This window comes from Lygodium microphyllum, chromosome 22 (genome assembly GCF_053477565.2).
Source record: "Lygodium microphyllum isolate KBCC chromosome 22, Lygodium_microphyllum_v1.1.10, whole genome shotgun sequence".
NCBI classification, from domain to species: domain Eukaryota; kingdom Viridiplantae; phylum Streptophyta; class Polypodiopsida; order Schizaeales; family Lygodiaceae; genus Lygodium; species Lygodium microphyllum.
In genome coordinates this window covers 7,787,463-7,859,551 of record NC_141156.1, presented here as the reverse complement: position 1 = coordinate 7,859,551, position 72,089 = coordinate 7,787,463, and the positions used below count along the sequence as shown (strand labels likewise).

At 42.7% G+C, this 72,089-nt stretch overlaps 1 protein-coding gene across 2 annotated transcripts; it reads right to left on the bottom strand.

Annotated features, from left to right (window-relative positions):
- Positions 1-18,398: 18,398 nt before the first annotated feature.
- LOC148016870 (uncharacterized protein C57A10.07) lies at positions 18,399-69,302 on the bottom strand. 2 transcript variants are annotated; one of them, XM_087662639.1, is made up of 3 exons: positions 68,410-69,301; positions 24,629-24,753; positions 18,399-19,251 (listed from the first exon to the last, which is right to left on the bottom strand). In XM_087662639.1, the coding sequence occupies exons 1-3, from the start codon at positions 69,065-69,067 to the stop codon at positions 18,910-18,912; spliced, it is 1,125 nt and encodes a 374-aa protein (XP_087518765.1). In that variant the 5' UTR covers positions 69,068-69,301; the 3' UTR covers positions 18,399-18,909. The 2 variants fall into 2 exon arrangements, with proteins under 2 accessions (XP_087518765.1, XP_087518766.1); XM_087662640.1 differs by having other exon boundaries at positions 19,174-19,310; positions 68,410-69,302.
- Between the last annotated feature and the right edge of the window lie 2,787 nt (positions 69,303-72,089).

Genomic DNA, 72,089 nt, shown 5'->3' with positions numbered 1-72,089 from the left:
GGAGTGCTGCAAAGAAAACAAAATGCTAACTGTTAGAAACATGATTGTCAGTACAAAGAATATCTCAAAAAAACAAATAAGCAAAACAAAAGAGAATCTTACAAAGTCCTCCAAATATGTCCTGTGGCCGCCACTCCCAAGATGATGTACCGATCCGGCCTCGATTCGTGCCCTCGCCGCCTCCCGCTGCTGACTCCAACGTCCTGGCGAATTTGTAGCCTCCTCCCTCAGTCGGTGCCAGTCGTCTGCATCTAACCACTCGGGCTTTGGAGCCCCACTCTTGACTGCCTTGCATGCGTCGGATCGTCTATGTGACATGTATGCACGCATGCAATCCATCATCCAGCCCGTAGAGAATCTATCCACTGCGGCTGGCACCGGGAACTCCTCGTGCAAGGATGCTACTATGTACTCCTTGCTCCCCTCCGGTATGTTCCTCCAATGATCCAGGACGTTGTGCCGAAAAACTTGTTGGCACAACTTCCTCATGCGAGCCATCACCCTCCTCCCCTCATCATTCATGATAATGGCTCCTGACCTGCCATCCACTAGGTATCCATAATCCCTAGGAGTGTGCCGTGTATGGGCCCTCTCCCATCTCCGTCCACGCTCCTGGGCATATCCAGGAGATCCCTGAACATCCGGTGTACCGACGGGGGTACCCTCTCCCGGAGTGCCACGAAAGGGGTGCCGCCAGAGGGTGTGCCACCAAAAGGAGTGCCACCAGAGGGGGTGCTACCAAAAGGAGTGCCACCAAAAGGCGTGACATCTGCTGACGGCTGCGCAAAAGCCGGAGTAACTGGAGTGGACGTCCCCACAGGTGTGACAAATCCTGGCGGTGACCGAGCTCCAGCTGAACGACGAGACGGAGACACCGCGTCCGTGTCTCCACAGCAGCACCCCCATGATCCTCCTGCAGTCGCAGTCCCTCCCTCTGGCCCAAGTCGCGAGCGTCGAGATCGTCCACTCGAAGCTGAAGCATCTGATCGCACCGAAGCTGATCTAGCAGAGCGTCTTGACGAAGAACGAGACAGCTCCTGATCTGCTATCTCTCTGAATCTCGCGAGCTGATCTGGAGACATACGTGCCATCATCTCCTGAAACTCCTCATCGCTCATCCCTCGACTCATCCTGAAAATGTCGATACCTGCACAAATAAAAAATAATGTTAGAATAATCAATTTAAACTATACAAAGCACATTAATAAAATCATTTTTGAAAAATCCCTCTTAAAATGCATATCTTATCTACCTTTATGGAAGATCTAAACAACGAATTGAGTAATACAATTCTCCAAGAATGAAGTATTCTATGGTCCCATGTTAATCTCCTGACACAACTCTGCATACACTGGAAGGTCGATAGACATGTCACCACAAAACAACGAGTCTGTCTCGTTCTCAAAAAATTCTACGACTTCTATATTTCCATCATTGTTAGCCGATGCAGGCTCCAAGCTTGCGGTGGCCTCCACCCCTTGTAATTTCGATCCCTCTATTTGCATATTTTCTTCATCTATGCCTGGAACATCGCTTTGATCGTATACTCTCGCACCTCGAGGAGTTGAAGGTATAACATACCACCATCGAGGTTGTCGGGGATTTGGATAGAAGATTACCTGTTCACAAACACTTACAAACCGTCTTCAAACCATTGTGACATAAACCATGTCGTATTACAATTAGCAAGCAAATGCCTAGTTGCACCTGTTCACAATGGGCCGGCAACACAAAGGTGTCGCGCAAATCCATCCATTTTTTTTCGGAATCTATTTCGAGAAATCCAGATGGACCTCGTCGAACTGTTGCGCCAGCTCCTCCAAGTACCACTTTGAACCACTGCACGTCGAATATTATCATGGAGAAGCTACGGTAATCCACCGTAATAATACTTTGCAAATTCCCAAAATACTCCATCTCATCCACAACCGTGTTCGGATCCGTTGCTCGTCGCCGGCTCTCTTGCTCAAACCTTGCCATGACACCACAGTCCATTGTGGAGAGCATTTTGTCAATACGCTCCACCCGAAAATGCCGTCCGCGCGACCACGCTGCACTATATATTTTGTACTGCACATTGAAACACTCAAATTAGATGTAGCAAGCAAATTTAGATACGACACATTCTAAACCCCTCATTACCTTTGGACTACATCCCCTCGAGAACTCCCACTCCTCCATTGAGACCTTTGTCCCTTCGCTGGATGCTGCGATCAAGGCTCCATGCAACCATCGTGTTGACATAAACCGCGGCATCTCCTCCATGCCTTCGGGATATCGAATCGGTCGGTGACGCGTACTGCGTCGAAATTCGGCTCGTGCTTCCTCTCGATCTTGCCTTGCAATCTGGTACTTGGCGAGCCACGTCTCCATGGAGGCATGGTGCAACATACAAAAGCGATTCACCTTCTCTTCCATTGAGGCATCCATTCTTTTTTCTACCCCATTTCCAACCACCACATCTCCAGTCAGCCTGTCATCGTCCTTCAGCGTCCATAGCATTTCATTGTCTGGTTCCACCGTTGGTAGCCATTGTGAGATATCCACTAACGCCTCTGACACCAACCAACCTTCCGCCATGCTACCTTCCGGACGAGCTCGTTGTCGCACAAAGCCTTTCAGGGTTTTCATGAAGCGCTCCAGGAAGAACATCCATCGCGTATGGACAGGTCCAGCAATCTCCACTTCATCCACAAGATGCACAAGAAGGTGAACTTGTATCGTGAGCATGCTAGTGGGCAGGTATTTCTCAAAGAGACAGACCGTCTCAACTGCTCCCCGCCTTGCGAATTCAATAGAGGACGTCTTAATCTCTTTCTGTGAGATCCATTGCACCAAAGTCGACAGCTTATAAATGGCCCCGCGAATTTCTGGAGTTAAGCATCCCGCGATCGCGATCGGTAGGACAAACTGCAAAAAATGAGAAAGCATTAAGAATAATGGTCACTTTTCAAATTTCAAAATATCCACGCTAATTAAAATCCATTCTGTTCACAAACCTGACATATCTTATGCCAATCATGGGATTTTAGCCCAGAAATCTGGTCATCTTTAGAAAATGCGGACCTGAGAGAACGCATCATACCCGTCAGAGTGCGGATAGACTTGATTACTTGCTTCACAATGCGCTCTTCTTTGGTAGACAAAACCCAGGGAGCGCGAGGAAGCTGCACTCCCCCTTCAGCCCTCGACTGCGGCCAGAGCGCCTCCATCTTACCTACCTCCTTTAAATCCATTCGTGCCCCTATAGTGTCTCTCTTTCCTGTGATGTGGTCCCATAGCAAGCTGCCCACATTTTTGAAAATATGCATGGGATCCAACAAGTGGTTGACCTGTAAGTGGGTCCAATATGGCAACTCGTAGAAAACTGAGAACCGCCGCATTCCATTTGGATGTGAATCCGGGTTTACCATTTTCAGCTCGTACCAGCTTGCAGCGTTCATACGTGCTGGAGGTCGTCCAAGAAAACCTTCCCTGAGTTCATGATCCTCCGGCAAGAAAGCGGCGTGTCCTTGGTATACCATCTTCTTCATGGTTCGTGACCTTCGGGAGTCTAACTGTGGCCCACACAATGGACATGCATGATAACCTGAGGTAACGAGACATGCAAGGCGATCCACGACCTAGTGAATACTTGATTGAATGAAATAAAATATAGATATTACCGGCGAGAACAAAGGTCTGCTCACCTGAGCACTCTCCCAATCCCGGAAAGTCATGCATCGTCCACATGAGAATGGCTCGAATGTTGGCTGACCGCCGACCATCGCGCCTGCTCATATCTTGCACCGTGACCCCCTCCTCCCACAAAATCTTAAGCTCATCGACTAATGGACGAAGATACACGTCCATATTTTTTACTTTGTAGCGGCCCGGGACGAGCAAGCTAAGGATGAGATGTCCTTTCTTCGTAGAAAGCCATGGAGGAATGTTGTAGTTGACAAGCACTATAGGCCACACACTGTAAGAAGTCGAGCGCAGACCGAATGGGTTCACACCATCCATGGCGAGACCGAGCCGAAGATTCCTTGGCTCTCGCGCAAAGCTTGGGAAGGTAGAGTCAATGTGGCTCCATGCGCGCGAATCTGCTGATATTCGTTGAACTCCATCCGTGGACCTATTCTGCACATGCCACGTTGTCAAGCTTGCCATGGCAGACGTGCGAAACATATGGTTTATGCGGGGGATGAGCGGAAAGTGTCAGAGGACTTTTTGAGGGATGGTTTGCCCTTGCAAGTCCTGTCGATACCTGTGAGCACCACACTTTGGGCATGTCTCCATATTCTCGTATTCATCTCGAAACAATATGCAGTCGTTGATACATGCATGGATGTTATTGTAGTCCATGCCAAGCTTCCGTAAAACATGTCGCGCATCATCACGAGACTCAGGCATGGTGTTTGTAGGTGGCAATATATGATATTTCAATAACTTGAAAAAATCATAAAACACCTTGAAAAATCTATCCATGTTTGCAATAATACTGTTTAAAAAAAAAACAATGAAGTCTGTGTGCGAGGTACCTGAATAACTCAGTCACACTCGTATCGCTCCAACCGTATTTTGCTTGCACACTTAAGAGTGCAAGCAATGTCTTCAACCGAGATACTCGGCACCCATCATATAATGGTATGGATGCTTCCTCTCTGAGCGGGTCAGATGTCTCAACATCCATGGGAATCAATGCATCGATCATTGCCTCCATCTCAGGCTCCAAGATTGTAGGCAAGTCGGGAAGGTTGTTTGTCTCCTCTGGCATTGACGGTATAGATGGGCCTTGCGAGTGGTCGATTGGCTCCTGCAATCCATCCATCGCACGTCCACGAACTCTTCTAATTGGCCGCAAAGGGTGCACTCCCCCTTGGGTCGAGACATCACCCCCCTGGATACAAAATTTACCAACAAGACCCAATCTTATTGTGTATGGTTTTCAATTAGCTTGAGAGTACAATGCATGAAAAATGCTAACTTCAAATTACCGTTTGCTGAAAGTCTGCAATCGCCTGATCAATGATCTCAGATTGAAACTCGCCAAATCGTCGTACGTGTTCTATAGACAATCGGCGTTTTCATCTAATTGCCAACTTGCATTGAGAGCAAGGACATGGGACACGCTGATTAAGATACGACTCGCGGTCTTGAACAATAGGACCTTCTTCGTTTGCCATCTTATCTACATTACAGCAAACAAGGCTTAAATGGATAGCTTTATGGAGATGTACGTCAAGTTGCAAGTTGACCATAAACCTTGCATTGTATATAGTAATCGAGAGATTTTCCAATGTTATATCTCGGCCTTGTATCATGCTCAACGATTTGTTGGTCTCGGTAGATAATTTTTTGTTATATCTCGGCTTTGAGTATAAGTAATCCATTTTAAAATTAATGCGCGCCATCTATGAAATTTTATAACTATAGTAATAAAATTTATTTCAAACAATTCTACTCATAGTCATAAGACTTGAGAGAAATTATCCTATACTCAATTTAAGGGTTTCTTTTTCTATAACAATAATTTTGGGTTCATTTTGATGAAGTACATGGCCGTATGCAAAGCACATTGCATACCATTATCAATACGTATATTATCTTAAATTTTCTTCCCTTCCCTCTCCCTCTCTTTCTCTCCCTCTCCCTCTCTTCCTCTCTTTCTCTCACCCTCACCCTCTCCCTCTCCCTCTCGTTCTCTTTCTCTCCCTCTCTCATTTCCTCCCTCCCCCTCCCTCTCCCTCTCCCTCTCCCTCCCTCATTTCCTTCCCCTCCCCCTCCCTCTCCCTCTTCCTCTCCCTCTCCCTCTCTTTCTCTTTTTTTCCCTCTCCCTCTCTATCTCTCTTTCTCTCTCATTTCCTAAACAAGCAAAAAATAAAGTGATTTAAACATCCTCCAAGCAAAAGGGAGAGAGAGAGAGATACAATGCACTCTCCCTCTCTTTCTCTTTCTATCCCTCTCTCATTTCCTTTCCCTTCCTCTCCCTCTCACTCTCTTTCTCTCTCATTTCCTCTCCTAAACAAGTAAAAAATAAAGTGATTCAAACATTAAACAAGCAAAAGGGAGAGGGAGGGAGAGAAAGAATGCACTCTCCCTCCTTCTCCCTCTCTTTCTCTTTCTCTCCCTCTCCTATTTCCTCCCCCTCCCTCTCCCTCTCCCTCTATTTCTCTTTCTCTTTCTTTCCCTCTCCCTCTCCCTCTCTCTTACTCTCTCATTTCCTCTCCTAAACAAGCAAAGAAGAAAGTAATTTAAACATTAAATAAGCAAAAGGGAGAGAGAGAATGCACTCTCCCTCTCTTTCTCTCCCTCTCTCTCCCTCTCCCTCTCCTTCTCTTTCATTCCCTCTCCTAAACAAACAAAAGAGAACGATTTAAACCTTCAACAAGTAAAAGAAAGAGAGAGGGAGACTCACCAATGAGATATGGCGAGCGTGGGCGGCTTCTCTTTGCAACGAGGGCTCCTCCTCTCCTTCACGAACAACGACGGTGGCGGTGGCGGCGGCGGCAAGTCTCTTCCTCCTCTTCTCCCACAAAGCCTTGGCTCTCTCCCTCGCTCTTTCCCTCGCTCTCGCTCTCAAAAGGCGAAGAAAACAAAATGAAAACGGCGCTCTGGTTTCGGCCGCGCTTTTTTTCCCTGCGGCGTCGCTATATGCGACGCTAATAGCGACGCATATAGCGACGCCAATTGCGACGCATATAGCGACGCCTATAGCGACGCCGACATCCGCCGTCGCTAATCGGCGTCGCTATTGCCCCATTCCCTTGTAGTGAATGTATTAAAATTCTTTGAAGAGATCATTCTCTAGGTAATATATCTAGTTTGAGCATGTTTTGGATACCTTCCAAGTAAGAGTAAGTTGTTGATCCTAGTGGCAAATATGTAACCATAATTAGTATGTTTACCTACATTTAATGAAATTATATATTTTGAGTCATGTATATATAGCTAAGATATTAAAACCTTTGTTGGGTTTCCTTCAAACTTGTTGTCTAGTGCCAAATACTTGGCCTAGCATGGCACAAAGATTTAGCTAGCAAAGGACATAAGTAAGCATGGTTTAGTGGTACTTTTTTAGAAGCTAGTTATATACCGAGGTTAAACTTGTCCATGCTTCTTAGAATTGAGTTATCATTGTAAAAGAACTCCATGTTAAGAGCTAGTTAAACGTCATGGTAGTAAAGGGTGATCATACATATTGTAGTTTTCAAATGTAATTGTAGAAAGATGTTTAGGTATGAATATAGAAATTTTAACATGCAGGGGAATATATCATTTTCAAATAAGGTATATTAGAACTACTAAATACATCATGAACCAATTGAATGCCTATGTTTTCAAAACTCCTCTATGATGGCTCTATCGCCTCAATAAACTACCCATTGCCCTCTTCTCTAGCTACCTTTATCTTGGTGGTTTCACGTGGTTTTACTTTGAGCTGTGATGGTGCAACTTCATCTATGATTTAAATGTTGGTTTATTTAAAGTATTTTGATTTCTTTAATGCTTGAACTTTGTAGTTCTTTTACAATCAAAACCTTGTTTTTAGCATATTGGCCTCACTTTGCTTTCTAGTGTATATAGCCCCAAACATGCTTGGTTCTCTTCATCATTTAGTTTCTCTTTTGTTTCTTCATGCTTCCTATAAGCCACCTAGATGTGCACGAAATTTCAATACCTCATTGGCACTAGATGAGAAGTTAGCAAAGGAGGTAGCTAGAGTTAGGAATATTGAACATGAAATCAAGGAATTGACAACCAAAGTGCACACATGCTCTACCGAGCATGTGTGCACTTTGGTAACTAAGTCCTTCAAGGTCCTATTCTTTGCTTACCAAGTTGTAAAATCATTTGCAAATGTAATTTTTCCATGGGCTTAGATCTCCCATTGGCATGGGTGGTGTTTCCAAGACCTTTGAGAGAATTTTTGTGCATATCTCATTTTTAGGGCAAGGGGTCAAGTGTAACCCTTCCCTAGGTTTTGCCTTGTATTGTAAGGGGGGCTTTTATCATGTATTGTAAGATATATTGAAACCTAGATTATTTGAATTGTGGGAGAGGGAGAAGTGCAAGAAGTTGGGATTGAAATGCTTAAACATTGAACCACTAAGGCAGTGAGATAAAAAATGATGGGTTGAGAGTGAGAGAGGGAGAAAGGTGTAGGGCCATGTTGATTGGAGAGAGAGAGAGAGAGAGAGAGAGAGAGAGAGAGAGAGAGAGAGAGAGAGAGAGAGAGAGAGAGAGAGATTGTAATCTAGCCTTATGTTTATATCCTAAGTTTCAATTTCCATGGACATACAAAGATTACTTAATGCAGCCATTAAGTGTAATATCTATGTTCTGCAACTTTATGACTTGTAACTAAGGGATACCATATTTAGTGTAGTCATACATGTTTTTGAAGTTGTTATAACTTGTAACTTGAACTTACATGAATCTTTGTGTCTATGTCTCAAGTCTCCCTTGGCACAAAGGGGTACAAGAATTATCTTATGCTTAGACTAATTGTGGTATCCATATCCCATGTGTTTATGACTACACACTAAGGGATATCATATTTAGTGTAGTTACAAGTATTATCAAAATTAACTAATAACTTGTAACTCAAAACTTACTCTATACTTTGTACTTATATTTCAAGCCTTGCTTGGCATAATAACCCACATGGATTACCTTATGTTTGCATAATAGATGGTGTCTAGGTCACATGTCTTAATGACATGGCACTAAGAGATATCATATTTATCATACTCATACATATATTACATAAGCTATTAAGCCCTTGTAACTTAGAACGTACTAGCTTTATGTCTATGTCCCAAAACTTTCTTAGCATAAAGAGACTCAAGGATTACCTTATGCTTGTAGTAGTTGTTAATTCTAGGTCCCATGCCTTTATGACTTGGCACTAAGGGACACCATATTTAGTGTAGTCATAGATGTATTCAAATACCTCAAAACTTACTTACACTATGCTTTGTGTCTATGTCCCAAACCTTGCTTGGCACAAAGAGATACAAGGATTATGTTATGCTTGCACTAAACATGGTGTTTAGGTCTCGCATATTTGATTTGACACCAAGAGACATTATATTTAGTGTAGTCATTAGTATGACTAGAATTATTTATAGTATTTTGACATCAATAATATTTAGGAAGCTTGAGACATTCAAGTATTTTTCTTTGTAAACAAGTAACTAGAATTATAAACTTTTTGTATATACACTGTAATTCAATATTGCACTTTAGTTAATCAATATCTTATCCATGAATTTTTTCCCATTGCAAAAGAGTCGACCTTTGATTATTGTATATTTCAAGATTTACTTCAATCATAGTGTTTTCATTTTGAATTTTATACACACTCAAATTGTGATTAACTTGTAATAATTATCTAGCACATTGTAGTAGTTATGTAAATGTACACACCTTAGTGTTAAAATTATCCATTGTTGATTAGCAATCAAATTGTTCAACTAGTTGATATCACATCATTACATTTATTGTAACTTTCAAACTAAGGTTCAAATTTTCTTTTTAAAAATGCATTAATTTGATAGAGATGCTTGTGGACTTGCAATAACTATCCTCATAATATCTACAAGAGATGTACTTTTCAATCTATTACATGCGACCTCATTTAGATAATGTATTAAAATTATTAGTTTAAGAAAATGATTCTTTATAGTCCCAACATGAGGGTAAGTCCTGATAATGTAAAGGTGAGAAGGAGCTTTTATGTTATCACATGTAACCTAATCTAGCCAATTTATTGAGATTTTTAGTTTAGAAAAATGATTGTTTTCATTCCCAACCTGCATCCTTAAGTTTTGAGAGCCATCATCAAACCTTTGTAGAGGAGTTTCTTTATAACTTGGTAGAACCAACACTTTCTTCATAAAACCCCTTTCATATATTGTAAGAGTGTATCAATATGGTTTTTCAAGAATAAACTTATAGCATAGGAGTTATTCATGGGAAAGAAAATGGTGTAAAATGGGTACGACAAAGTGAAAGGAAATACTCAAGGAAAGAGGAAAATTGTCATAGAATCAAGAGGCTTTCATTTTGGTAAATTTCCCAAAACCATTGCACATTAAGCAAGGAAAGTCTAAGCCTTATAATGTTGTACAAAAGTTGACACAAAATATGAGGGTTATTAATATTAGCCATACCTATGAGGTGAAATATCAGATATAGAGTGTATGGCAAACATCCCTTGTTGAGTATGTGCTCCTTCATCACTAATTTCCCTAACTTGATTGAAGACTCTAGGTAAAAAGGATGTGTATAGTAGGCAAAGTGACTATCAACCATGTCTTTTAGTACAAAGGTACAATAGGATGGTAGAAGCAATGCTCAAAGATGGAGCCATTTCATTATGACATGATCAATCTTAGCATTCACTTCACAAATTAAAAATGAAAAAAAAAGTCATAAGTCTTTCCAGTTTCTAAATTTAATGGGAAAAAGAATGAATTTTTTATTTTGTCATGGGTAAACCATCTTGATGACTACTTCGACGAAGAAGCTTTCCCGAGAAGGATAAAATCAAGTGCACAACCAATTATTTGATAGATAAAGCTTCACTTTGGTGAAACATCCTACACCATAGAACCCATTGATCAAGGACATGAGCCGATTTTTGGAAAAATTAATATTTTCTTCCATCTCAATCTCATCTTCAAGAGAGGCGTAATTGGTCTAGTTTATCTTGGCAAGAAGGTGATAATGTTTCTATTTATATCGAAAGGTTTTGGCAAAGGCTTTAAATGATATTGCACATGCTTGAGGAAGTTCCTAAGAGCACACTACAACACAAATATGAAGATGGTCTTCAATCTGGCATCCAAGCTAAAAAACTCCACTTCTCTTCATGAAGCTATCCCTTATGCCCATTATGATGAAAGAGAATTCCAATATATTCCCTAGATGCTTCATGGTCAACAATCCAATATACCTCACCCTTCAACAACAAATGCAATCTAAAGTGACCTTTTTTACCTCATCATCCTAACTCTTTTTCATCCAACAGGCTTGGCAATTTCCAACCATAAACTAGCAATATGCAAAGGTACCCAAACAACAATTTGCACAACAAGGCAAAGCCTCAAAATTTAAATCTTAATGTTCAAAACAAAAAGGCCAAATTTGTTTGTCATCATTGTGAAAAATTTGGACACTATCGAGGGGATTGTCGAGTTCCATTACCACCCAACAACAACAAAAGCACAACTCAATTGCACAACATTAAAGGGGAACCTGACTGTGCAATTTATTGGACTACCAACTCATTATAACAAAAAGTAACAACTGAAGAAAAATCAAATACACCTATATTTTTACATACTTTATTGAAGATGAAAGGTTTTGTGCATGATTTGAATGTGACTATTTTGTATGATGACGATAGTTCTCATGATTTTATTTTGGAAAATTTGGTTAGGAAATTGCAACTACATTTTAAGGCATTAGGTACAATGGTACAACGGAAATTAAGGGATTAGAAATTTCTGTGAAAAAATATTTAAACATATAATTTCTCAGCTTCACCTCTTCAATTTAATCTTGATGTTAATTATCATACTCACACAATAACGTTTGGATTCCAAGCTAAATAATTTCTTTAACAAGTGACCTTGAAATTGAATTGTTCCTACTAATTAATCATACATAGGCTAAGTGAGCACTTAGGAAGCAACTCAAGACATGCATGATTTTTGTGATTCAATTTAAAGAGTGTTAGTCTTTTGCATTGACACCCACACAAAAAAAGTTTTTAGACTCATACAAACATTATTTTGTGGATGATTATCCACCTGAGCTGCCACCTTCACGAGAAGAATTAGATCACAAAATTGAATTGCTTCCTGGTGTTGCTCCAATGCATTAAGCTTCATATAAACACAATCCTTTGCATCCAAAAGAAATTCAAAGAAAAGTGATTGAATTATTAGATAAAGGTTTAATTTGTTCTAGTTCTTCTCCTTTTGGTGCACATATTTTGTTAGTTAAAAAGAAATATAAAAGATATAGGATATGCATTGATTATTGATCTTTATATAAATTCACTATTTAAAATCGATACATGATTCCTCGAGTTGATGATTTGCTTGATAAACTTAAAGGAGCTAAAATCTTTAGCAATATATATCTTAATTCGTGATACCATCAAATTCGCATGGATTCAGCTGATGTATTTAAAAATGCATTAAGGACATAGTTTGGTCACTATGAATTTATCATTATTCCTTTTTCTCTTAGTAATGCACCAAGTGCATTTGCTCGAATGATTAATCAAATTTTTCTAGATTAACAAGTTTTTGTGATTATTTTCTTTAATGATATACTTATTTTCAGTAAATTAGAAGAGAAACATAAGAAACATCTTCGCATTTTGTTTAATGTACTGCATAAAAATCATTTATATGCTAATCCTTATTCAATTTTGCTCTTTCAATACCAAATTGAATATTCAAATCATACAATTTTGCCAATTGTATCATTATTGATCCTAAGAAAATTTAGACTATAAAAGATTGGCATAATCTTAAGAGTATGCAAGAAGTTTAATCTTTCCTAGGATTAGTTAGATTTTATAGAAATTTGTTTGGAATCTTTTTATGATGTTTTGCCTTTGACCATGTTACTACACAAAAATATTATTTTCTTATTGGGCTCCTAGTCAACAAAAATATCTTGATATTTTGAAATATCTTTTAATCCATGCACCTATACTTCAGTTTCTCGATTTTTTCTAGCCTTTCTTTTTAGTTGTCACCACTAATGCTAGTGGATCAAGCATAAGCATAGTCTTAATGTACAATGATCATCTTATTGCCTATGAAAGCTGAAAATTAAAACCTTCTAAAAAACTACATCACATATGATAAAGAATTATTACCTATAGTTCATGATTTGGATATTTGGAAACGTTATTTAATGGAATTTAAAGTTCTTATAAATATTGATCAACAGGCCTTAAAATATCTATTGAACCAAACCCTAATTTTGATCGACGCATTAAATAGGCTTTCATTATTCAAAATTTTCATCCTATAATCCAATATCAACCAAGTCATGTTAATGTTCTCACAGATGCATTAAATCATAGGCCACATGAAAATATTGCATCACATCATCTGCCTGTATTATTTGATAGAATCAAATGTATATACTTAATTCATATCTCCACAATCTAAATTTAAATCTTTGATGCAATGATTCTTATGTATGTTTCCAATCTAAAATTCTCTTTTATTTGGCAAAGATTTCATAATACTAACACTACTATCTTGATCATTATTCTTATGTGAATGGATTTTTATATTATTGAAGAAAGTTGTGTGTTATCATAACTTTTAGAATTGTTGCTATGATTGAAATGCATCAACCTATATATATGGAATATAGAGGTATCCAATCTACGATAGTTGCATACAAAGAGTATTTTTATTGGCCAGCCATGAAAGACGGCGTAGGAAAATTTGTGTCTAAATGTATTGTATGCCAATGAATTGAGTGTCACCATGGGAAAAAGTATAGTTTGCTTATGTCTTTATTAATTCCTAATGGCCCATGGGAGCAAATGTCTATGGACTTTATCACTGGTCTTCCTACTATGTCCTCTCATCATTATATGATTTGGCCCATTGTCGATATATTTAGTAAACATGCCTATTTCATTCCATGTGAGAAGACATTGTTCACTCCACAAGTTGCTATGTTGTTTATGAACACCATATTTCCTCATCATGGGTTTCCTAGGGTTATCCTATTTGACTATGATGGTTGATTTTGCAATGATTTTTGGGCAACTTTCTTTAAAAATTTAGATTCTAAGACGGATTTGACTTCAGCTTTTTACCCTAAGAGTAATGGTCAGACCAAAACGACCAATGATATGATTCTTGACCTTCTTAGATCTTACACAATTGACTGACCTAGTAATGGAGACCAACCTCTGCAACTAGTAAAACTCCATTTGAAGTAGTTTATAGAAAGAAATTGCCTATTCCTATGACCATCATTATTAATTATGTTCCAACTATCTTATTCTTTGGCTATTAACCATAGAAAAAAATTAGAGAAAGTCATTGAAAAGATTAAGCAATTCCAAGTGAGGTACACAACTCACGCTAATAAAATACGCAAGGCTATTAAATTTTAAGCGAATGATTTAGTTGAGTTGAGAATTGTAAAGAGAAGGCTTCAATCCATTGAAAAGCATCCAAAAATTAAGTTACCACCAATGAATTATAGCCCATTTCGAATTATTCACAAGATTATTGAGAATGCATTTAGATTGGGTATCCCTCCTCACTGGCAAATACACAATTTTTTTCACATTAGTTTGTTAAAATCATTCAAGGAAACACAACCAATTAATCTTGTAGTTGATGGCCAACCTCTATTAGAGACTAATACTAAAATTTAAGTTCCTGAAATAATCCTTAACCATGACTACACAACTACCTAAATAGGAAATCAATACCATAGGTATTTAGTTAAATACATAAATCATTCTATGGAAGAAACATTAAATATCCCAACAGCACAGATTCGTTGCAGTAAGTAGTATTTTATATAAAACCCAAGGAATCATATATTGTAGATCCAACATAGTATGCAACATTAGTATATAATGTAAATTTATCGTAGTAGACAACACTTGCATGTGGTTGATCACCCTTGCATTTTTCTTTGAGTTATCAACTGGGGATAATTGCTTTTAATCCCCAATAAATATTATGAAATTACAGTTATTAAATTATTTTTATTGTGAATTTTATCTATTTTTTGTATAATTCGTGACTTATCGTGTGAATGCATGCATACACTATAGGTCACATTATGCCTAGTAGATAGATGAAAGGATACTAGTGTGTATTATGTTATAGTGAGCACATAATTAGATGGAGTTAACTTGAATTATTATTTTGGAGTGCACAATTTTAATGCGTGAAATTTGTGTGCTTTATAGTGTAGAAAAATATTACTTGAAACATTATATTTTTTGTGCGCCCCTAGTAGCGCAAGGAATATGCGTGTGCATATGCGCAATAGATTTATTTTGATGTATTTATTAAAAATGATAAAATATTATTTGTGTAAACTTATTAGAATATAGTGTATTTTGATCTATTTGCACAAAAGCAAGTCATACAAAGTGAGGAAAAGCAAGAAACACAAAAATGACACTTTCAATATATTTTGGGCACAAAAGCTTATTCTAATATTATAAATACATGAATGGGGGAGGTCCTCACACATTCATGGGAGAATATTGTACCCATTCTTGTATCGTGCAAGCTTTTGGAGTTTTTATTTTCTCATGCTATTTGTTCACTTCTTATCTTATTCTCAATTATTGTCTATCATATGGTGAAGGTAAGCAATAGAAAGTGTGACAATAAAATTCGATGTGTTTGATATGAGAACTTTGGTTTATAAATCTTTGAAAGCTTCACCCTTTCCTAAGGTAAATTGTTTGGTATGGAAGGTTATCATATCTAGGATGCCTATTATGAATTGTATTAGAAAGTGAGCCCCTCATCCTACTATATATATATGTTTTGTCATATTGGAGAGAAGAATGTCAATCAACTTTTTCAAAATGTAAGGCTAATAGGCATGTGTGGAAGAAGGTTAGTATTTGCATCATGAACCCTATCTCTTGTTTTGACAAGTTGCTAATGGTAGTAACATTAGCAATGGCAAGAAGAAATGGTCTATATACATCTCTCGGTTATAATCACTGCAAATACTCAAGGTACCTACTCCTACAAAGCATCAAAGGTTGTACTTACAACATACCACTCTCTCTACGAAACTTTCCTCAACAACAACATAGACACTGACATGCACTATTCACACTTCATTAAAACGACATACCATGTCAGGCCAATGGTCCTTTTATTGCATGTGATGTGAGTTGTTCGAATGCAAGTAAACCCCTAATTGGTTAGAGGAAGTTCTAGCTCATATAGAGAAGGTAATTAGTTTGTCTACCTAGCCACTCTCAAATGACACGGTAGCTATTTGATGCCAATTAGCCTCTATAAACCATGTGCCACCATTGAACCTCCAATAGCTTCCCTGCACTTTTTTCCTCTTTTCTTGCTGAGTTATTTATGTTACTACAATTGTAGGGCTCATATCTACGGTATGCTCTCCAAATGTTCATTTGTGGGGATTTAAAATAAGTGCAATATTCCTTACACCTCATATGTTAGTAATATGACACCTTGAGCTTATCAAACGGGACATAATGATTTTTAAAGATTTCCTCATTAATCTTTCTAAAATATCTACAAAGACATTTAATTAGTATTATTATGATTACTATGAGAGAATTTGTTGCTTGTGTTGATGTTATGAATGTGATGTGATTCAAGATGAATCAATACACAAATTCAATAATTCAATAAATTCAATAATTCGATGCAAAAAGTAAATAGTCACTTGCATAAAAAACAAACATTAGGACATACTAGGAGGAAAGAAATTAAAAATGGACATGACATGGAAGTGTCAATCAACATGCAAGAGGTGAGAAGGTTTACTATGTAGATAAACAACTAGAGCACTTTAATGAGCAACAAACATTATTTTAGTAAACATAACACTTACATATGACATCAACAATACTTTTGAGGGACTGATACATGTACTTTGACATTAACCATCATTTGCACTAGCCCTTAAGAGTGTATCACAAATGTCCTCTTTAAGGCAATCCCAAATTTGCATTAGTAAACACATCTCCATCTATCTTTGGACTAAACCGATTATTTAGTTTCAAAAGTTGGCCATCTTTTGCTAGTTTTCATATTGAGTTGTTGAAATCTTGTGCACAAGATTTACTCCAACCACTTCAAAGATCTATGGGTTGTTCCATCAAATCCATTGTATTTTTGTTTTCATGTAGATCGATTGAGGAGTCTCCAAAAATTCTGCAATTTCCAACAAGGTAACGGATGCTATTTTTGCATTTCATGCACCATGTGGATTTTGACATTCATGTGTATGTAGAGATTAGTTAGAGTATTTTGTGGCAAAGTTGCAAAGCTTAAGTGACCTATATATGTGAGGATCATGTGGGGACCCTCGCTCATGTTGAGTGGTTCATTGCAATATAGCCTACATTTCTACTTAATAAGATCAAGAGGCCATTAAGCATTAATCTAGAGTTACCCATTCTACAATGACCAAGGACGTTGCTTGCCTTCACCAATTAGATTTTAGTACATTGTTATAGCCAACATGATTTCCTCTTTCTTTATCCCCCTACATTGATTATGCCTTAAAGCACATCCTGTTCACTACAAATCAATAACCCAGTCACAAAATAAGAGCTCATCATGGAACCCCACGATTTTGTGAAAGTTTTGAAGGACAACATGCAAAACAATTGCTAGAAACAAAAAGCTTGGATGCCGACTGTGCTAAGGACTACAGCATCAATCTAGAAACAATTCAACTCACTAATGTGAAGAAAACCATACACTTCATTTATCATAACACATTGTCTAATCCTATGCATCCACAAGTCTTGTACATGCCTTTAGAGAAAGAGTGCTTAGTGTATGGAGCTTTGACCTTGTATTTGGTTTTGTAAAATCAATTCATCAATGCATAGCATTCGGTGTGCACCATTCTATTGTTTGCTTTATCACAAGGTTCTTTTGTGAGCTCGTCTTTCTACATCCCTCTCACAGCATGGTATTGCAGCTCAGCTCTAACATGGTATCAGATCAACTCACAAACAATTTGCCGTTCGCATATTCTGGTGGAATGTTAAATGCACGTGAACACTACTGGTAGTGACGTTGAAGTTTTGGGGTAGATGTTACTAAAAAGCTCTTTGTAAGCCAATACTAAAATGTTCAGGTTTAAATTTTACCACTATTAGTTGGTCATTCTGCAGGTTTCAGCCAATTATTGCTATGATGCCTTAAAATTTATCTACTTAAAGTTTTTAAGTTTTTTTCCAGCTTTTAAGCTTTTTCCAGTATTTTCCCCAAAAACTGAAGGAAAAGAGGGGGCAACTGATGGTGTACCTATGCGTACATATATGCTCAAATGTCTGTGTTCATCCATATGTATGACAATGTGGCAAGAATTTCTGCACAAGGAAACTGGGTTTATGCAGTTGATACACATTCAGATGTTCAAGTATCCTCATAACAGGGTTTCTCCATCCATCCCCAAAAGTTTGCACATGCACGTTTAGAAAATGCATGCAGCCATAGATTCAACACCTTTGTACCACACACCAGTTTTTGTGTGACACATCCTAATACATACAGACAGCAGGGAACCACACCACCACCCATTCAAGCCTGTGCGCAAAAAAACTGGCATTGCACTGATTGACATTAGTTTGTTACATTAGTGTGGTCTTGCTAATTCAAAAATTCTGCACTGATTGTCATTAGTGTGGTCTTGCTAATTCAAAAATTCTGCACTGATTGACATTAGTGTGGTCTTGTTTAACATGAGCCATGTTACATGTCCATGTCTTTCTTGTTTCTTTCATATACTCCAGACATGAAAGCCCATATTGAGTATCTTACCAATGCTCAAGAACAGACCATGCCAAATATCAGATCCAGCCATTGTTCTCATCAAGAGACTGGTCCACCATACAACTGCATTCAATCTCCCATTAAAACCAGGTGAAAATCACCCAATATTCAAGGACTGACTTTTCTTTGTTTGAAATTTGGAGAGTTTCCCATTGTCTTTCACAAAAATTTTGGAGATGTATGACCATGTACACACTCACTAGACAATGGTTAATAAAATATGGCATTTAATCACATGCCAAAAAAATTAACCGATACTTACTTCCTGTAGTAGATATGTCAATTTAGTTCTATTGAGGAGATCACTCAAGGCGCAGCACTTAAGCAGCATGTCTCAGTGCATATATGTACCTTCAGGGTTATCCCATGGAAGCTTCCCAGAAAAAGGACTTGTTCCGCAATATGAAAAAAGCTCTCTGAGTTCGGGGCATCCATCCGGGTAGGGAATTACTCGAACAAAAGGATCTCGAGCCATTCTTTTTGTACGCAAAGACCCAGCACAACCATAAGGGTCTTCATGAAACTGCATCTGAACACTTTCTTCCCCTTTTGCTGCCATTGCAGCAGAGGATGGGGAGGCAGGTGTACCCTTGTAGAAAAACTGTGAGGCAGGAAACCTGACAGCCAATCTGTGCAGATTTGCAAATCGATATTCCTTGAAATCATAACTCACAACCTGAGAGACAAATATGAGCTTCAGATGTTTGGCAAGGACAAACTGGAACAAGTGCTTTTCTGCCCAGAAAACCAATGCTGAGTTAAAAACTAAGAATAGCACCTATCATTTAACTGCATGACTATCAACAGTGGTACATTCCATTAAATAATACAGCAGTAAGTTCCATGGCAAATTCCAAACCCAATTGTGAGGTCCCATGGGATTCAAATCACCAGGGAGAAAAAAATGAGTGGTCACATGTAGATGTTGCAACTCGGCACAACAGTTTTCATCTCCATCTGCTTTACCTCCACTGATGATTTTGCAAAGATGTGCTTCTTGCATGCCTGACCACCACTGCCTCAATTTACATCAAAAAAATTGCATTGAATCATTCCAAAATTAATGTCGTTGGAACCGATCATCATAAGGGATTGACAAGTCATAACATGAGAAACAAAAACATGTGGATATGCATACAGCGCAGTGCATGCATTTGATAACAAAAACTACTGTTCAAACATTTTTTGCAGGAATAGTTGATAAAAGGTCAAGATCTATGAAAGAAAAAGGCTGTCAAATGGAGCCTTTTCTTCAACAATGGAACTGAGAACACTCCTGTGTGGTCAGCAAGATGAAGCATCACCACCACACTCTTCCCCTAGAGATAAATCATTTTGAAAACCAAAACATGGCCACAAAATTGCCCATCTTTATTGTCTCTTTTTGTTGCTTTTAGTATCATTCCTTGCATGAGACATTGGAAGGTAACAACAAACACAAGTGCAAGTCAAGATAAGAGAATAAAAAGTCCTGTTATATCAAACTGAAGATAGTTGGCTGACAAGTCATGACTGTCCACCAAGTGCTCTAAACACCCCCCCCCCCCCAAACAAAGAAAGGAAGGAATAGCTACCTTGCCAACATTAGTTTTTCAAGTACATTATCGGTATTGTATGGCCGTTATGTACATAGCATGGATGGCATACATCAGCAAAGGAAACAATAGCATCTACAATTCAAAAACTTCAGCAGTAATTCAAATGGACTGGACAGGTCTTGGATGAAGGACTGAGTGCACATGTCACTGCTCAACAGCTGTCATATCGTTCAGGGTGGATAACACTACTCCACAACTAATCACTTCCAAGAGCTTTGGCAAAGATGTCAGCACAACTGTCCTATGTAGAGCAATATTCCTACACGCATAATGATAATGAATCTCTATCACATGAAACAAAAAGCTCTTCACAATCACTAGGAAACTCTTGTTAACATATGTTGGTAGTGATGTGTGTGAACACACTTGGGACTGCTAGGGCACTTTTTCCCCTCACTAGAAGGTTCTTTTACCTAGCCTTGTATATACGGCTATTCACTCTAGGGCATAGTTAGTCTTGTAAATCTTCTACTTTGATACCTCTCAATACACTTTGTCTTATGTGCTCTTAAGCTTCTTCTTCTCCAAGTTGTGTCTGTGCATTCCTACAACCCTAAATCCAATGATTAGTATTAGAGGAAGCTTCGACCTATTGGGCAAAGTCATTAACACCCTCCTCTTCATCTTCTCTAAGTAGGATGAGATTTGACAAGCATTCACATGTCGACCAATATTGTGGAACAACCTGTACAGATTAACACCATTAGATTTTTTATTCAGATTTATTTCAAACTCCACTTGCACTACTACCAATACTATGCGGACTGCTTTGTCCTTTTGTGTATTGATTTCAACAATGGTCATTTTATCAAGGGCTTTGACAATCTACTTTGTGTTGTGCTATATAGGTGCATCTAGTGTGGTTGATGGCATGGCTGGCAACAATGATGTATGTTGGATGTTGAGAACAAGTTGAACAAAACCAACCCTCCACTATGGGCTTACATGATGTGTCTTGTATCGGCTGCAAAGGTTCTTTGGAACATTGTGCAAGAAATTGAACTATGTCCTATTGTGGTTCTAGAAGCTGCAATTGTGCTTGAGGCCCCTTTGCATGTTCCATTATTTGTATACACATTTCTCATTCATTGAGCATTCATCAAATTGTGCTATTGTGGGTGTCAAACACTTTATGCTTCTCTATTTACCCTAGCATTCATTGCACCAGGACCATGTTTTGCCCCTCCCTTCATTGTACACATCTATCTGCACTTGGCTCCTTCAAGTTATTCCCTTAGATGTCACATAGAAGGGGGTGCTGCTGACACTAGATAGTCAAAGTCCAGCTCCATATTTTAGTGCACACAATGTTTGTCCAATGTCATGTCTAGGCGCATCTTTGTTAAATATCGAGACTGACCAATTCAGGACAGCCATATTTCCAGGTCAGCCTATTTCTTGATGATTGTCTATCATAGGCAACACACTCTATACATTCTTCATTCAGCCATTCAGTATTTTTAGCACACCCGGGGTTCATAGGCATCACACTTTGTACATACTCCATCCAATCATATGATCAAACGTTGTCAAAAGGTACTATTCAAACTAAAACAATTTTGTTCTATGTAAAATAGAGAACTAAAAACTACATGATATGGCTCCATGATTATGCAATATTTAGCTCTTGTTGTGCTCTTTGTTTTGAGCTATAGATCACCTGAATACAATATTGGATATAAAAGTTATAACCAAAATTTTAAATTTCTCTATAACTGCCATAGCTATCCATGACTTTTGTGGCATGCTCTATATTTACTCAAAATGAATAGAATGTCTCCCAAGTGAATGCTTGAAAGGTATCTCTCTCTCTCTCTCTTTCTCTCTCTCTCTCTCTCTCTCTCTCTCTCTTCACTGGGACTTTTGAAATCTCCCAGACATTTGTATGCAACATTTTGGTCTCATAGGCCAACTTGGCCTGTTGTAGACGTTAATATAACTCTCTCTCTCTCTCTCTCTCTCTCTCTCTCTCTCTCTCTCATGAAGAGCCTCTCTTTCCATCCACCCTACACTTTTCTTTTTGGTATGATGTATCATGTATCATGTATCATGTGTATACTCCCATCTGTCTACTTGTAGCACGTTGCGCATGTTGTGTCTCGGGTTTTGCCTTGTTACCCTTGTGTATTCATCTTATTAACTTAAGTGACACTACTATTTTAGTTCTAAACATGTGCTCTATCATTTGTAGTCCAAAATAACCAAGGCTTTTTTTTTGTACTAATAACATACCGTACCTTATAAAATCTTAAGGTACCAATTAGTACCGCATTTTATTGTACTGTATTGTATTGTACCTAACAACCCTAAGTAATGGATGTGTCAAAGTGCAGCAAATGCTAAAGTGTATGGCCGGACTAAAAGAAAAGACATAAACACCGAGAGAAGAGAGAGAAAGGGAAAGAGACAATAGAATGCTAAAGACTGCAAAGTATGAATGCTGAAGACTGAAGAAGAATCTGTACAACGGGCTGTAAAAGTATATCACCAGCCAGAGCTCTCTCCTCTCACCTACAAAAAACTGAGAACTGAATGTATGTGACCCCCGAGCAGGCTGGCTATAATAGCCTAAAATAAAATAATAAAATACAGCAGGTCAGCCAAGCCAACAAACTGATTCAAATAATAATAAAATGCTGCAATCACTGCCTAGTTGCCACAAGGCACCAAGCCAACAAACTGATTAAAATAATAATAAAATGCTGCAATAACTGCCTAGTTGCCACAAGGCACCTATCCACCCTACCGACTCTGCCCAAGCTGTGCAATACGTGACTGCAATACAACTAACCAATTTTCTCCAAACTATCCTGACATAGCCTGTGCCCATCCTAGGGATGACCAAATCTCTAACACCACCTCTCAAATCCTAGATGTGGCATAAGGCTCATGTATTTGGAATGCTGACAAAGAACAACATGAGGAAGTGCTTTGGTAAACAAATCTGCCACATTATCCCCCGTCTTACAATACTCCACATCTATGGTCCTGTTCAAGAGCTTCTTGTGAATGTAATGTTACTGTATCTCTATGTGCTTCATCCTCCGTGCCATAGCTATGCAACTCTAATTGTCGCACACAAGTGTAGTAGCCCCTAGCTACTAACAACCAAGCTCCTCCAACAACCTCTGAGGCCAAACAATCTCACAAGTGGCAGTACAAGCCACTTGATACTCATCCTCTGTAGATGATAAGGCAACTGTGGGCTGCTTCTTGCTATTCCGCAAGATAGCACCTGTATCCAAAATGAACCAGTAGCTTGTCATTGACCACCTATGGTCAACATCTCTAGCCCAAATTGAGTCCCTGTCTAGCCTCATAACACCAAAGCCAAACCATTTGCACATGCTAAATAAAATACACCAAGGTCGGGAGTTGCCCTCTGGAACCACAATATCCTCAATGTAGCCTGCCAATGAACATTCTTGGGTTCACTCATAAATCCTACAAGCAAACCAACTAGGAAACAAAAATCAATTAGAGTATTCAAAACCCATACCAACAACCCAACCAATAGTCTGTAGTGGGAAGCACCTGCCAACAATGAATCTCCATGAGCCATTGCCTTCCAATTTCCCTAGGAGTAGAAATAATCCAACACTCCTATATCTCAAAAGTAGTCAAGAGCTCCTGCACATATCACTACTAGAAGAGAAAGATCCCCCTCTTAGTCTGCCATATCTCATGACCTAGAAAGAAATGAAGAAATCCTAAATCCATCATCTCAGACTTCTCATGGAGTGCTTCCTTAGTCTACTTCACCATTTGAGCATAGTCCCCTATCAAGATGAGATCATCCGCATCATGTGCCCTCCATTTTGGCATGGTCACCTATAAAGATGAGATCATTCGTACCGTGTGTCCTCCAGCTGACACATGGACATACAAATTTGGATTGGATGTAGATCTACTTTGGCCAAAATTGATTCAACTACCAACCACATAACTTACTTGCCACTTATGTTGAAGACATGATTTTTATAATTCCAAGTACAAGAGACATTTTCTCAAACTTGTGGGAGATAAAAGATTTAAAAATCAGACAAGCTAAATATGAGATAGTAAATATGAGATATGTTGCATGACCAGCCTTCATGGACTACCCAAGAGAGCAATAATTCGCTTTAAGATTAGTGCCATTGTGTCCAACAAAGGGCCAAAAACTCCTTGGAATTAAACTCTTTTGAATTTTGCTGTCATAACAACAAGAATGAAGCTTATTGGCTACATTCTTACACATCATTTTCAAACAATTGGTTTGGAATTTGTCAATGAAAGGCAGGAGAAACCTAGCTTGGTGAAAAGATCCTTCCAAAGAACCAAAGTTTCTACTCGTTCACAAAAATTGTATACATACAGATCATGAGTGCAGCAAGATAGGAATGCAAAGCTGTATTTCTTCATTTTACAACAACAAAACTCAATTAGTGTGGAGCACCAAAGATTCGTATTTACCGTGATATTATAAGGATATTTTCCTGTAAGTTCCTTGAATCTGCAAATACTGAACAATAAGTTTTCAAAGCTGTCTCTTGCATGCTCTTCGGTCAAAGCCCTCCATCTAACCTCACGCTTTCTACCTGCTAACACACATTGGCAATGTTTAGTGCCAAGATAGAAGAATAAGATGTTTCCTCCAAGAACAAACAGGAAAGAAGCGCAACCACAGAATAAGTTGTAAAACTGTGTGCTCATAGGAACAAGCAGACAAGCAGGGGTTACAGCTAGCATGAAATTGTCGATTAGAAGAGAATTCAATTCCCAAGGAAACCCAATACTGACACCTTGCATAGAAGAAACTTATTCATGAGAAGGTGGTGATGTACTTTAGCCAGCTGATATGCTTAGCTTCAAGAGACTGGTCAACAGCTTGGGATACTTCTGGCCATCTAACACCAACAGTCAAATGAAGATTCAGATAAAATGATAAGCAAAGCACCCATCCGAAAACCACAATATTTAGTAGCAACAATCTCACATGGTGCCTTATATCTTTAGCCCTTTATTTTCAGACACTGAAGGACAAGGACAACTGAATTTGATTCAAAAATGTATACCGGCATGTACAGTGACGGGCAGACCAGCAGACAGGACAGGAGATTAACATATGCAAGACAAGATCATATAAGATACATAATAGCAGGTGTGCAACAGATGTACCATCAACAATCAGAGTGTTGTTAAACCTGTCCAGCCTAACCAGTTGATTGCACACACTGAGTATTTCTTAGCTAGCTGCAGACGATAATAGTGTATACCTTCAGTCTTTTATACTTGTAGCAAATATGTGCACAAAGTTTTGCATTCCACGTTTTACAATTGCAGCCGAAGCCCACAAAGCCAGTATATAAGCATCACATGGCTCTTTTAACATCTACTCCAAGCAGTTCATCCCAATGAATCACACACGCAAGACAGAGAAGACTCCAAGCATAACTTGCGACTCAACCTGTCAAAAGGATGTGACTTATCTTTGGCACTCTCTAATGGCAGGTCCAGGAAATTGCATGAGTTGTGTCAGACATGAGCAGTCCATCACAAATAAAGATGATATTTGAAAAACAAGAATAAGTAGGTGTAAGTACAGTGCACACATTAATCAGTTTATCAGAAAGAATTTAAGCCTAAGTTACACTTTTAATTTATTAAAAGTGGGTGCGGACCAAAGCTTCAAGGACACCAACATTTAGTGAATTTAAGGCTGAATAATAAAATAATAATATTTAACTAAATTATTTTTTTGGAAAGTCATGTTAACACAGGTTAGAGCTGGAAAATGCAACGGAAGAGCAGAATGAAGCTTTTCTCCTACCAGTGACTGTCATAAATCCAGGGGTGTTGCTGATCAGGAAGCATCCTTGGCTGTACAAGCTGATCCAAAGTGTTCTACTTCTGATCATGCTATTGCAGGGCTCAGTGATGCTGATACAAGTGTCGGTGAAGCTGTTTGTGGCAAGGTGGAACTGCCACGAGACTGCGCAGAGCTGTCCAGGATTGGGTGATTAGTGCTTAAGGCTGGGCAATGGCTACAGGCTGTTTGGTGATGGCTGATTTACCTAGGGTGGAGCTGTCTATGCTTCGATATTCAGGAGTTTTTGAGTAACCCCGGGGCTTTTTTAGCAGTTTTGCTGAGGTCTGGGGCATTTTGGAGAGATCTGTTTTCCTGACAAAATCTGTACACTTGGAAAGAAGTGAAAAAGCACAATAGATCCATAAGCAATTGTATTGATCTTTCCATAATGATAAAGAAACACGTGGAGGGGCACAAAGCTTTGGGGCTACCCTATCTTCATGTTCTGGTAGGTAGTATTCCAACTCCACTGTTTGTTTTGCTTTCTTGTCACTGAAGTTGTGTGTTTAAGACTAAGTGCTTGCAAAGTTAAGATTCATTACCCTTGATTCTCCAAAGGCCGGTTTCATGGCTCCATTCATAGGACCTCAACAGCTTCCTTAATGAGATGAGTCTGCCATCGCTCAAGGTGCAAGCACCTAACTCTTTGAATTTAGCGGAACCAAAAAAAAAGCATACAAGAAGGATGTCCCACAAGAAACAAGGAAGAATTTTTCTTTAGGATTATTTTCTTTAGGATTGAGATCTTAATGGACAAGATGTTTCACAGTATGCAACTGATGTACAATAGGAATCAGAGCTTGGGGTTTACCAAAGCTTGCTTCTCAGCTTCCATTGCTTAGCCCCAAGCGTCTTTTGGACAAGAAACATAAGGTACCCATGCCCATTGCCCAAGCCAACTTCTCGTCCAGCTACTACCCCATTGGAGCTTATCCATACACTTTTTTGGAGCTTGTCCATCCAAATTTGTGCCGCCCCATGCACACTACTTCATTAGGTAAGGTCATCTACTTGTGGATGACCTTTAAGATTCATTTGGGCTTGTTTCGTGATGTTCAAATCAGAGGCATTCCCTCATTTTTGTGAATAAAAGACATTGGTGGAAAATCAATCCAACCTTCCAAATTCAAGGTGTTCATGCCGATCTTGAAGGCAAGTTCCACTTCTTGTAAATAAGGACATAGCAAGTGGAGTGGATCTAGTCCATGCACACATGGAATCATTAGCAAAGAGGATACAAATCTATGACAACTATGTTGATGGGACAGGCAAGCCACAAGTGGTTCATCTAAAGGCTTATTGAAACCAGACTTCCTTCTCGGATAGGGTGGTAAATAACCTTACTTAACACTAATTACAGCAAGTATAAATTTCACATAAATTGAAAATGCAAATGTTACCAATTGATCTTGGAAATGGACAAGTTGTTGACCCCAAAATTGGTGCCCCTTGCAATATTTCTTTATCTTGAATTGCAATTTGTATGAAATATAATGAGATTTCCAAAATCTCCTTCACTCTCCAATTCCCTCTTGCTGTCTTAAATGACCAGCAAGCCTTCAAACAAATTTGCCCCTTGGTTTGCTTGGGGATTAGGCTTCATCCTACTCCTTAAATTAAGCCCTAAATTAGACATTGATTGGCTGGCCTCTCTAATCTCCCTCAAATTCTTTAATTCCAGCCGTTGGAATTCAAACCCTAGGCCATAGTAACAAGGGACACCCGTCCCAAGCCCCTAGGATGCCGGAACGCCGTCCAAAGATGGGATGCCTGTGCGGGACGTAGAGGTGGAACGGGGGATGTCCCTATTCAGACACGCCAAAGGGGACGGCCATCCCCCCGTCCCAGGGACACATTACCTATCAGGGACAGGACTGTTGGGAGACGGGCGATCACCATCCCCTGCTTTTGGGCTGTCTTCCCTCCCGTGCAACTCCCGCTGGGGGCCGCCTGACTCACACATCTCTCGCCTGACTTGTGGCTCCTCCGACACTTGCTCTAGCTTTCAACTCCTACTCCCCTCGCAGCCCTTCTTCTTCTTCTTCTTTCTCTCTTGTCACCTCCTCCTCTTCTTCATTATCATCATCATCATCTTCTTTTCCTTCTTGCTCCTTGCAGCTTCGGCTTCTAGCCTCCCTACATCAAGCACCCAGGTCCCATAGTGAGCAACCGAGCAACCAACACGGCTTCTTCACAACTAGCTCGTCGGGTAGGAGGGAGAGACAGACGCTTCGACACATGGTCATGGTGGAATGAGGTAAATGTTGAACACCCATCAAGAGGAGGCAGATCACGCCCTTGGTCAATCAAGCTGTGTCCATACCCGCATATGAGTGGCGCAAAAAAGTAAGGGCCCATTTATTAAATGAACCAAGATTGAAAGTGCAATTTTGTCCCAATGTCTTACTAGAGGCGACACTTGCCGCAGCAGCAGCAGCAGCAGCAACAGTTGATAGGCCTAGAGCTTCATCTACAATAGCGAGTGTGGCATCCACACCACATGGAGTCATTGGATTGAGTCCATATTCACCATCAGTGCCTTCATCCTCGACCATTAGATGTCAAACTACTCTTGAGGGAAGTTGGGGGACCCGATTTAAAAAGAGGAGACAAATTCAACAGTGGCTCGTTTCTTCTACCACGACCATATTGCCTTTTATACAGCCAAGTTTTGAGTCTTAACAAATTGATATGCTCAAATTTTTACTATTTACATCTTTTTTCCCTTAAATAATATAGCTTTTTAATTTATAACTCGGTTATAACTTATATAATATAAACTTATAACTTATTCTAAAATCATGTCATCATGATAATTATTGTGTTTATTATTTTATGTCCCTAGGTTGAAATACTTTAGAGCCATGTTGAAGAAGGTTGGAGAGTATGGGCCTAACTATATGCCCCCTTCTTTTGAGACTTTACACACTACCTTGCTTGACAAGGAAAAGCGTGTTGCGAAGCAAGCTGTAGCAAACATAAAGAGAGATTAGGAGAAAAATAGTGTCACACTTATCATTGATGGGTGTAGTGACACGACAAAGAGGTCTATCCATGGCAATGTAGCTTATTCTCAAGGGGAGATGTAGCTCCTCTTGCTTGGAGCAATTATGGAGCACCTACAATCATATTGCCTCAGAGAAGAGGAATCACCTTGGAGTAGAAAAAATAAATGATTTGGTCTAAAAGCTCAAACTATGCTTATTTATATATTTCATTGCGGTAGAGATATGATGAGCTGAAAACTCTTTTATATGTGAAAATGCATTTTTTTAATATGTCGTCCCTCCCCTCCCCCCGGGTCCCCGTTTCCTGGTTTTGGCCAACCCCCGTCCCTTGTTTCTATGCCCTAGGCCCGCAATTCTGAGCACTCATCCTGAGATGGCTATCTAAACCCTAATTTCTATTGTAAATTAGAATCTACATCAGAGATTTTTCAATATCTTCACCTTTGATGACTCAAATGGCTGGATTTTGTTGAGATAACTTGAGACATGGTTGTAGGACGAGAGAGAATGCTGTAGAGAGAGAAATTTCAAAGTTTCATCGCCAAAAAAAGGCTGAAAAACTGTTGCCGCCCTATGCAAATAGCCATGGAAGCTGTCACCTAAAGCTTAGGATCACCATGAAGGCTACTGCCCCCTCCTGTATGTCATCGTCTGCACCACAAGGACCTTGGACTGCTGTAACTTGCACCTAGAGGCCTCCAACCTGCTATCACCTATTGTAAGATTGATCCCTAGTAGCTACAAATCACATAAACGTCAAAAGATGATGTACCAATGAGACAAAACACGGAGTGAACTTGGCAAATATGGAGAAGAGAAGAGAGAAGAAGCTCTGATGAATGGAATGATGAAGTTCTGAATCATGGAGTGAATGTGATACAAGGGAACCAGGGTGTCATAGCACAAGGAAGATGATGATAACAACCATGAACCACGAACCGCAATGTCCTCCTGAAGGGGTATGAGGGTAGTGGAGAGGCTGGAGAGAAGAGGTGACGGACTGAATGAATCACACGTGAGGAATGAATGAGAGAATGGCGTATAAATAAACATAGTCAGTCTAGGATGGCGCGCCTTTTTGGGGCTGCAAACCCTAAACACAAACCCTAAATGCAAAATGCAGAAATGCAAAGACGCAAACTGCGGGTGAAGGGTGAAGGGTTTCTCAACACCCCCTCTCAAGCCCAAAAAGGGAAACAAAAGAAGAGTGAGGTGGAGATGCAATACTACATGCTGAAGAATGCTCATGCAGCAGGTGCCACTTGGATAGTGTCCCTCATGGGGAAATTGTTCACCTGCCCAAGCGCCCTAGTACAAAGATGCTGAAAACATGCAATGAATAGGAGGAATGTCGGACTTTGTGTGGTGCCAAGAACCATAAGCATATGCCCGTACTCAATCTCGAGAGGTGGCTCCATGCTAACCAAGTGACCAAGGCAAGAAAAGAAGAGGAGGAAGAAGATATAGAGGATTCCTAAGATCCAAGATTTCCACCGGAAAGGGAACCTACAGTAAAGAACAGTAGACAGAGTGAACTGGAGAACTTGAAACACAACCTCGGGAGAGAAGCCACTAGCTCCGTGCATCCATGCTGGAAGGAATACGAAGGCCTCGTCACCAAGTCGCGGCTGAACCTCCGAGGTCTCGATCTAGGTGGTACTTGAAGATCCTGGGTATCAGTAGAAGAGATGACTGGTTGAAGACAACCACCCCAAGAAAGTAGAGGATGGGTGAAGAACTTCATGTGGAGTAGGTTTCCCCTCTGAGGTGGAAGGTGGAGGGGCCCCCGCTGAAGTTGAAGAAGAAGTAGATGCCCCCTCTGAGGGCAAAGAAATAACATCCCCCTTTGAATCCCCCTCTAAAGTAGATAGGAAATCCAAAAACTCATGGATCACGGACTCCAAAATGTCTAATGACGAAGGAAGTACCGCCAGTCGTGCTGAAGAAGGTATCTGGGGTGCCAAAGAGCTCCCACAGGTAACCTCTCGAACATAAGTAGTCGAGGGTGGGAAAGGCTGGGGCTCAGAATGAGCAAGAGGTGGGCAACAATCGTTGTCTCTCAATGGAGCAAACAAGGTAGCCGAAGAAGAGAAAGGAGTCGAGCAGCCACTATCTCTCGAAGGAGCAGACTAATGAGGAGATGGTATCAAACAATCATTGTCTCTCGATGGAGCGGACTGCAAATCTGTAGGTCATGGAATCCACTGTACCTGAAAATAAGTAGTAGAAGACTGCCGCTGGCATTGCAACGATCTCCAGGAGGTCGTAGAGCCAATCGATCCTCCATGTGCTCGAAAGGACTTAGTGCGCATCAGATGTGTCTTATTGCCTTGAGCATAGTACTATAATAGCCGATGCAGAATGATCTCTATGGCCCAAAAAGGAGAGGTGGCACAAGGAGTGCCTCGTGAAAGACGCATATACTACGAGGCATAGTGACAGGAAACGGCCAGAACGGCCCCCTGGCACGTGGAATCACCGTCCCAAACACGAAGCCGTTGTGGGATGCGTTCCGAATCGGTGGAACGTTCCATGTCCCGTTTCAGACAGGAAACGCGTTCCCTACTACGTTCCCTGTCCCGTCTGCGTTCCCTGTCTGAAGCGGGACAGGGAACGCCACATGGCACCACTTACCTTCGGCCGGCCGCCCGCTACTCCCACCCGGATCATCTACGATTGCATGTTGCTCCCGCTCAAGATCATCTTCCGCTACTACCGCTCGAGATCGCCTACGCCCCCTGTTCCCTTGTCACGAGGACATGAAAATTTTATGCTTTGCTTATGTTTAATTGACATTTGATTAAAGAATTAATCAAATATGCAATTAAAGATGTACATGTGCTGTATATGTGAGGTGCAAGCTACTTTTTCACAGTTGAAGGCCCAAGGACCCTGTGAAAAAGATGGGCGTCAAAGGTAAAAGTTGTAACAAGTTACATTTGTTAGATTCTAGGTGAATTTTGGTGTCAGTTTGCCCCTAGGACCATTAATTGGCCATTAAGTGTCAGTGGTGACACTAGGGACTAGGCATTAATTAATGGATTATTGCTTGTCCAAGGGTCAATTAATGCATGGGACCACTTTGGGTTGCAAATGGCCTAGCCAATTAATTTTTGGATGGACAAGGTCAATTTTCTAGGCGTGGATTAAGGACTGAAAATTAATTGGCTGGAAATTGCTGAAAATGGCTGGATTAATCCATTCTAAAAATTAATTAAATGGCTGGAAATTGCTGAAAATGGATTAAGAAAGCTGCCACTTGGCAAAACTTTCCCATGCAAGTGGGGGAAAGGCTAAATAGGGCTGAAGGGAAAGGGAAATCTCGTTTTTTCATTTTGGAGCTGTTGGAAAGAGGTATTGGACTGTTGCTGCCAACTTTTGGGGCCAATTCCCACCCATTGGAGACCATTTTGGTGATGGAGATTGCATATTCTTGACCTTGGGAAGCTGGCGATTGCTGCTGATGCACTTTCTCCTGAAGATCACAGTCTCTGATACTCCTATTGTTGTTGGTGCATCTGTTTGGGGCTGGTACAGTAGGGCAGCAACTGATTTTGATCAGTTCTTCGCGACAAATCTCAAAATTTTCTCTTTACAACATTCTCTCATCTCCTTCAGCCTATGCTCAGCCATTCTCAACAATTCTCAGCCATTCAGAGGAGATCTCAGCCATTTTTGGTGGGCTGATCTGTAATTTCTGCAGTAAACCCTATTTCACAGCAGAAATTAGGGTTTAGCTGCCACCTTGGGATCCGTGCCAGAGATTGAAGGCTCAAGGGACTGAAATCAGCAGCTGATAATTGAAGATTATCAAAGGATTTCAAGAGCCAGCCCATCCCGAATTGATTTGGGGCAGCATTTGGCCAGCCAAGGGTCAAATTGAAGAAGAAGTCCTAGGTGAATCAAGGGGCAAATGACCCAAAAGGCTTGATGGTCATTTATGACAGCAATAACAATTGGTTAGCAAGAGGAGATTGAAGAATCTCAAGTTGTACTCCTTCCAATTGAATAAAGCTAAATAAATACCGCAAGGGGCACCAGTTTTGGGGCCAACAGGGAGTCTACTATCCAAGAATGTTATGGTAAAGTGCGTATTTCATTTTATGTGCATTTATTTATTGCTGTAATTAACTCTTAAATTAGGTTATCACCACCCATTCCAATAAGGAAGGTTGGTTTCATCTCTGCTGCACTACGTCAGTCCCAGCCGCCAGCGGCCAGTCCCCCGTCTCCTCCCACCTCCAACCTCTAGGCTCTCTTCTTTCTCTTCCTTCTTTTCTTCCTTCTTCCTTCTCTTTACTTCTCCCTTCTCTTCTTCCTTCTTCCTTGGACCTTCTCCCTTCTCTCGAGCCTTCAATTTTCAGCCTGAAATGGCTTCATCTTCCCGCCCCACTCGTCGGGTTGGTGGTCGAGGAAAAAGGTCCGATGATTGGTCATGGTGGGAAGAAGTAAATGCTGACCGCCCATTGAGTGGTCGAGGATCTCGACCATGGACTTGCAAGCTTTGCCCATACAAGCGAACTAGTGGAGCAAACAAGGTAATCCATTGAGCCGAGCATTTGTATTTCGAATTTTTATTGATTTTAATTTTTCAAAGTTACTTAAATATTAGAATATGGAATACCAATTGCCACTTGTTCCATTTTAATATTTATGCATAATCAGGTTCGAGCTCATCTCCTACATGAGCCAAATTCAGAGGTACAGTTTTGCCCGAATGTGACCTTGGAGAAGCAAAGGGAGCTTCGTGACCGTATAGCAGGTCAACAAGCTTATCTTGCATCTAGACCACAACGTATTACAGTTGACCCTGCAACTTTTGTGACACCATCCCCATCAGATGTATCTAAAGCAGGGTCTATATCAAGAAGTGCTACCTCCACACCTACTGCAAGCATTGCATCGGCCATGGCATCAACAGCGCCACATGTTGCACGTAGACAGAGTACACTTGATGCTAGTTGGGATCTCTCTCCTCTTGTGATTTGTTCTCATGGATTGATGTATGAAAGAAGGGGGTGGGTTGAGATGAAAGATTTCGATCAGGCGATGATGCGGGAGTGTAAAGAAGCAAAGATCGGGGTTGGATGGATCATCAACAACTGTTAGAAAGTGTCAGTGGGTCCCAAATTGCGAAATACGTACATCATAATGCACAATTTTATGAAGAAAAATGTAGATTTCATTGTTTTATGATAAATTTGATTTGAAATGGTATTAGTGGCACGCTTTTTTTATCATGACCACATTCAATTTCGTGCAGCCAGGTCAGAGTATTTGAAATTGATGTGCAAGAAGATTGGTGAGTATGGCCCTTCATATGTACCTCCATCATTAGAGACCTTACGCACCACTTTGCTTGACAAGGAAAAGTGCCTTGTTGAGTGAACAGCAGTGACTAGAAAGAGTATGTGGACTAAAAGTGGAGTTTCCTTGATTGCTGATGGTTGGAGTGATGCATGCAAGCGATCCATTCATGATATGGTTGCTTATTCTCATGGGGAAATGTATTTCATATCTTCACATGATGCATCGGGGACAAGAAAGTCAGCAAATGTACTTGCAACAGAGTGGGTTACAGGTGTTGAGCTTATCTTCACATGATGCATCGGGGACAAGAAAGTCAGCAAATGTACTTGCAACAGAGTGGGTTACAGGTGTTGAGCTTATTGGCCCAGAGCATGTTGTGGGATTTGTTGCAGATGGAGAGCCTGCAAATAGGGCAGCAGGTGCTATTATCTAGGGATATTATCCGCATATCACAGTTTCATATTGTATGGCTCATTGCTTGAACAACCTACTAAAGGATATTGATAACCTGTCATGGATTGCACCTGTCATAGAGCAAGAAGCTCAAATGGTTAGCTATATGAATCACTAGTTTCTTTGCCATCACTTCTCTTTGCGGTCAAAGAAGACACTTTTAAAATACTCTGATACCAGATTTGCCTTTAACTTCTTGATGCTAGGCAAGTTAAGAGAATGCAGTGGTGCCTTGAGGCAGTTATTTCTTAGTGATGAGTTTACCTCATCAACATTGGCAGATACTCCTACAGGTATCTTATGCTTGGAGAAAGCAAATAGCTCCACTTTTTGGGATGATGTAAAGCGGATAGATGCTACGGTATCACCTATTGTACATTTATTAAGGGTTATGGATGCTATGCAACCTTGCATTGGCAAGGTACATGAGACTATGGATAGGCTGAATGAAAAGTTGCAAGAGTTGGCACCAAATGATGAGGCGTACGAGGAGATACGCCATTTAGTTGTGACGAGGTGGAACTCCTATAGCTCACCCATGCATGCAGCTGCATTTGTTGTGGATCCTGAGTTCCAGGGCAAGGGTCAGGAGAATGACACTGAGGTTATGGATGCGTGGAGACTTATATTGTCTCGTCTAGTGCCTGATCATGGCACAAGACGAAAGATCACAGATAAGCTTTCTGTTATAGAACCTTTCGGGGTTCTTTTGGTTGTGAGGATGCACAGGAGGACCGCTGTAAGATTGTGGCAGCTTTGTGGTGGAAGGACTATGGTTTGGATGGTCCTGAGTTGTAGCAACTAGCCGCCCGTATTTTGAGTCAGTCAGTTAGCTCCTCTTGTTTGGAGCAATTGTGAAGTACATACGCTCACATTGCTTCAAAGAAGAGGAACCGTGTTGGTGTGGAGAGGGCAAACGATCTAGTATTCGTTAGTGCTAATTTGAGGATGTTATATAACAGTATGATAACAAAGCCCAATCCATTCACAGAGTGGGAGATATAGCAAGAAGAGGAGACACATGCTGATGTTGAGGGAGATGCAGCAATTCATGGTACACATGATGAGGAGGCTGGCACTTCAAGAGTAGCTAGAGCAATCTCAAATCATGATCATGATCTTTGATTTAGTTTACTTATCATGAGTCTCATGATACATGACACATGTACATTGTATATGTTATTATGATCATTGATGACAGTGTGACACTTGGGATGATGACAGTTGTGCCATGCCGATATTATATTTGCACTTGAGTCTTGCAGTTGCCCTTTGGGCTATTTTGGCATGCCACATTTTGCTTCAGTCTAGAGATTAGACTTTATATTTGTAGTTTTTTTTGGGGCAATGAGCATGTTCTTTTAAAGATTAGACTTCAATTTCATATTTATAATCTTTTCATTTTTTTGGCAATGAGACCATAGGCATATTCTTTCCGCTTAGACTTTAAAGTTTAGTTCATTGTTCATTGTTTTATCATTTAAGGCATATGTATTATGCATTTTATTATTTATAATTGAATAGCTTACCTCTTGAGCCTTGTAAGTTGCAATTCAATTTCTAATTAGTTTTAGAATGATGCACGATATCTTAAGTTAAAACTTAAAATGATTTGTCCTTGTGGATTATATACCTTGGTTTTAAGTTTTAACACTCCAAAGTCCACATGGATTATGAGTGAAATATTTAAAAAAATTCATGAATTTTAATTTTTTAAATATTGTTCCCATTCCCACGTCCTTGTTCCCTAGGTTTGGCCTTCCCATCCTTGTCCCCATCTACGTCCCCATTCTCCGTTCTTGTTCCCCATTTCATGATTCTATGCTCCGGGGGATTGGGGAGCAAAGGTCAAAGTCGGCAAGCATCGCCGATGTGTTCAGTAATGCCATAGTAGAAGCACCCAATAATCCGGTCATCTATTGGTAAAGAAGCCAAGGATACCATTGTGCCTTGTTGAAGAAGAAAGAGGTCAGCCACCATGAACCACGAACTCCAATGTCTGCCTCAAGGGGTGTGAGAGCAGTGTGAAAAAGTCTCCTTCACAGAGGTGGGCTCTTGATCCTGCATGACACAAGTCATCAAACAGTAATTAGTATACACAAGCTCAGTGCAATGTGTCTAGTTCCTTCGAGAACACTACATGCCATCTTGTTGCTACCACTCCTCTCGAACCCCCTCAATCCCTGCATCACAAAGAGTGTCACAAGCCTAACGAGGAGGAGATTGAATCTCGCCTCATCACTCATCACCATCGACTGAAGTTTCTGAAAGGTCCGCCAACAACTGGGGTGCAATTAGTGAGTCTGGTGGCTAAGAACTAAGCTCCTCATCCAAAGAAGAGTCTCGAGAGTGGCACAAGCTCCACAAAAATAGTAGTAGGCACAGCTATCACTGGGATCTCCAAGAACGGAGTGCTTGCTCACCCCCTTCTAAGGCTCTAACTTCCACGAAAAGAACCGAACATCATGGCTCGTATAGGCATCCCGCTTAACAGGATTATACAATCGGTAGCCTTGAGATTGCGAGCTATAGCCCACAAACACCTGTCTTTTGGAAGCCGCTTCAAATTTGTCACGCTATGCTTTTGAGATGTGAACATAGACATCACACCCAGAAACCTGGAAATAAGAAACATCTGGTTTAGACACAAAGTACGCCTCATAAGGGATTATTCCAACAACAGTGAAAGTAGGGGATCAATTAAGAATGTGAATTGTAGTAGCCACAGCCTCGGTCCATAGACATTGAGGTGTCTAACAATGCTCCATCATGGTACAAGCCATCTTGATCACACTGCGATTCTTCCACTTCAATATGTCATTCTCCTAAGGGGTGTTTGTATTAGAAAACTCCTAGTGAATACCACAATCTGCATAAAACCGAGCAAGCTCATTAGAAACAAACTCTATGTCCTTATCCGATCGTAAGGTTTTCAGTTTCCTGCTCAATTGGTACTCCTCAAAGAGCAATCAATCCTTAAAGTTGGGGAAAGCCTCCAACTTCAACTTCAAGAAATAAGCCCATGTCATGTTAGCAGAGTATTTGTCAGCTCATATGTGAGTCTGAGCTTGATCTGGGCTGGGCATCTTTATTAGGTATTTTAGGTTTTTTTCTGGTGTGGCATTTTATGCCAGTGGAGCATTTTTATGCACCAGTCGGCCAGCATTAATGCTGTCCAACCAGCATTATTGCTCCCCACTTTTTCAGCCTATTTATACTCAGTTGCTCCTCCTCAGTCAATCACTTCACTTCACCATCTGCAGACTCTGTGGAGAGAGGAGCTAGAGCCAGTGCCAGTGCCCACGCAGCCAGTGACTCACTGTTCTATGCGACTGTCTCGTGTTCAGATATATGGATTCCATTTCCCGTGCATGCATCTGAGTTCTCATCTGTATCGTGTTCTTTTCTTTTTGTCTTATGTTTCAGCAATTTATTTCAGCACATGTTTATGCTTCCACCGCTGCTCCACTTCTGACATGGTATCAGATTTCAGGATCTGTGCTCCTGCTGTGTTTTCTTGCTAATTTCAGGACTGTTTTGTACCCCTGCTGATCAGGCGACCGCCGTCGCAGTCAGGCGACCTGTTTTGGGGCTGTTTTCAGCCTGCGTTTTTTGCAGTTTTGCCATCGCCTGCTGCCTACGCACCCTCTACTGCCTGCGGTTTTCATCTGCAGCTGCTGGCAACAGTTTTCTACCTGTTTTTCTGCAGTTTACAGCCTGCGTTTTGCTGATTTAGCATCTCTCATGGCTGGGTGACTGTTGATTCAGGCCGTTTTTGCTGTTTTTGGCAGTTTTTGACTGATTTTTTGACTTGCTGCAGCAGATTTTGTCTTCTATTGATCAGATTTTGGGTTCTATTGCATGTGAACTTTCATTTTCTGCAGTCTGTGCTTGTGTTTTGGCTGTGTTTCCTCTCTAAATTCCATCTCTTCTCTACTTCTCTTCTTATCCCTTCCATATGGCTCCTCCGTGCACTACTGATGATAAGTTACATGGACCTAATTATCTCACATGGAGTGCTGTCATGAAAGCTTGGTTTGTGCAGAAGCGGTTATGGTACATCGTCTGTGGAGCTATTGCTCGACCTCTCCGTCCTTTTCCTCTTCCTGAAGACTTTGATGAGGACAACCATGAGGAAGCGGTGCTCACATGGGACTCGGACGATGCCCGTGCTTACTCGGCGTTGCTTTGGTGTATTTCTAAAGCGGTCTTACCGGCGGTTACCTCCTGTAGGACATCTCCTGAAGTATGGCAGAAGTTGCAGCAGATGTACGAGGCACCTTCCACCATGCGGGCAGTCACACTTTATGGCCAGCTCCAACAGATGAAGTTTGAGCCGAAAGATACTATTCAATCTTTTCTTCTTCGTGTTACGCAGGTACAGGACCAGCTTCGGCACATGCAATCTGCTCTTCCTGAGGCGCATCTCGTCGGGACGGTCCTCTACAAGCTCCCCTCGGAGTTTGATGGAGTGGCCAATGCTTTGCGGGCGCAGACATCATCGACTCCTGTCAGTTTTACACATATGACCTCAATGCTTCTTGAGCATGAGACATCCTTGAGATTACAGGGGCGGCTTCCGACACATTATGGAGGTGAGGCTTATGTAGCTTTAGAGAGGGGTGACGGGAAGAAGAAGTCGAAGGCCCAGTGTTACCACTGTGGCAAGAAGGGACATTTGCGGAAGGACTACAAGACGTTAGCGGCTTCCAGGAAGGAGCAGAAGACGAAGCAAGATGTTGACTCTACCAATGAGTCCTCTCCTTCATCAGACTCCGACTCCGACTCCGATCCTCCGACCAAGGTAAAGTCCAAGGCGTGGAAGGGATCCTCTTCTTCGGATCGCGGGAAGGGCTTGGTGGCCCCTTCCTCGGCTGCTTTCTAGTGGTGGTGATGAGGTCATTCCTCACGACTTTCTTGTGCCAGAGAGGGAGTGTGAGCGGGTGTTCAGATGGGGCAGCCGCGCCTCATCTATACTTTTATACTGGTGCACATATTCTAGAGTGGGTCCCTGACGCATCAACTTCAGTCTCGCGGAATCAAATCCTGGAGCTGGGATTGACATCCAGGTTCATGATGAGCTGGTTATCTGACAGAGAGCGAGAAGCTTTCGTCTGGAGCTCACATAAGGGGACACTTTGGCGGTCTGGCCAAAGGCGGGGAATCCATGGTCACCTATATTCAGGGGCATTTTTGACAGGATGGTCTTGTATGCTACTGCGAGAGATTGGTGATGGACACAGAGACATGCTATGATCTTCTCTATTTTCAGGTGTTTGGTACGATCGACATCGACATCAGGTTCTCTCCGAGGCACCTTGGTGGTGGCTTGATCACCCACTGCTTGGATATCCATGGTTCTACTTGGTGGTTCTATGTTGTATAGTTTCTGATCCCTTTTCATTGTACTATTGTATTGTATCAGCTCACCCATGATCTAAGAGAGGGTGTTAGCAGAGTATTTGTCAGCTCATGTGTGAGTCTGAGCTTGATTTGGGCTGGGCATTTTTATTAGGTATTTTAGGTTTTTTTTTTGTGTGGCATTTTATGCCAGTGGAGCATTTTTATGCACCAGTAGGCCAGTATTAATGCTGTCCGACCAGCATTATTGCTCCCCACTTTTTCAGCCTATTTATACTCAGTTGCTCCTCCTCAGTCAGTCACTTCACTTCACCATCTGCAAACTCTGTGGAGAGAGGAGCCAGAGCCAGTGCCAGTGCCCACGCAGCCAGTGATTCACTGTTCTATGCGACTGTCTCGTGTTCAGATATATGGATTCCATTTCCCGTGCATACATCTGAGTTCTCATCTGTATCGTATTCTTTTCTTTTTGTCTTGTGTTTCAGCAATTTATTTCAGCACATGTTTATGCTCCACTTCTGACATGTCATCCTATTGTAATCATCCACAATTAGCATGAAATACAAGCTCTCTCTAAGAGACTCCGTCTTCATCGATCTACAAGGATCGATAGAAACAAGCTCCAAGGGTATTGAAGACCACCTTAAAGCCTTGTTGGGAACAACATCACAAGTTTGCTTCCCACGGATGCAAGATACACAACGCTACTAGCTCACCACTATATCTAGTAAACCTTGAACAAGCTGTCCCTTTGATGCCTTCCAAAGATAATCATAGTTGAGGTGGCCAAACTAAGCATACCAAAGCTTGAATTGAGTTTGAGAGGTAAAAAGAAGATAAGTCAAGGCAAAAGAAGACTACAACTTACAGACTCCATTCTCCTCATAACCTAAAGAAAGAACCTGTCTCAATCCACAATCAAGAATCCGAAAAAAATCCACATAAAATTCGACCAAGAGGTCGAGGGCATAAATCTTGTGCACGAAAAGTAGATGGTGTCCCAAGGTCGGCACATTAAAGCATCTCAAAGGTATGGGTACCACTTCGCCCATCTAGAATAAAATGCATGTCACCCTATCCCTAAATAGGAATAGACAAACTATCACCAATGAGAATCTGGTCATGCGAAGGCCACAAATAAGTAACACCTACTAAAAAAGGGGCCATGTGCCGTGAGACACCACTGTCAACAATCCACTTCCGAGTGTATGGGCCCATCAACGTAGCATCAGAAGTCGTTAGGGTCGATTCCTCAACCACCTCCAAGTGGAAAAAAGCAACTAAGGAGGGAGCCGCCATCACTCCAGAATCCTTTGAATATTTCTCCTCCCCCTCCTTGTCGGGGCAATCTTCTTCTAGTGACCTATCTTGCCACGGATGTGACAAGGGGACTCCTTTTCCTTGTCCTTCTTGGATTTATCCTTCTCCTTTTGGTCCTTCCCCTTCTTCTAAGAGAACTGACCAACCAAGGCCTCAAATTTAGAAGCATTGGTCCCTTTCAACTACTCCTCTTGGTCCAAGACTATAGGAGCTAACTCTTCCCACCAAAGAGTCTCTGAATACCCTAAAGCAATCAAGGCAGAATAAAAACCACTAAGACAGGGTGGTAACTGTGAAAGAAGAGTTATCGCCATGTCTTCAAAAGTGATCGTCTTCCTTGCGTTTTGTACCTACATCTGAAGTTACCTCAGCTTGTTAATATGATCCCGCATAGAAGATGACTTGGTGACACGCATGGTCGTCATCTGCGCTTCCAAAGAAACTCGTTTCATGACAGTCATACGATTATGCATCTGATCAGCTCCAGCCATATCTCTCGAGCCACCGTCAAATGCTCAATATGAGAGAAAACAATTGTTGTGCATGAGCAAAATAAAAACGAGCGGATGCGAGTATTGAGTTTGTTCCAATGTGCTTGAGCCTTTGCCAACTCCACTTTATCACTGGAAGAGAATTTGGACTCGTCTTGTGAAGAAGGACGATGAATAACCTCCATAACAAGCTCCACCAAATCATAGGACTTTAAAATGGCAAGCATCATGACCCACCAGATGTGGTAATTCTCGCCATTGAGCTTTTGATCTGTTGGAAGAGCCAGTAAGACGAGCATCTTCTAGTCCATGATCGCTTGAAACTCTATCTTAGTCTCAGAAGACATCTTCACCTACAATGCCTGGACAAAACACAAAAAGCAGTCCCCCTCTGACTATGAGAATGCAGCCTGCTAGGGCTCTTCACCGCTTGTCCCGTTCCTTCTTCACCCACCAAAGGCGATGAAAAGGTAAAATCTGCACTTGAAGGCCCAAAACGCAACCTTCTCTAACTACATAAACCAGCAGCAACTTCAGCAAATCTTCCCCTTTCTCGCATGCCCACGCTTGTCTCAGCCTGGTTCTAATGCACAACCCTCCTACTCGCCCTAGAACACTAAAAACGCAGCCTTGTGTCATGCTGAAATCTCCTCTTCAGGTAGGTCCACCCTTGGTCAGTCCTTCAATGCTCTGATACCATGTCAAAGTGAAACAGTGCTGAAGCGCATGACCAAAACAGAGAGAAAAGAGAGAGAGAGAGAGAGAGAGAGAGAGAGAGAGAGACACTGAAACCATTGAAACATGAAATAGGGAACGGGGAATGGGGATGGGGACGGGGACGATGACGGGGACGCCAAACCTAGGGAACGGGGACGTGGGAACAGGAACGGCAAAATTCATGAAAAAATAATAATATTTCACTCATAATCCATGTGGACTCTGGAGTGTTAAAACCAAGGTATATAATCCACAAGGACAAATCATTTTAAGATTTAACTTTAAGATTTCATGCATCATTCTATAACTACTCATTACAAATTGAATTGCAACTTACAAGGCTCTAGAGGTAAGCTACTCAATTATAAAATGCATAATACATATACCATTAATGATAAAACAATGAACAATGAACTAAACTTTAAAGTCTAAGCTGAAAGAACATGCCTATGGTCCCATTGCAAAAATACTTAAAAGATTACAAATATGAAGTCTAATCTTTGAAAGAACATGCTCATTGTCCCAAAAAGGACTACAAGTATAAAGTCTAATCTCTAGACTAAAGCAAAATGCAGCATGCCAAAATAGCCCAAAGGGCAATTGCAAGACTGCAAGTACAGATATAATATCGGCATGGCACAACAGTCCAAGAGTCAAACTATCATCAATTATCATAATATCATATATAATGTACATGTGTCATGTATCATGAGACTCGTGATAAGTAAATCAAATCAAAGATCATCATCATGATCTGAGGCTACTCTAGCTACTCCTGAAGTGCCAATCTCATAATCATGTGTACCATGAATTGTTGCATCTCCCTCAACATCAGCATGTGTCTCCTCTTCTTGTCGCATCTCCCACTCTGTGAATGAATCAGGCTTTGTTGTAATATTGTTACATAACATCCTCAAATTTGCACTAACGAATACTAGATCGTTTGCCCTCTCCACACCAATACGGTTCCTCTTCTTTGAAGCAATGTGAGTGTATGTACTCCACAATTGCTCCAAACAAGAGGAGCTAGCTGACTGACTCAAAATACAGAGGGCTAGTTGCTGCAACTCAAGATCATCCGAACCATAGTCCTCCCACCACAAAGCTGCCCCAATCTTACAGCGATTCTCTTGTGCATCCCCCACAACCAAAGAACCCCGAAAGGTCCTATAACATGAAAGTTGATCTCTGATCTTTCGTCTAGTGCCATGATCATGCACTAGACAAGACAATATAAGTCTCCATGCATCCATGACCTCAGTATCATTCTCCTGACCCTTTCCCTGGAACTCAAGATCCACAACAAATGCAACTGCATGCATGGGTGAGCTATAGGAGTTCCACCTCGTCACAACTAAATGGCGTATCTCCTCATATGCCTCATCATTTGGTGCCAACTCCTGTAACTTTTCATTCAGCTTATCCATAGCCTCATATACCTTGCCAATGCAAGGTTGCATAGCATCCATAACTCTCGATAAATACACAATAGGTGATACCATAGCATCTATCCACTTTACATCATCCCAAAAAGTGGAGTTATTTGCTTTCTCCAAGCATAAGATACATGTAGGAGTATCCGCCAATATTGATGAGGTGAACTCATCATTAAGAAATATCAGCCTCAAGGCACCACAGAATTCTCTTAATCTGCCTAGCATCAAGAAGTTAAAGGCAAATCTAGTATCAAAGTATTTTAAAAGTGTCTTCTTTGACCACAAAGAGAAGTGATAGCAAAGAAACTGATGATTCAAAACAAAGCTAACCATTTGAGCTCCTTGCTCTATGACAAGTGCAATCCATGACAGGCTACCAATATCCTTTAGTAGGTTGTTCAAGCAATGAGCCATACAATATGAAACTGTGATATGCGGATAATATCCCTGGAAAATAGCACCTACTGCCCTATTTACGAACTCTCCATCTAGGACAAATCCCACAACATGCTCTAGGCCAATAAGCTCAATACTTATAACCCACTCTGCTGCAAGTACATATGCTGACTTTCCCCACGAGAATAAGCAACCATACCACGAATGGATCGCTTGCGTGTATCACTCCAACCATCAGCAATCAAGGAAACTCCATTTTTAGCCCACAAGCTCTTTCCAGTCAATGTTGCTTACTCAACAAGGCACTTTTCCTTATTGAGCAAAGTGATGCGTAAGGTCTCTAATGATGGAGGTACATACAAAGGGCCATACTCACCAATCTTCTCGCACATCAATTTAAAATACTCTGACCTACTGCACAAAATTGAATGTGGTCATGATAAAAAAAAACGTGCCACTAATGTATCCACCTCTTTCTTCTTCTTGGAATCCCAACTAGTATCAAGTGTGCTCTGTCTACACGCAACATGTAGCGTTGTTGATGCCATGGCTGATGCAATGTCTGCAGTAGGTGTGGAGGTAGCACTTCCTGATACTGACCCTGCTCTAGACACATCAAATGGGGATGGTGTCACAAAAGTTGCAAGGTTAACTACAACATGTCGTGGTCTAGATGCAAGATAAGCTTATTGACCTGCTTCACGGTCACGAAGCTCCCTTTGCTTCTCCAAGGTCACATTCGGACAAAACTATACCTCTGAATTTGGCTCATGTAGAATATGAGCTCGGACCTAATTATACATAAAACGGAGCAAGTGACAATCGGTATTCGATATTCTAATATTTAAGTAACTTTGAAAAATTAAAATCAATAAAAATTTAAAATACAAATGCTCAGCTCAATGGATTATCTTGTTTGCTCCACTAGTTCGCTTGCATGGGCAAAGCTTGCAAGTCCATGGTCGAGATCCTCACCACTCAATGAGTGGTCAGCATTTACTTCTTCCCACCATGACCAATCATCGGACGTTTTTCCTCGACTACCAGCCTGACGAGCGAGGCAGGAAGATGAAGCCATTTCAGGCTGAAAATTGAAATAAAAATGGCTCGAGAGAAGTGAGAACTCGAGTCTCGAGAGAAGGGAGAAGGGTCAAGAGTCAAGGAAAAAGGAGAGAAGGGAGAAGGAAGAAGAGAGGAGGAGAAGAATGGAGAACTTGGAACTTGAAGAAGAGGGAAGACTCAAGAGAAGAGGAGGAGAAGGAAGAGAAGGGAGAAGGTCCAAGGAAAAAGGAAGAAGATAAGGGAGAAGTGAAGAGAAGGAAAAAGAAAGAAGGGAGAAGAAAGGAAAAGAAGAAAGAGAAGGGAGAAGAAAGGAAGAGAAGGAAGAAGAAAGAAGAGAGGTTGGAGGTGAGGCAGGAGGAGATGGGGTGGCGGGATTGGCGGCTGGCAGGCACCATGCGGACTGGTCACGGGGGGCCGAAATAGGATCGGGCGGGAGCAGTAGGTAGAAAACGCACGGCAAACAATCAGGCGCAGAGTCACAAACGATCGCAGGCGGGAGCAGTGGCCAACCAAAGGTAAGTGGGTGCCACGTGGCGTTCCCTTTCTGAAACGGGACAGGGAACGTTCCATTGACTTGCAATGCGTCCCATAACAGCTTGTGCTGGGGACCACAATTCTGCGTGATGGGGGGCCGATCCAACTGTTTCATGTTTCTACGGGTGAAACGTAAAAAATCTACAGTGAAAGATGTTGTACAAGGATGCATATATATACACGGGTGCAAAGAGAATATCTACATACATCTCCACCTCGAAGATCTCACTCTCTGAGAAACCCGAGGGCAGTCTCCACGGTCTATAGCGTGAAAACTAAGAGCACAATTGTCAAAGAATGTGAAGACCAAAGCCAATAAATAGGCCATAAATAATGTACCAAAAAATACATGTTGACTACATTAAATGCAGCCGACTAGACGGTCCACAGCCTGCCCGCCCAACCTGACACGTGTCGCCATCCTACTGACGTCATCTGCCACGTGGACTGTTAAGAAACCCTTCAACTGCAGTTTGCGTTTTTTGCATTTCTGCGTTTTGCGTTTAGGGTTTGCAGCCCCAAAAAGGGGCGCCATCCTAGACTGACTATGCCTATTTATAGGCCACTCTTTCATTCATTTCTTACGGCTGATTCATTCAGTCCGTCACCTCTGCTCTCCAGCCTCTCCACTACCCTCGCACCCCTTCAAGAGGACATTGCAATTCGTGGTTCGTGGCTGTCTTCATCATCTTCCTTGTGCTACAACACCCTTGTTCCCTTGTATCACATTCACTCCATGATTCGAAACTTCATCATTCCATTCATCAGAGTTTCTTCTCTCTTCTCTTCTCTTCTCCATGTTTACCGAGTTCACTCCGTGTTCCTCCCTGCAAACCCTACTGTCTCGCTGGTACGTCATCTTTTGACATGGTATCAGAGCTAGATCTGCTCACCTAGCAGCGAAGATCCTCCACTCCAGTAAAGGCAAAGACCAGCAGCGGGTTCGGCATCCACTTCTCTTCTTCTTCCGCTGCATCAAAATCTCTTTTTTGCAGGTTTCAGGTGTTTTCAGCTTGCTGCCCACACCCCTTTCGCAAAGGACATCGCAGTCTCAGCTGTCCCTTGCTGTTATCTACAGTCCGCCACTTGTTTCTAACCTTCCACCCCCAGTTTGCAGCTGTTTACAGCAGAGCGACTATTGCTGTTCACTCTCCATTCAGAAAACAATCTCGTGTTTGCAGATTTCAGGTATTTCAGCTTGTTGCCCACACCCCGGACACAAAGGACATTACGGTCCAAGCTGGCCATTGCTGTCTACAACAATCTGGCGCCTATTTCCAGCCTATCACACAATGTTCGAAGCTGATTTCAGTATATTGATTGCTGCTGCTGTTTTTTTCTGCGTTTTTAGTCTTTCTCTCTCCCAAAGGCTGTCCTCCCTGCGTTTTTAGTCTCTCTCTCTCCTGTAGGCTGTCCTGCCTACATTTTTAGTCTCTCTCACCTGCTGCCTACATTTTTAGTCTCTCTCACCTGCTGCCTACATTTATAGTCTTTCTCTCTCCTGCTGTCCTGCCTGCGTTTTTAGTTTCTCTCACCTGCTGCCTGCGTTTTTAGTCTTTCTCTCTCCTGCAAGCTGTCCTGCCTGCAATTTTAATCTTTTTCTCTCCTCACCTACGTTTTTCTATTGGTTGCAACCTCTTACTATTGGTCGCATCCTCCCACTCGCAGCTCCCTTTCAGCCCTTCCACTACCCTCCCACCCCTTGAGGCGGACATTGCGGTTTGGGCTTTGCATTGCCCTCACACCCCTTGAGGCGAACATTGCGGTTCATGGTTCGTGGCTGACCTCTTCCTTCTTCAACAAGGCACACTAGTATCCATGGCTTCTTTACCAACAAATGACCAAACTACTGTGGGCGGCACACCACTGATGCTTGCCGACTTCGACCTTTGCTCCCCACCCCCCCAAAGTATATGCGTCTTCCACCAGGCACTCCTTGTGCCACCTCTCCTTTCTGGGCCACAGAGATCATTCTACATGGGCTATCAGTATACTATGCTCAAGGCAATAAGACGCATCCGATGCGCACTAAGTCCTTTTGAGCACATGGAGGATCGATTGGCGCTATGACCTCCTCAAGATCGTCGCAATGCCAGCGGCAATCTTCTCCCACCTATTTTCAGGTACAGTGGCTTCCACGACCTGCGGTTCTGCAGACCGCTCCACCGAGAGACAATGATTCTTTGATACCATCTCCTCGTCAGTCCACTCCTTCGAGAGACAATGGCTGCTCGACTCCTTCCTCTTCTTCGACTACCCAATCTGCTCCACTGAGAGATAGCGATTGTTGCCCACCTCTTGCTCATTCTGAGCCCCACCCTTCCCCACCCTCGACTACTCAGGTTTGAGAAGCTACCTCTGAGAGCTCTTTGGCACCCCAAATACCTTCTTTGGCACGACCGGCGGCACTTCCTTCGTCATCAGACATTTCGGAGTCCGTGATCCATGAGTTTTTGAATTCCCTATCTACTTTAGAGGGGGATTCAGAGGGGGATGTTATTTCTTTGCCCTCAGAGGGGGCATCTACTTTTTCTTCAACTTCAGCGGGGGCCCCTCCACCTTCCACCTCAGAGGGGGAACCTACTCCACATGAAGTTCTTCACCCATCCTCTACTTTCTTGGGGTGGTTGTCTTCGACCGGTCATCTCTTCTACTAATACCCAGGATCTTCAGGTACCACCTAGATCAGGACCTCGGAGTTTCAGCTACGACTTGGTGACGAGGCCTTCATATTCCTTCCAGCATGGATGCACGGAGCTAGTGGCTTCTCTCCGGAGGTTGTGTTTCGGGTTCTCCAGTTCACCCTGTCTACTGGTCTTTACTACAGGTTCTCTTTCTGGTGGAAATCTTGGATCTTAGGGATCCTCTATATCTTCTTCCTCCTCTTCTTCTTGCCTTGGTCACTTGGTCAGCATGGAGCCAACTCCCGCGATCGAGTACAAGCATATCCTTATGGTTTTCGACACCACACAAAATCCGACATTCCTCCTATGCTTTGCTTGTTTTCATCATCTTTGTACTAGAGCGCTTGGGCAAGTGAACAATTTTCCCATGAGGAACATTGTCCAAGTGGCACCTGCTGCATATGCATTCTTTAGCATGTAGCATTGCATCTCCACCTCACTCTTCTCTTGTTCCCCTTTTTGGGCCTGAGAGGGGGTGTTGAGAAACCCTTCACCCGTAGTTTGCGTTTTTGTGTTTTGTATTTAGGGTTTGCAACCCCAAAAAGGGGTGCCATCCTAGATTGATTGTGCCTATTTATAGGCCACTCTTTCATTCATTCCTTACGACTGATTCATTCAGTCTGTCACCTCCCCTCCAGCCTCTCCACTACCCTCACACCCCTTCAGGGGATGAGATGGTACAACAACTGCTTGGAAGGTAAGAGGTCGCGGCAATAGCAAATGGTGACTTGATGCTTGTGAGTTAAAGCGCATGTGGAAAAAATCACATTTGATGTGATGGCTAGGAACAACATTCTTTCCCTACGTAAAAACATTAAAAAATGTTACTAATGTGATACTTTATTAATTCAAGATGATTTAATTATGAAAGTGACCAGCAAATCACCCTAGTACAGATTAGCAAATGCATCTTCTTCTGTTTGTGCTAGGTTGTAAGGATAAGTAAAGAGCAAGTCTTGCTAACATACTAGAGGGGACGTGAGATTGAGGCCAAACTCAGAGTGTTCAACGCTTGATCCAAGTGACGAATCTTTGAGGTAGCTCAACACAGAGTGAAGACCTATCACAAATAGGATAATTAGGTGACTTCGTGGATTCTAGGTGCGAGTTCACATTTGGGCTCTCAGGCCGATACTTGTACAAATTTCTAGTAAACTCTTGTAATAAAGATTTGAGGATCTCTTTCGCCTTTCTTCGGCTCTCTCATCTTCTATTGAGTAAAGCATTATAGTTCTAAGTCTTACCTCTCCCATTGTTAATTCAAAAAAAGAGCATCCAACAAATTGAGTTCACTTATTATACCAGTAAGCATTTGGCTACAAGTTATAGCATCTACATACTAACATAGGATTATGAGCCTAAACCACCTATTGCAATTGACCTCAAAGAAGGAAAGTTGCAGCCTATAACTAACTTATTGCACACTATGCAAGAGATGTTAATGATTGCAAAGAAAAGCACTTACATGCTACATAATATGGACTCTACATGCTGATATACAATTATGAGCCTAAGCCACATATTGCCATGGACCTCAAAGGAGGAAAATGCACTCCGCAATTGATGTCTTGCATACTATGCAAGAGATCTTAATGATAGCAAACGAAAGCACCAATATAGCCTAGAATCATGCTATGTTTTATGATCACCAAGATTGAATCCTCAAGATCTCCAAAATGAAATGTGGGTGTACCTAAACATACCAAAAAACTCCAATACAATAAGCACCCTCATCTATTATAAATTATTTTCAAGGTATTGCACAATGCAAACCTTTCCAAACTACCAAAAAGGAGTAAAGCATCGTACATTGAATGATGAATCTAACTTCATTCTATGTTCCATGTAATTTGTTTGAAAGAATGCTTTGGTGCAAGACATTGCAAACCGTTTCATACTATCAAGAAGGTAAATAGAGCATCCTATCAATTGGACTTATCTCCAAATATCCAACAATTGATTTTGGAGCCTTGTCCTACCATCAAATAAATATATCCCTTTTTTGTAGTAATTGATTTGGAGTCGTTTTTGAGGAGTTGAAGAAGGTCAAAATACATGATAACTTTTCAATATTTAGATAATGAATTTTACTTGCTCAATAAGGAGTGCACACACACACACACACATTGTTGGGAATAAAGGGTCACCGTACCTTTTACAGTGTTCAGGTGTGCACGCATCCCTATATAAAGCGGTACTTGGAGATTGTGCCCACATTGACTCTCTCTCTCTCTCTCTCTCTCTCTCTCTCTCTCTCTCTCTCTCTCTCTCTCTCTCTCTCTCTCTCTCTCTCTCTACTCTACACTCTCACTGTGCAAACCACAGCATCGCGTGTCTCAATCCTCGCACACTCCGTTGACAAACAGTATCAAAGCTTAGGTTGTTGAAGCTACGCCATGACAATCGTCAAAGCTCCATCAGGATAGTCTGTCAAGGTGCGTTAGACAATCGTCAGATTGCATTAGTCCATCAGCCTACATCAGACCAGGTCCATCAGTCCGTGACACGATAATCATCAGGATCGCGTCAGAATAGTCCATCAGGCTGCATCAAACAGTCTGCCAAACTGCGTCAATCCATTAGGCTACATCAGACAGTCCGTCAAACAACTCAGACTGTAGGCGACAGTCCAATCAAGGTAACAGGACAAGTTTTTCATTATTTTTCAAAATTTCAAAGGTTTTCTCAATTTTGCAATATGGCAAAAACAATGCTACAATGTCTTGGTGCGGAAGAAATAAGTAAAGCCCATCAAAGCAAAGGAAATAAGATCAGCAGGCATGGAACAAGAAGAGAGGGATGATTTGGATAAGCTTGCACACTCTACCATAGAGCTCTCAGTGTCAAACAACCTGCTCTTCAACAATAAGAAGCTGAATTCTGCATATGAATGCGGCAAATACTTGAGGAATTGTATGCTCTGAAAAGTGCAGCCACGAAGGTTTATTGGTTGAAAAAGTTAATGGGCCTTCGCATGAAGGAAGATACAACCACGTCTGTACATTTGAATGAGTTTAACTTAATTTTCAGTCAATTGATTGATTTGGATTTCCACATTGATGATGAGTTCAAGGGTACTTTCTTACTATGCACTTTGCCTGAAAGTTGGGATACTTTTAGGGCAGCTTTGAGTAACTTAAATGCTCAGCTGTTATATTTTGATGTGGAGAGTTCTTTGCTAATGGAAGAACTCAACAAGTAAAATAATTCAACAAACAAATCGTCTAATGCATTGCACACTAGGGATTGATTTCAACAAAAGGGCAGTTCTAAAAATAGAGCACACATCAAGTCTCATGGCAAAAATGTGGAGTGTCATCATTGTGGCAAGAAAGGGCACTACAAACAATACTATTTTGAAGAAAGAGAAAGGCAAAAGCAAAAACACTGAAGACAATAAGGCTGAGAAAAAAACAACCAACTTGCAAAGTAAAGCAATGTGAAGATAGAGGAGGTAAACTCATGAGAATGATAGTAACGGTGATGTACTCCTTGCTTCTTCTTTGAGTGAACATGCTTTGATTGCAAATTCTGCTAATGACATGCACGCTTGGATACTTGATTCAAGTGCGTCTTTTCATGTCACACCAGATCATGAGTGGCTTTCTGACTACAATGGTGATGCACGTGGTGTTGTCTATTTGGGGGATAACTATGCATGTCAAATTGCACGTATTGGCAATGCGAAATTGGAATTTCAGCATGACTCTATATTTGTTTTGCATAATGTGAGGCATGTACCTCAACTCAAGAAGAGCTTGATAAGCATAGGGCAGCTAGATGACGAAGGCTATCATACCACCTTTGGGGATAGCAAATGGAAAATTTGTGAGGGCTCTCACATTGTTGCCAAGGGCTCTAAAAGTGATACCTTGTATCATTTGTATGTATCTAGCGTGCGTGACCATGTAGTCACCATAACCGAACAGCCAAGTGTTTCTTTGTGGCATAGATGGTTGAGACACATGAGTCAAATTGGAATGAAAGTGACTTCTCATTTGGGTTATTTGCCTTATTTGAGGTATGTTGATTTTGAACAATGTAAACATTGTATTTATGGTAAGCATGCACAAATGTCACATAAAAAATCTCTCTCTAAAGTCTTCATCCTTAGAGTTGGAACATTCAAATGTATATCAGATACCAAGGTTATCTTTAGAAGGAAAGAAGTATTTCATTACTTTTGTTGATGATGCCACACACAAAGTATGGGTTTATCCAATTTGTTGTAAAGATGAGGCCTTGGACAAATTTTAAAAATTCCTAGCACTTACTGAAAATCAGACCAACGAGATATTAAAGTGTCTTCGCTCTGACAATGGTGGGGAATATGTGTCCAAAGCCTTTCAAGACTTTTGTGATAGAAAAGGGACTAAAGAAAGCTCATCGCACCTCAAGATCCACCCAAAAATAGTATTGCAAAGAGTATGAACATGACCCCAAAATAGTGTTGCAGACTCTCTACTCCCGAAAAAAGAAAAATTGTATACAGCAATGATTTTATCTTTCGGGAAGATCGTATACACAAACAGCCTGAAAAGAATGAGAAAGTCGGAAGGGTTGTAATCCGGGAAGATGTAACGATAGGACAACAAAGAATGCCCGTTGGACATCAACAAATACCTGTTGTAAATGGCCCCTAAAAATGCAAGGAATGATGCTGAAAATGATCAACAAGATATTGCTCATGATGTACCACAATTTCAGCAAGAAGAAATGCCTTTGGAACAACCAAAACCAGCTGCACAGCATGCTGAACCTGCAAATTTGAAAGCTGAACAGCCAGCAGGTCTTGATCATTGGGTCTACAGGTTGACCAAAGCAATGGACAAAAAAGACAGCAAGAAATGGCATAAGGCCATGCTATCAGAGGAGATGGAATCTCTCATGAAAAATGGCACTTGGGATTTGGGTGCATTTGCCTAAAGGGTAGACATTGCAACCATGCAAATGGGTTTACAAAATGAAAGTCACTTCTAGTTCTTTGCCAAGATACAAAGCACGACTGGTTGCTAAAGGGTACAAGTAAGAACATGGATTTGATTTTGATGAAATTTTTTCTCCTATAGTCAAAATGACTACTTTGCCGACCATTTTAGGCTTGGTTGCATCTAAAGATATGGAACTCATACAAATGGATGTAAAAATAATTTTCTACATGGTGATTTGCATGAGGAGATGATAGATCTATATGCTGCAACCTAAGGGTTTTGTTGCAAAGGGGAAAGAGCACATAATATGTAAACTCAACAAAAATTTGTATGGGCTGAAACAAGCACCACGAGAATGGTATCATAAATTTGATACATTCATGCAATCTCAGGGATTCCATAGATCTCAAGTTTATCACTGCTTATACACCAAGAAGGCAGCAAATGGTAGCCTTATTCTCTTGGTTTTGTATGTGGATAACATGCTAATTGCAGGCACGGATGTGTATGCTTTGGACTCCTTGAAACAAAGCCTACACAATAGCTTTGATATGAAGGATCTTAATGAGGCCAACCATATTCTTAGCATGCGTATACTCAGGGACAGATTGCAGGGCCTTCTCTATTTGTCACAGCAAGAGTATGTTACTAAGGTTTTGCAAGGTTTCAATATGGAGGGGGGGAAAGCCACTGGTGTACCATTGCCTCCATATGTAAAACTTAGTGCAGATGATAGCCCTCCATCTAATGATGGAAAGACTGAGATGGCCAAGATTCTTTATGCTTCAGCTTCTACTGGTAGCTTGATGTATGCTATGGTTACTACACGTCCTGACATTGCATTTGTGGTAGGAATGGTTAGCAAATACATGATATATCTTGGCAAAATGCATTGGAAAGCAATGAAGGGTATCATGAAATACCTTAAGGGCACAAAGGACTTATGCATCTACTTTGGGAGTAAAAGTCCTCTTATTGCCTTCACTGATGCAGACTATGATAGTCATCCTGACTACAAAAAGTCTACTTCAAGATATGTATTCACGTTCACGAGGGAAGTGGTCTCTTGGATATCCAAGCTGCAAAAGTGTATTGCATTGTCTACTACAAAGACAAAGTATGTAGTTGCCACTAAGGCATGCAAAGAGGCTTTATGGTTTTCACGTCTGGTGAGAGAGCTTGGCATTACAAAGGTTTCTATCTCCACTGTGATAGTCAAAGAGCTCTCATGCTAGCATGAAATCTTGTCTCTCATACAAAGACAAAGCACATACAAGTGAAGTATCATTTTATCAGAGATGTAATTAACAGCAAGAGTATTAAGCTTGTCGAGGTACATACCAATGATAAACCTACAAACCTTCTGAAGAAGAGTTTTCCAATAGAGCAGTTTGTTCATTGCCACTAGATGGTGGGGATTGGATAGTATATGTGTATTTCAACTTTGTACAACATAAACTTAGCTAGTTCTTGTCAGAGATCATAGCCTGGTTTCAGGCAGGCAGCAGCTGCACAGTCCAGCTGCACAGTCGGACTGCCACGTGGCAGTCCAACTGCCTGCAGCTGATTTTTATCAGGCTGCGCCCTATTTTGGCGCCCCATTCTAGGCAGATTTTCGCCTATTTATTGCTGACGTTTTCAGCAGTCTGGCATTCATTCTCTGTCGCAGATTACAGACCGGTGCCGTGCAGATCTTTGTCTCTGTTCGCAGATTTCAGACAGCAGACAGTGCAGACTGCAGCAGACTTCGAGGTGGACAGCAGGTCGCATCGTCGAGGTGGAGACACGCAGTCCAGCGCACTGCGCCCGTGTATATCTTTGTATTCAGCATTCTTTATACAGCAGATCTTCAGTGTACACTGTCTCTCTCTCCCTTCTCTCTCTGCGTTCTCTCACTCTCAGTCCTACGCTTCCGCACCGCTGCACTCTGACATGGTATCAGAGCAGTGTTTGAGGGCTGACTGAGCGCAGAATTAACCTGAAGTGGAGTTTCCATCGCGACACAAATTTGCGTTTTTTGCGTTTAAGGGCAGACAGGAGGGCTGCGCCTTGGAACAAGGCTGAAACGAGTGTGGGCGCACAGGAAAGGAGTACAGGTGGTGGATTTGCTGCTGTTTACTGCTGTTTCACGCGGAGAAAGTTTGAGTTTTCAACCTAAAAGTGCAGGTTTTGCTTTTTCATCGCCTCCGGCGGGTGAAGAAGCTTCGGGACGCTGAAGAGCCTTAGCAGGCTGAGTCTACTCAGTCAGAGGGGGCTGCTTTTGCGTTTGAGAAGGCATTGCAGGTGAAGATGTCTACAGAGATGGACCTGGAGTTCCAGGCGATTATGGACCGGAAGGTGCCTGTCCTACCGGCTCTTCCTACAGATCAGAAGCTCGACGGCGACAACTACCGCATATGGCGCGTTATGATGTTGGCCATTCTGGAGTCCTATGATTTGGCGGAGTTGGTACAGGAAGATATTGACCGGCCTTTGGTAAGAGATGAGTCCAAACTCTCTTCCGATGCTCGTGCGGAGTTGGCCAGGGCCCAGTCTCATTGGGACAAACTGAATGCCAGGATTCGATCCTTTCTCTTTCTATCATGCACTACAGCCGTGATCGCTCACATCAAGCACTTGACGGTGGCTCGTGAGATATGGCTGGAGCTTGATCAAATGTACAATCGGATGACCCTGATGAAGAGGGTTTCTTTGGAGGTACAGATGTGGACCTTGTCCGTCAATAAGTCTTCTTCGCTAAGGGAACACATTAACAAGCTAAGGCAGCTACAGATGCAGGTTCAGAATGCGGGGAAGCCGATCTCCTCCGAAGACATGGCGATCACACTATTGTCCCAGTTGCCGCCACGATTCGGTACATTTTACTCTGCCCTTATTGCTTCGGGGCGAGAGTCTACTCTTCGGTGGGAGGAGTTGGTTCCTATGGTCTTGGACCAAGAGGAACAGTTAAAGGGACAGAATGCTTCCAAGACGGAGGCGTTGACAAGTCAAGCCTCTCAGAAGAAGGGGAAGGACCAAAAGAAGAAGAAGGGGGATAACAAGTCCAAGAAGGACAAGGAGAAGGACAAGGACAAAGACTCCACATGCCATATTTGTGGAAAGACTGGCCATTGGAAGAAGAATTGCCCTGACAAAGACTCGAAGGACACCAAGAAGAAGGAAACCAAGGATTCTGGAGCGGTGGCTGCACCCTCATCAGCTGCATTTCTACACTTAGTTGTCATTGAGGACGCTTCACCGAATGCTTCTGATGCTGCGATGGCGGCTTCCCAATCTCGAGAGTGGATTATTGATAGTGGTGCCTCACCGCACATGACTCCTTCATCAGATGGTGTTGCCCAGCTGCGACCTTCGCGTGGGCAGGTTCTCATTGGAGACAGCTCTTCAGTTTCTATTGCAGGTCGGGGTAAGATGCAGCTTATTCCGGATGGACGAGGTGGCACCCATACTTCAAAGGTTTTGAATGTACCAGGCTTGGGGTACCATCTCCTTTCAGTCCATAAGATTTGTTCCCTTGGTCTTCTGGTGGAGTTTGACAGTTCTACAGTGCGAGTCCTTGATCGTGAATCGAGGAAGGTTCTATCATCTGGATATGAGGAGAACGGCATTTACAAACTGACGTCTTCCACTGCCCTCTCTACTCTTCTTCTTACCTCACAGTCACAGTCTGAATTATGGCATGCTAGGTTTGGTCACCTGAACTATGACTATCTTCGGAAGGCGTCACGGGGACAGCTTGTTCGAGGGTTGCCGGATATAGTGGTGAGCCAGCAGCCATGTGTCTCCTGCATAAGGGGGAAGCAGCATAGGGATGCCATTCCCCACACCGCTTCGCGGCGGTCTACTTCACCGATGGAGTTAGTATCTACGGATCTATGTGGCCCTATGAGGAATGAGTCTCTGCGTGGGAGCTCGTACTTCATGCTGATCGTGGATGACTATAGCAGGATGACGTGGGCCTACTTTTTGGCACTAAAATCAGAAGCTTTCTCGCACTTCAAGGATTGGCTTCTCTTTGAGGAGAACCGATCAGGCCGGAAGTTGAAGACCTTGCGATCCGACAAGGGAGGTGAATTTGTCTCTAATGAATTTGCTCGGTTTTGTGCAGATAGAGGAATTCACCAGGAGTTTGCCAATACGAATACTCCACAAGAAAATGGTATTCTCGAACGGAAGAACCGTAGTGTGATCGAGATGGCGCGCACCATGATGGAGCATCGACAGACCCCCCAGGTTCTGTGGGCCGAGGCTGTGGCTACTGCAGTCCACATCCTTAACCGATCTCCTACTTCGGCCGTGGAAGGGATAACTCCATTTGAGGCGTATTTTGGGTCGAAGCAAGATGTTTCTTACTTTCGGGTCTTTGGGTGTGATGCCTATGTTCACATCCCCAAAGCTCACCGTGACAAATTCGAAGCGGCTTCCCGCAAACAGGTATTTGTTGGCTACAGCTCCCAGTCCCAAGGCTACCGACTCTATGATCCCGTCAAGCGGGATGTATATACTAGCCGTGATGTGCGGTTTGTGGAGGTTCCGGCTTCTACAACGGGTGAGGAGCATCCCGTTCTTGGAGATCCAGGGGAGAGTTTGGCTCCTTCTACAATTCCACTGGAGCCTGTGCCGTTTGATTATGATTCTGTTTCTGACACAGAGTCTACTGTTCCACCGGATCCTTCTGAGGAGTTACCACCGGTGGACATTCCAGAGTCTTCTACTGATGGAGAACGACGAGGGGAGGTTCGGCCTCCTCCTCGCTAGGCCCGTGACACACTCCGTGATTCAGGGATCGAGGGGATTCCTGAGGAGTGGGGACCGCAGGATGGTCCGCGGCGGTCACGGAGGCACCAGGCGCATTCTTCGGAGCTTGTGTGCTCCAATTATTGTTTGATGTCCCGAGTTATGCAGGATCGAGAGCCCACCTCCGTGAAGGAGGCTTTACAGTCCGCCCCATGGAAGAAAGCTATGGAAGCTGAGTTGGAGGCTATTGAGAGGAATGGCACTTGGTCACTTGTGCCACGCCCCCCGAAGAAGAAGGTGATTGGAGTCAAGTGGGTCTTCAAGACCAAATATCTCAGTGATGGTACTTTGGATAAGCACAAGGCTCGCCTTGTTGCTAAGGGTTTTGCCCAGCGCCCAGGGATTGACTGTCATGACACCTTTGCCCCTACAGCTCGTATGGCAACCATTAGAGCTGTTCTTGCTTTGGCTGGCCATAGAAGATGGCATGTTTATCAGCTGGATGTGAAGTCGGCCTTCCTGAATGGTGATTTGAAGGAGGAGATCTACGTTGAGCAGCCTCCTGGCTTTGGTTCTTCAGATGGAAAAGTCTACAGGTTGAAGAAGGCCCTGTATGGTCTCAAGCAGGCCCCGCGAGCTTGGAACGAGAAGATTGATTCGTTCCTCCAGACTCAGTTGGGATATCGGCGGTCCAAGGCCGATCCGCAGCTGTATGTTCACACTTCCGAGGATGGTTGTGTGCTGTTTGTATTATATGTTGATGATTTGATTGTCACAGGTGATGATGCACAGCAGGTCCAGGAGACAAAGTCAGCTTTACATCGGACGTTCGAGATGACGGATTTGGGGCTACTCCATTTCTTTTTAGGACATGAGATTTTTCAGTCTCAGAGGGGGATCTTTCTCTCCCAACAGAGATATGTACAGGAGCTCTTGGAGTCTTTTGAGATGGAAGATTGTCGGGCCCTCTCTACTCCTATGGATCCGAACTGGAAGGCCACTTCCCACTCAGCTTCTCCTTTGGCGGATGCTTCCACCTATCGACAATTGATAGGGTCTTTGATTTGGCTTCTCAACACCAGGGTTGATCTATGTTTTGCTGTTGGGCTCTTGGCAGGGTTCATGAGTGAACCTAAGACGGTGCATTGGCAGGCTGCTCAGAGGATACTTCGGTATCTGAGGGGGACGTCTGATTTGGGGATTCATTACCCCGCAGGGACAGATGGGTCAGATCTTGTACTTGCAGGTTGGAGCGACTCGGATTGGGCCGGTGACGTGGACCACAGGCGGTCTACAACAGGTTACTGCTTTACTTTGGGTGCAGGTGTTATTTCTTGGAGTAGCAAGAAGCAGCCCACGGTAGCCCTTTCGTCTACTGAGGCGGAGTATCGGGCCGCGTCTTCCACCACATGCGAGGTTGTGTGGCTTCGGAGACTGTTGGAGGAGCTTGGGTGCCCCCAGACTCGTCCTACATTGCTGCGATGTGACAATGAGAGTTGCATTGCCTTGGAGAGGAATCCTGTTTTTCATGCCCAGACGAAGCACATTGAGATCCAGTACCACTTCATCCGAGAAAAGCTTTTGGATGAGACCATCACTGTGGAGTATTGCAAGACGGAGGAGAATCTTGCGGATTTGTTTACGAAGGCGCTTCCTCAGGCTCTACTTCGGCAACATTCCAGATCCCTCAGGCTTCTGCCTTGTCCAGGCTCTGAGAGGGGGTGTCAGAGATCATAGCCTGGTTTCAGGCAGGCAGCAGCTGCACAGTCCAGCTGCACAGTCGGACTGTGCAGTCGGACTGCCACGTGGCAGTCCGACTACCTGCAGCTGATTTTTATCAGGCTGCGCCCTATTTTGGCGCCCCATTCTAGGCAGATTTTCGCCTATTTATTGCTGACGTTTTCAGCAGTCTGGCATTCATTCTCTGTCGCAGATTACAGACCGGTGCCGTGCAGATCTCTGTCTCTGTTCGCAGATTTCAGACAGCAGACAGTGCAGACTGCAGCAGACTTCGACGTGGACAGCAGGTCGCATCGTCGAGGTGGAGACACGCAGTCCAGCGCACTGCCCCCGTGTATATCTTTGTATTCAGCATTCTTTATACAGCAGATCTTCAGTGTACACTGTCTCTTTCTCTCCCTTCTCTCTCTGCGTTCTCTCACTCTCAGTCCTACGCTTCCGCACCGCTGCACTCTGACAGTTCTTTCCTCTACCTTCAAGCACATTGCATTTAGGGTGGAAGGTTGTTGGGAATAAAGAGTCACGTGCCCCTTTTACAATTTTCGAGTGTGCATACACCCTTACCACATGTCCTTATGTCTTATTTATGACGGGCCAACTCTTTTTGTAGTCTTTCCTACTCTTGGAGAGTCTAGAGTAGTTGATTCTCCGTCTCTAGCAACTTTTTGGTTGACTCCTTATCCTTCCAGGTCTTAACCTCTTGCATATATATATATATATATATATATATATATATATATAACCTAAATTGGTACTTGAAAATTGCACCCACATCAAAAACCTAAAGTGGTACTTGAAAATTGCACCCACATCAAGTCTTGTGCTCTCTCTCTCTCTCTCTCTCTCTCTCTCTCTCTCTCTCTCTCTCTCTCTCTCTCTTCGTAAAAGGTAATTGTATTAATTACAAAAAAAGGTACAAGATTACATGATTACATGATTACAAGAGACACGAGGGCCCTAGGCCAACGTGTGGGAAATCCCCATACTAATCCACGAAAAAGGTTACACCAATCATGGCAACGACCCAGAGGCAATTGCCATATGCCAGGGAAGCAAATCCTCCCGAGGGAGCAAGTCCGAGTGCCGGATGAGTTCTATCTGTCAATGCAAGAGCCCTTTAAGCCTGCCAATGTGTCTCGGTACATTAGGGGCCGAATCAAAGAGAAAAGCATTGCGCGTGGTCCAAATGTGCCAGCATCCCCAGTATCTGAAAAAGTGAAACAAGATCTTCATATGTAACTATGGCGGTGTGGGATACTTTGGGCGCACAAAAACCCAATCGAAAGGAGTGAGCGAGGACCCCACCACTGCGCGCCAGATTTACGACAAGAGTGACCAGATATTCTTGGCGAGCGGGCAAGAAAGAAATCGATGTCGGGCCGATTCCGCAGTAGTGGTACAGAAGAAACAATTGCCATTCGAGATTCTACGCTTGGAAAGGGTTGAGGCAAAAGGAAGACCACCAATCATTACCCGCCAAAGAAAGACCTTGCATTTGAAAGGTGCCCTATTCAGCCAGCCCTCCATGACCTTTGCCTTCCACCATGCCTGCGATTTCCGCAGTCCCCAAACAGTATTAGCTTTCAGACCCAACCATTGGTGATCTTGAATGAGAATATGATACACCTGATTAGTAGAGGCCTTTTCCAGACTGAACCGGCCTGCAAGGTCTCAGTCCTGCCAAGGACGATCCACAGCCAAGGCAGGAAAGGGTTGCCGATCCTGAAGCTCCGACAAAAGCTGTTCCCATAAACCACGATATCCGCGCGGGATCCTGAAAAGTCTCCTAGCAGTCCGAAACGATGCAAGGACATTGAGAGTGGCAAGGGTAGCATCCGCAATCAAAGTTACACCTAAACGGGCCATGCGGTTAAATCTCGATCGGAGCTGATGTTTGTCTTCCCATGAAAGTAATCTCGATACTGCCAACAATTCCAACTGAAAGGAGTTAGCGGTCCCCCACTGGATGCCAACGGGCCTTTTGGAGCACCACTTTCCAAGAGCCGACCAAGTGCAGTAACAGAGGGGAAGAGGGACTGGAGAATCGAGAGTCAACATTAAGGACATGCCACCAGGAGGCCCGAAGTCGTGTATTACCATGGCGTAGCCCGCTGTCCTCAAGAAAATAACGGGCTATAATGGTCCACGGGTGATGGTCCACACACATGGCACGAAAAAGAGACCAACGAAGAGCCAGCATATGAGTTTCTGCATCCAAAATAGCTCCACCACCCATGCGTTTAGGGGTACATGTATGTGCCCACGAAATCCACGAAATTCCTGCCTGCAGTGAATCCTTCTTCCATAGCATGAAACGAATGGGATGAGTGAGAGCTTTCAAAGTAGTAGGCGTCCACAGCAGCAATGGCAGGAAATACGTTAGCATTGGCAGCATAATTGTCTGAGGCAGCATAATTGTCTGACCACTTTGAGGCGTAGACATGGAATGGCCACGCTTGCGACTTCCAATACATAAACTTCGCCGCCAGTTTTTGTGAAATCCACTCCAGTAGTTCCTTTGGCCGTACATCCACCCCCAATGGGTATCCAAGATGCCTTACAATGGAGCCACGAGAAACCACCTGGCCCTACCAACCTAATGACTGTAAATCAGGCTCCGTGCGACTGAGTATGGCTGATTTAGAGGCATTGATGCGAAGACCAGAGGCCTGACCAAAGAGTGTCCAAACATCTAATGCCTTTCGAATATTGTCCCTGTCCGCCCGCAAAATCATAAAGGTATCATCAACCAAAGATTGGCTAATAAAGTGTTGTCCCAAAGGAAGAGACAATCCTGCCAACTGCGCAAAAGCCGCCATTGAGGATAACATTGAAAGGACCCGGTGAGTTGCCAGGGCAAAGAAGAGAGGACTCAAAGGGCAACCCTGCCTGACCGAGCGTGCAAGGACAAATGGCTCTGTAACCCCACCATTGAGCATAACTCTTGAAGAAGCCGCAGCACTAATGGTGTAGATCAATCGGGACATCCGAATACCAAAACCCATAGCAGACATGAGATCTGCAAAATGAAAGACCAATCCACATAGTCAAAAGCCTTTTCCAAATCCAATTGAATCAATACCACTTCCTGACTGGAGTGCCGCGCATAGTCAATAACCATTTGCACATTTAAAATATTATGCAGAATGTTGCGGCCCTTAATGAAACCATATTGGAGAGGATGCACAATAGCTGGAAGGTGCTTGTGAAGCCAATTCACCAGCACTTTGGAGAAGATTTTATACATCGAGCCCATCAAAGCAATTGGTCTCCAGTGTTGCAGCGTTGACGGCTGTTTCCCAAACCTGCTGAAACATAACCGCCAATGGTTTCACCAGCTGCGTGGCCAAGTTCTCAAAGAATTCATTAGTGAGCCCGTCCCAACCAGGACTTTTATCCTTAGGCAGGTGTAACAAAACATCCATAACCTCCTCCTCGCAAATATCTGCTTCCAAAGTAGCTTGCATATCAAGTGAAACCTGCTGGCGGACCAGATGATAGAAGACCGAGCGGGCATGCGTAACCTGGCTAGAAGGGGAGGGAGAAGAACCAAGAAGTTTCATAAAATAATTTCTGCACATATTAACCATGGTCTGCGGGTTAGTGACCATGCGGCCTTCCGAATCCTGGAGTCTAGTCATATTTTCGCGAGCAGGAGAAGCATGCAAGGCGCGAAAGAACTTATGAGACTAACAGGCACTATCTTGCAATGTGTCAGTCAAGTTATGCAGCTTGGCCTGCTGATAAGATTTCAACTGAAACACTTGAATAAGATTGGCCAAACGCAACTCCAGTGACAACAGAAAATCATCATCTGGGGTATCCACGAGCAATGACCGGACCAAAGCCAGTAAGTCCTCTGCTGCAAGTCGACATCACCGACAAAGAGAGGCATGATGGATCCCATACTGCCGAGCAACCCGCTGCACATTAGAGAGCAGCTGTGCAAAGGAAGCCAAGCCCTCAGAGGCGAAGTCCACCAAGAACCTCTCAATCAATTGCTGCATATAGCCCTAAAAAATTGGATGCTTCAAATAAGAGGAGTTGAAACGTAAAGGGAGCCTATCCAGCAACTGCACAAAAGGTGCAATAGGTTGTGCACGCATCTCAAGCTGGAGGGGGAAATGATCCGACAATGCATATTGCTGCAAGAGACCTGCATATCCAACATCTCGAGAAGAAAATCATCCCCCTGCATGATATACATTCGGTCCAACCGCGACCAAGTAGTTGCATATTGTGCGGAATGAAAAGTAAACCCTGAAAAAGAAGGGTGAAGCCACGATCAAAGATCTTGCTTAAGGACGCGCAGAGCAAATGAATGCCACACCCGGCTTTCCGGCGCATCCATTACCAAATGCCCTGAAGTGGACTGAGAAGAGTCAACACACATATTGAAATCTCCCATCAAAAGACCCCTTCAGCCAAGTGACATTGAGCCCTGCAAGGTCGACCAAAGATTCCGTCGGGATGCGGGATCATTCGGAGCATAGAGGCCCAACAACCATAAAATCTCTCCTTCAAATAAGACTTCGATTACCAGAAAGCGGCCCCGCACATCATTTTTAACAAGAACAGGCTGGTATTTCTCATGGACAATCATCAGCACGCTCGAATAGTGCGTAGCATGTGTCCCTGCATAAAACAAACGGAATCCATGACAATCCACAACTTTTCCTACTTCACTGTGACTTTTGTGCTCAACTACACACAATACATCCCACTGGTTCTCATGCAAGACAGTCCACATGGCATGTTGCTTATAGCGAGAGCAAATGCCTCGCACATTCCACGTGGCTATCTTCATATATCTACAAAAAAGGAAATCAGGAGCAAGGCGCCTATTGCCTCGACTTCACCTTTTCCGCGAGAGCATCCAAGACACCCTCCTCCAGAAAATCAGCCAATACTGCAAACAAATTCTGGCGGCCTGCTTTAGAGGTAGAAGGAAAATCCACTGCCTTGGGAGTGGGACGGGGATAACGCGGATCCCAAGGTGTAATCACATTACCTTTTGTATCAAACGCCAGCTTAGCAGGTGGGCCCTTTGGACCATCTGTATAGACTTTCCTGGTAGACTAATTACGGGGGGCAGACGGGGCCATAGTACGCGCACCATGCTGTGAAGTGAACATTTCTTTCAGGCGCATATACGTGCGCACGGAGTCCTGTGAAGCATTAGGCCCAAGGTCCGTCAAGCCTGCATCCAACTTTTTACCTTTTTTTGACGAGCCTCAATCCAATCAGTGCTACGGGAATCCAGACCCAGGACCTGTTGTTTGCCTTTATCCACAACACTAGGTGGCTGAAGGGCCTCCTGTGCCAGGGCATCAAGCACCATGTCATCCTTAGGCAGCACAACATGCGCACCCTCGGAAGATGGTTGTCTTTCTGGGCATTCGGCCATAAAATGCCCCAATTTACCACATGAAAAGCAGTGTCCCGCAAAGTTGCCCCATTTCAGGCGAAAATGCAAAGGATGCATGCTAGAACAATTGAGGCGAAGCCACGCAGGCCTTTTCCTGGCCGTGTCCCATAACATGCATAAACGGTTTCGATTCATAGCCCTGAGGCTTGGGGGAACCAGCACTGTTCCCACAACTACCATCGCATCCTTCAACAGTGGCCAATAGACGGCCGGACAATTTTCCACTTCCACCCACACCGGGCATTCTCGTTCGAGCAGGCGCTAGAAGTCTCCCATAGGGCGCCATGGTACAGCATGGACCAAGCGGCGATCAAAGAATAATGGCAACTTGGACAGGAGCTCAGCCCGATGTGTTTCTGATTTCAACAGCACCTCATAAAAGCCACGGGGTCCAAGGAAGATCTCCTCAACACACTCCCCTTGCAATAAATGGTGCATCCACTGGCGAATATGTGAAAGCACTGGGATCCTGCTAGTGAAGAAAAGTATAACGGCACGGTCATAAAACACCGAAAAAGACCGCAGGACTGATTTCGGGTCCACTGTGTCTTCTAGCACATCATCAATTCCCGAGTCAGAAAAAGTTTCATTATTATGCTGGACATAATCGCCAAGCAAAGTATTGGCAAAGTCCAACAAATACTCCCAGTCAAGCTCCTGCGAATCCACAAGATCAGAGGCGACCTGCGCATAGGAACGTTCCTGAGGACCCATTGGCTCGTCATAAGTATGCTTGGAGCGTTTGCCCGCAGGCGACAGTTCAGAACCCGAAGGCATCTCCTCCGTGCACGGCACCATGTCCTCCGGCTCCTCTGTATCAGAATCAGGGCCAAGGGCTGCCACCGTCCAATCTAGAAAATCCATATCCAGGCCAGCCATATTGCTGTCTTCTCTCGCTGTCAAGGGGCACAGGCAAGAGCAACGCTATCTCTTGCGCTCTCTCTCTCTCTCTGTGAGCACAGGAGCAGATCGGCTCACTGCTCTGATTCTGCAAATGTCGTGGCCTGTCAGACCGTCCTGTGGGCCCCGTCCGCTCTGTGGACGCCCGGCACTCCGTGCGCTGCACCCCCATGGTCACAAAAGCTAGGCAAAAATGAAGCAGAGTGCAGACGGCGGCTGCAAACAGGGCAGCACGTCGAGATACAGTCGAAGGTGAGGCAGGCTGCAGATGAGAGTGACGCAGGCTTCAGGCGGCGCTTGTAGACAGGGCGGCAGGTCGCGAAACATGCGCAATAGGGGCAGGCTGCAGGCTGCGCCTGCAGACAGGGCAGGTGTTCACGAGAAAAACGGGCGCAGAAGGTCGCCGCAGACAGAAGCGCGCGCAGGTCCGAACTCCCGCCCACCACACAGAAAAACGTGTCGCAGTCGGGGGGGGCACCGGATCTGCCATCACCCACGCTAGCGCCCGTCACCATCATCGCGCTCTTTCCTCTCTCTCTCTCTCTCTCTCTCTCTCTCTCTCTCTCTCTCTCTCTCTCTCTCTCTCTCTCTCTCTCTCTCTCTCTCTCTCTCTCTCTCTCTCTCTCTCTCTCTCTCTATCTACTCTACACTCACTCTCCCTCATTGTGTGAACCACAGCATCGCATGCCTCAATCCTCGCACACTCCGTTGGCATATGTATGTATGTATGTATATATGTATATATGTATGTATGTATGTACATACATGTGTGTACATATATAGATGTATGTATACATACATATACATATGTATACATATATACATATATATACATATGTATACATACATGTATGTATATGTATATATACATACATGTATGTATATGTATATATACATACATGTATGTATATATATGTATATGTATGTATACATATACATATATATATGTAATACATGAGTACGTGTGTGTGTGTGTGTGTGTGTGTACACATACATATGTATTACATGTATATATGTATATGCGTACATATATATATGTATTACATACATGCATACACACACATATATATAGATACACACAACACACACATATATACATGTGTGTGTGCATACACACACACACATATATATATATAACATTTCAACCAATTTAGCTTGTCATCTAATGTTTTCTTTGTTGTCTATCTTTAAAAAGGCCACTACTTAACATGCACACATTACTCTCACACGCAATACTTTTCATCCTTAGCTGATGTCCTCCTTTTGATGCCTTCTTACCATGAGGGGCACATTTTACTTGTATGCTTACCTTGTTCACTAACTAATGTGCATGTTCTTGTGATGAGGACACCACTCTCTCTCCCTTCTTCTTTAAGCCCATCACACTTCCAAGGATGTAAGCATCAGTCGTTGCCACTAAACATGACCCGTTTATATTAAGTCTTCATCTCCATTATAATCACTAATCTAAACATATTAGTCAATCTTATCTCCTCCAAGCCTCCAAAGCTCAAAATCCTCATTGAACCAAACATGATACCAACGCCCCATGCCCAGGCATGTAGCATTGATTGATGCAAAACCCTAGGTCAAGTCTGCTTGCAGAGTTTAGTACCAATAGTTGTTTATCTAATGTGGTTTCCTAAATTGATATTCATTGAGAATTTGGATAATGTCATCAACATTAATGTTAAGCCCTTAAACAAGATTCAGCAATCACACAGTAGTGCAAAGCTTCATGCAGGAAAGAAGTCAAAGACTATCCAGCTATGCCGATACTTGACAAAATGCTTATGCTGACTTTTAACTATCAGAGGAATCTAGTTTATACTCCGACATAAGATCCTTAAGCTAGGGTTTTGTCATGAACTACTAACCAAACCAATTAGCCGATTCTGCAACAGTCCAGTAGCTCTGTGCTTCGCTTCGAGGTCCTGCATCCTTCCTGGTCTCACCTCCACTAAACAAGAGAAGTGCATTCTCATCCAAAGCAGCTGATTCGACCCCTGCCTTGATGTGCTGTACAAAGGTAGCAGCTTGACCCGGGTGCTTCTGGTAGGATTCAAGGAACCACGCATTCTCGCCCTCTGCCTTCCCGCAACCAGTGTTGGTATAGACAGCATGTCCAGCCACCATCACGAGGTTATGAAGCCTGCGGAAAGGGTGCACCTTCGGCAGGTAAGCAAATCGTGCGGTAAAGGGGTCAGATCCCAAAATGTGGTGGCGAAACTCGACCAGCAGGAGAAGGATGGTGATCCCCATGGACAGGCAGCCAAGAAGGATGTGCCAGAGGGCCACTTTGTGCCTCCGCTGGAGCTGATGGAGCATTTTGGCGAATCCGGAGCGTCTGCTGTTGATCTTCCGGAGGCGGCGAGGGAGGCCGAATTCTAGGTCCAGGAACTGCTGGCCCTCATCTGTGCTGTCATCGCCGTAGGTCATAGACGTCTGCTTGGCGTTACCTGTGTTGCTGATGTTGTTGCTGCTGATGCTGGATGTCTGCGAGTAGCGGTAAGATCCGGCTGTCGTCAACATCATGCCCCCTTCGCCACACCCGCATCTTGTTCTAGATGCTGCCGCCGCCGCTGCTGCTGCTGCTGCGTCTGCTCCTCCTGCGTCGCTGCCGCTGCTCCTCCCGCACGACGATGGCGCACGCGACGTGCCGTGCTCATCTCGAAACACGGCGAGCGGCAGAAAATGCTGTCTCACGAACTTCGTATGCTAATAATAATTAGCCGTGTGTATAGAGAGAGAGAGAGAGAGAGAGACAGAGACAGAGACCAGCCGTTAAGTAGGAAGCCACTCAGACCACTGCTCACGAATAAAAATGGCATTTTAGTGTATTTTTTAAATGTAAAATGAGCGTTTTTGTAAAATATTTGGATCTTCCCTTGGAAAAATCGAAAACCAAAAAAGCCATAGAAAAACACAAAGAGTCAAGGGTCAAGAGTCAAGACATCAACCGGGGGAGGCCACTCACGATGTTGACTATGTCAAATAAGCTGAAGGCCAACCTATATATTTCTACACTACATTATAATCACTAGCTACTACATTATAATTAACAAATTTTACAAAATTTATGATCGATTTTAAGTGGCACATGTGAAATGATCCCAATTTTCTCAAAATTTTCGTTCTTTGATGTAAAAATTGTAAATTTTGGATTTTTTTCAATATTTTTTCCTCTCCATTTCTCACACTATCAATGGTCAAGACAATGTGGAGGGCTTTAATCTCTCTCTCTCTCTCTCTCTCTCTCTCTCTCTCTCTCTCTCTCTCTCTCTCTCTCTCTCTCTCGTGTGCAATGTGGCTCACTGCGCCTCTATCTCTCTAAAGACTAGGTGCTCTCCATCATGTACTGTTTTTAGTAGGGATCCTCCAATAGAAAAGATGTTGGAAGGGAGGATCTCAGCCACAAGCAAGGAGAATTAGATGGCGAAGGCTAATGGAATATTCATCAAGCCATGGGCCTGAACCCAGGGCGTGCACCTACCTCTCCATCTTGCTCACCTTCGACCTCATCACTAGGCATTGGACGATAGAGCTTTACTGAAAGCACACAAGTGGAAGTAAGAGCAAAGCAAGAGCTATGGCGGATGGAGCAAGAGAGCAAAAGAGAGAGATGCCATACGCAGGAACTCTGATAGTCACAATGTGTGGCTGGCCTTGCCTTATTCAATAGTCATCACTGAAATAATAAAGAATAAAGTGAATATTATGGGCACTTGCCATCGACAATGTGTAACTGGCCTTTCCTTATTCAATAATCATCACTGAAAGAATAAAGAATAAAGTCGCAATGTGTGATTGGCATTTCCTTATTCAATAGTCATCACTGAAAGAATAAAGAATAAAGTGACAATGATGGGCACCCGCCATCTACAATGTATAGGTGTGTGGTCACAATGTGTGAAGTAAATACAAAGTAGCGTAGGCACAAGCACCTTTATCCCCAACAACGTCCCACTTAAAGTCAAATGTATCTTTAATGAGGAGAGAACAAGAAAAAGTGACAAAGTACAAATGTACATAAAGTACAGAAAGATGAGGAATTGATGTCATCTCATCCTACGTTCATCATCCTCTTAAGGAAAGCAAAATGTTCCGTTGAGAGACTTTTAGCAAGCATATATGTAGAATTCTTGTCAATTGAGAGCTTCACAAGCTCAACAGACTTGTCCTCTACCACCTCCCTGATGAAGTGATAGTGCACCTCAATGTGCTTTATCTTCGTATGGAAGACTAGATTCTTGGCTAACTGAATAGTACTCATAGAATCCAAATGTAATGTAGAAGTAATAGTAATACCAAGGCCGCTACCTAATGACCTAACCATAGGGCATCCTTGCACTCCTCAATGGCTGCAATATACTCTACCTTAGTAGTAGATAAGGCGGTGTATTTCTGCACCCTGGACATCCAAGAAACAGCACCTCCAACAAAGTTGAAGACATACCCATAGGTGAACTTCCTACTATCTCCATATCCTGCATAATCGAAGTTACTATAATCCATGGCTGTAGTATCCTAGCTACCATAGCAAATACACATATCTACAATGCCTTTTAGGTGCTTCATCGTACCCTTCACGGCATCCCAATGTCGTTGGCCTAGTGTAGCCATATAGCATGCCACAACTCCCGCTGCAAATGCTATGTCAAGGTGACTGGCTAGTATGGCATACATCAAGTTGCCCATAGTTGATGCTTAAGGGATATTGGCCATCTCGGCCTCATCTAATTGGGGACAATCTTTATATAACATACCTTCACATGGAAAGGTAAAGGACAACTACTAGGCTTAATGTCCTGCATGGAAGCACTCAAGGACCTTCTATATGTACTCTTATGACACATAAAGGAGCCCCTTAGAGTGATCGCAGCATGATGCACATCCCAAGAATATGTGAGACCTTCTAATAATCAACATATCATCGACATAAAGTATCAAGATAATAAGGTTGCTATCATGAGCCTTCTTTGTGCATTACATCAATCTATATCACTACCAGTTTATCCTTACAAATGCATGAAAGCATTGAACCTATGGTATCATTCCCTAGGTGCTTGCTTAAGGCCATAAAGGCTCTTTTTCAACTTTCACACTAGGTGTTCCCTACCCTTTTCCAAAAATCCCTTGAGCTGCTACATATAGATATCCTCATAAAAGTCCCCATGCAAAAAATATGTTTTCACATTCATCTAATAAAGGTCCAAATCTAACTATGCAACTAAGGCAAAAAACAATCATAGGGTTGTCATCATGACTACAAGAGAAAATACTTCATTAAGGTCAATATCATGCTCTTTCTTAAAACCCTTAGTAACTAATCTAGCCTTGTATGTTGGCTTGGAACATCCAGGGGTACTCTTTAACTTGTACATCCATTTGCATGGAAATGCATGTTTTCCACTCGACAGAGGAACCAAATCCCATGTATGGTTTTTTTGTGGTAAATCAAACTCAAATTGCATACCCATCGCATATCTTATGGCACTACCACCAAATATAACCTTTCTTTCCACCATAATGACATGTCAGAGATGCCTTATGACCA

What these genes read in the sequence shown, in the direction of transcription:
- LOC148016870 (XM_087662639.1), bottom strand. Translation starts at nt 69,067, where the DNA reads ATGATGTTGACGACAGCCGGATCTTACCGCTACTCGCAGACATCCAGC. An exon ending in AGAATCGGCTAATTGGTTTG is followed by an intron (nt 24,754 to 68,409) that starts GTTAGTAGTTCA and finishes GTGTGTTAGCAG; the next exon opens with GTAGAAAGCGTGAGGTTAGA. An exon ending in AATATCCTTATAATATCACG is followed by an intron (nt 19,252 to 24,628) that starts GTAAATACGAAT and finishes TTTGTCTCTCAG; the next exon opens with GTTGTGAGTTATGATTTCAA.